A 72089-nucleotide genomic window follows, 5' to 3' on the forward strand; every position below is an offset into this window, starting at 1 on the left:
CGCGGCGGTCGACAACACCTAGATAAGACAACAAGTCTCTGTCGCAGTTGTTAGGTTACTGCTGCTACAATGGCAGCTTATCAACATTTAGGTGAATCTGAAGATGGTGTTATAGTCGACGCATGAGCGATGGGACACATCATCCCCGAGGTAGCGAGTACGTGGGGATTTTCCCATACGACCATATCACAAGTGTACCGTGAATATTAGGAATCCAGCAAAACATAAAATCTCCGACATCACTGCGGCCGAAAAGAGATCCTGCAAGACCGAGACCAACGATGACTGAAGAGAATCGTTCAATGTGGCAGACATGCAAACTTTCCGCAGAATGCAGCAGGTTTCAATGCCGGAACATCAAGTGACAGCGTGCGAACCATTAAACGAAACATCTTCGACATGGGCTTTCGCAGCCGAAGCTTTACGTCATAGGACTGTTGATGACTGGAAAATTGTTGCCTGGCCGGACGAGACTCGTTTCAGGTTGTATCGAGCGGATGGACGAGTACGGAGACAACCTCATGAACCTATCGACCCTGCATGTCAGTAGGGGACTTTTCATTTTGGTGGAGACTCTGTAATGGTGTGGGGCGCGTGCTATTGGAGTGATATGGGACCCCTGATGCGTTTAAATACGACTCTTACAGATGACATGTATGTAAGCATCCTGTCTGATTACCTGCAACCATTCATGTCTATAGTGCATTCCGAAGGACTTGGTCCATTTCAGTAGGACAATGCGACACCCCATATGTCCGGAATTGCTGCAGTGTGGATGCAGGAACACTCTTCTGAATTTAAACACTTCCGCTGGCCACCAAATTCCTCAGAGATGAACATTATTGAGTATATCTGGGATGTATTGCAACGTGCTGTTCAGAAGAGCTTTCCACCCCTCGTACTCTTTCTGATTTATGAAGAGCCCAGCAGGATTTATTATGTCAATTCCCTCCAGCACTACTTTAGACGTTTGTCGAGTCGATGCCATGTCGTGTTGCGGTACTTCGGCTTGTCCGCTGGGGCCATACACGATATGGCGGGTGTACCAGTTTCTTTGGCTCTTCAGTGTCGTGTGCGCTGTATGGTTTGGTTTAGCGGCCTTAAAAATGGATTTTTACTTGGTTTTAAAAGTTTTAATAACTGGCGCCACAGTAGAAATTGCTTTTTCACAAATTACTTTTTTAACCAAATTTATTGAATCTCTCTCTTCTTTGTGTTTTGCAGTCATCAATGATAATTCTATTTCGTTTGATACTGAGGTGGTATGAAGAGAAATCACATGACAGAGTTTTCTAAATTATTTCATGACTTAATTACTTGCTTTAAGCTTATAGTATCACTTGCCGAAAGTATTATTTTGTGAGAAATATTTGTCATCATTCGTTAATTTTATTTGAAATTCTTTGATATAATTTCGTAGTATGAATCATCCTTGCAGGTACTGTATGCTTTCAATTTATGTGGATCATCACTGTTTATCCAGTCGTATGAATTCTTCCATTCCCACGGCTGACGCCACTGACCTTTTCGGTATTCCGCCCCAGACACAAAGTTCACCGTTAAAAAAAAACGACTATTCATAAACATGAAGTTCAAGAATAATGAGAAAAACACAGGAACGGTGGTAAAAGTGACGACAGGCGATAAGAAAGTCCAGTCAACAATAATAATAATAAGGCAAGACGATCGAATGTTTCCGCTCAGAAGTGAATGCGCCGGACTGCACCTACTTTTTTATGCGATTGCTTCCACAGACTGGTTGCAGTAGAAAGAACTGAATGAATACCAGTCCAGCCGACACGTAAAGCTACAACCGACTGTGTCGACTGCTTACAATTGGTTGCTCCCACAGACTGGTTTCACTCAAAAGAATGAATGAATAATTCAACCGATACGCAGTATTACAACCGAATGAATCGATTGTTTTTCCAACAAAAGACAGAATCGATAATTTTCATTCAGTTATTCGCATCAGTAAACATACAGCGCATACTTACTGTGTGTCAATTAGACGTTTCAGATATACGCGCCATCTGATGCATATGGGTGCCAAACACTGGACTGGAGTTAACAGACGGTTACATTATACAAATTCAGTTCCTAGCATTTTACAGCTGTTTAGGCTGCCATCTTTTAGTTTTATGGTTTGTATTGAGCACTGAATGAATATTCTTAGCAGCAACAGGGTTGAACCTTATTTACAGCGAACGACCAAAAGTGATGGTAAGGCACTTGACACGGGTCGTTCATCGGCTACCGAAGCGTATACGGAGCTTTTGCCTCCATACAGACACCCCACACTCGAACTGGCGACGATCAGACACAGAGTTGATAGCCAGCCGTTCCGTGTGGCTCTGAGGACGTAACGCACTCACGTCAAACATTTGTGGCCATGCTGTGCGACAGTTTATGGGTGTAGAAACATGGTTTCTGCTCCACCGTTGACACTGTTGATATCGGAAACCCGAATCTTGTGTAATGTCCGGTATTCTATGATCAATGAGTTTGAAAGCAATCATTGCCACAAACAAAATCGATTTTCTCTTGGGGTGCTGCTATGTTCAGTACACAGCTGTCTAAGTGCTCAGTTATCGAACCTGTAATCACATCATTCATAAGATCTAGCTGCAACATTTGGGCATCATACAAGGCATATCTTCCAATTAGACAACTCTTTCCGTAACTTTTAGCCATACAATATAGATTTTAAGGTTGAGATTAGCTAAGAAAGTGCTCTAGAGCGGCTGAATCGCCTAATTCAGTTCGTTCAGAGAATATATGACGATCATTTCGAAAGTTCTGCACACAGTAAGGGAGAATTGAAGAAAATAACTGTTTTTCGTAATAACATTACAGGCCTTCAATACCGTCTCCATTCTTGTGTATGACAGCTTTCCAATGTTTTGGAAACTTCTATATCACAGATAGGGCAGCTTCCTGGCTAAGCCGTCTGATTACTCGGGTTATCTTACTGGAAGCTCCATCAGCTGTAACAAAACGTATTCCACGCATTTATTCCTTCAATTCGCAGAAACAAATCAAAATCTCGTGGGCCCATATCAGGGCTATATTACGGGTGGGGAGTATTTTCCATCCATATTTGTCGATTGTTTTTCTCACTAGTAGGGTTCTACGTGGTCTTAGAATAGCGTGCAAAATGACAACATCGGCTCTTTTGTATATACTTGTGTGTCGGGTAAAAATGCGACACCTTCCAAGACAGGGGCATTTCATTCACAAGTGATGTGCCAGGTAATTCATCATTCTAGAAGCACATGATAACAAATTCGTATGAAATGAAACGCTTACGTCAGAGTAAAGGGTGTCCAAACAGTCGCATAAGTACCCACTGTATCCACCAACGCAGGCGTATAATCTCACACTGACTTGCCGAACGGCATCCTGCGATAGACTGCTGCAAGCATCTTGCGCCTTCTTTGTAATATGGCGAAGTGTTTTGCAGGCTTTGGAGAAAGATTAAATTCTCATTTCTACTTCATCATGTCCCATAGATGTTCAGCTGACGAGAGATCTGCTGAACTTGTGTCCAGGACAGTTGTTTACAGCATGGAGAGCATTTAGTATGGCAGCAGCTGTATGTACTGGTGAAGAAAGCGCACAAACTTCCTGTCGAAGAAACGGCAGTAGCACGGGCGTAACAACCTGTGCGGTGTGGCAGGTACTGGCGCATTACCATGCAGAAACACCAAATGTGATCCCGGGTTGTAGCTGACGGCCAAGCACACCATGAAGCCTCGGATGGCATCCATCTGCCAAGGGCGAATGCTCTCTAGAATGGACACCACACAAGGTCTACGCCATATAAGTCTACATCCATCACTCTCTTTCAGACAGAAGCCACCGATATAGACAGAAGCTACTGTCATCACTGAAGACAACAGAGCGGCGTTCCACTCTCAGGCGATTCTTTCACGATACTAGAGTAGTTATGGTTCGTGGTGTGGTGGTATCAGTGATAGCTTGGCCAGAGGCACAAGTGTCTTACTCCTGTTGCAACAAACGTATTCCAATAGTCCCTGGGACACAGCAGGTACAACACGTGCGTGCCCGGGTTTCGTCCTTGGATGATGATCACTCAGCGACCGATGCTCACTTAATGTGTCGAAGTTGACGTGCGCCTGTATTACGCAGAAGTCCAGATCCTGGTCTACGAGTGTGGGAATGTTTCACAGACTTCTGCTGAAATCAGCTACCCAAGACGTCCAGCAGTACATGGATACGTCCATCCATCTTCCCGCAGCCCCCAATGCGACACCGTTCAAATGGATGCAGCTGCTCAACAGGAATACGTAGTTGTCGGTGTGGCGCGGTTGTATCCCAGAATGAATGGTGCAAGGGCATGGTTGTACCCTAGAATGAATGGTGCAAGCACTGTCCACCTACAAACTCAGAACAACTGCTGTCTGTAGAGTCAAAACAGAGTGCAGAGACAAACCTGAGCGCTATCTTTTCGCTGATGACCGTGACAAATAAATCACTAATACTGTAACTCCACAGTATACACACATCATACCCAGGTGCTACTATGCACAGTCTTTGATGGTGGTGTAATGTTTTTGGTTAGTGTATGTGGCCGTTTCGTTTTATTAATTTCAGTAACGAATTGCCTTTATTTTCACGCAACCGCAGTAACTGACGCAGAATGGTGTTTCCATCAATCAGTGTGAAGCTACAGGTGGCACAGATTTCGAAAATTACGTAAAACCTACCTTCCACGCCACTTTGTTTCATGGTATGCAACAATCGACTTGTGCAGTTCGCAGAAGAACGAACTAAATGCGGACAAGGATCCAGTACCTCTCCTTACAAGCGTGGGACAGGCAAGCATGGCAGCAGTGGGACGGGCCGCACGCACGTTGCGGGGGAGAGCAGACTGCCGTCGTGAGTGTTGGTTGCGAAATCCGTGGAAACTGGAGCTGGCCCTGATTGGCCGGCTTGTCGCGGCACGTAACAAGTGGCGAACCGTGTAATTGGTGGGCACTATAGCGGAGCGCGGCCGCGGCCTGCCTTCGTAATTGGCAGCACTGCAGCGCCTGGCGCCGTCAGCGAACCAGAGCCGCCCGGAGAAAGGTGTTCCGATTCTCCCTACGCTGTCTCACATGGCTACAGAGTTTTTCCAGTTGTCCAGCTATGTTTCTCCTACCGACCTGGTGGGAAGCAGGTCACATGCCAAATTGCATTTTGGAACACAGACGCATTTGATCTGAAGGTTATAAAATCAGGTCCTTTCCTTGATTTCGTCAAGCTTGTGACTATCATCTTCTGATTCGTAGCTGTGCCTCGCCACGTAAGCGTGCCAGTACATCACCGCGTCGCTGGTCATCTGGGCTCAGTTCGAAACGGGACTCGTCACTGAAGATAGTTCTACTCCAGTCAATGAAATTCCAGGCCGAAGACGTAGTTGGAGACGTCCCAGACAGCGGTGAGACGTCAGTCTGACTGTGGCCAACCATAAGGCCCCATAACCAGGAGTGATCGCCTGGAGTGCCATTTTTTTTCCAGAGCAGAACCCCGCTTTTCGTCATCGGCCAGACCTTTACAGCAGAGCAGTACATTGATGATATTTCACGCCCCGTTTTGTTGCCCTTCATGATAAGCTACCCCAAGCTTACATTTCAGCAGTAGGATACCCGCCGGCACATGGCGAGAGTTTCTCTACTGTCTTCGTGCTTGCCGAACCCTGCCTTGCCCAACAAGGTCGCCGGATCTCTCCCCAGTTGAGAATGTTTTAACGATTTAACGCGCCATTGAGCCGAATTTGGCACGAATTTCTCAAGAGGACATCGAACAGCTCTGTAAATCAGTGCCAAGCCAATTACTGCTGGCATTAAGGCCAGAGGTGGACCAATGCCTTATTCACTAGCTCACTTCGCGTAGCTCTTTCTCTTGAATAAATCATCCATTTTATTCTAAAATTGTAATCATTCTTTTGTCTGTACATGTACCTCACATCTACCTATTTCCATGCCATTCGGATAATTCCTTCGTGGTGCCTATTTTTTCTTACAATGTATTATAAAGATGATTTGCTTGCGAACTGTATCAGCAGTTTGTGATGGACTCCGAATTTAAGTTAGAGGCAAAAAAGTATAGATATAATTGCTCAGCTGTATAGCTTAAAATTATATGAAACTTAATTCCACGTGACGCAGGGCTTCTCTGACAACACGCGAACAATGTCACAAACTACCAGAATAAGTGAAGCACCTCAGCTATGTTGTTGTTGTGGTCTTCAGTCCTGAGACTGGTTTGATGCAGCTCTCCATGCTACTCTATCCTGTGCAAGCTTCTTCATCTCCCAGTATCTACTGCAACCTACATCCTTCTGAATCTGCTTAGTGTATTCATCTCTTGGTCTCCCTCTACGATTTTTACCCTCCACACTGCCCTCCAATGCTAAATTTGTGATCCCTTGATGCCTCAAAACATGTCCTACCAATCGATCCCTTCTTCTAGTCAAGTTGTGCCACAAACTTCTCTTCTCCCCAATCCTATTCAATACCACCTCATTAGTTACATGATCTACCCACCTTATCTTCAGCATTCTTCTGTAGCACCACATTTCGAAAGCTTCTATTCTCTTCTTGTCCAAACTAGTTATCGTCCATGTTTCACTTCCATACATGGCTACACTCCATACAAATACTTTCAGAAACGACTTCCTGACACTTAAATCTATACTCGATGTTAACAAATTCCTCTTCTTGAGAAACGCTTTCCTTGCCATTGCCAGTCTACATTTTATATCCTCTCTACTTCGACCATCATCGGTTATTTTACTCCCTAAATAGCAAAACTCCTTTACTACTTTAAGTGTCTCATTTCCTAATCTAATTCCCTCAGCATCACCCGACTTAATTTGACTACATTCCATTATCCTCGTTTTACTTTTGTTGATGTTCATCTTATATCCTCCTTTCAAGACACTGTCCATTCCGTTCAACTGCTCTTCCAAGTCCTTTGCTGTCTCTGACAGAATTACAATGTCATCGGCGAACCTCAAAGTTTTTACTTCTTCTCCATGAATTTTAATACCTACTCCGAATTTTTCTTTTGTTTCCTTTACTGCTTGCTCAATATACAGATTGAATAACATCGGGGAGAGGCTACAACCCTGTCTTACTCCTTTCCCAACCACTGCTTCCCTTTCATGCCCCTCGACTCTTATCACTGCCATCTGGTTTCTGTACAAACTGTAAATAGCCTTTCGCTCCCTGTATTTTACCCCTGCCATCTTCAGAATTTGAAAGAGAGTATTCCAGTTAACATTGTCAAAAGCTTTCTCTAAGTCTACAAATGCTAGAAACGTAGGTTTGCCTTTTCTTAATCTTTCTTCTAAGATAAGTCGTAAGGTCAGTATTGCCTCACGTGTTCCAACATTTCTACGGAATCCAAACTGATCTTCCCCGAGGTCGGCTTCTACCAGTTTTTCCATTCGTCTGTAAAGAATTCGCGTTAGTATTTTGCAGCTGTGACTTATTAAACTGATAGTTCGGTAATTTTCACATCTGTCAACACCTGCTTTCTTTGGGATTGGAATTATTATATTCTTTTTGAAGTCTGAGGGTATTTCGCCTGTCTCATACATCGTGCTCACCAGATGGTAGAGTTTTGTCATGACTGGCTCTCCCGAGGCCATCAGTAGTTCAAATGGAATGTTGTCTACTCCCGGGGCCTTGTTTCGACTCAGGTCTTTCAGTGCTCTGTCAAACTCTTCACGCAGTATCTTATCTCCCATTTCGTCTTCATCTACATCCTCTTCCATTTCCATAATATTGTCCTCAAGTACATCGCCCTTGTACAAACCCTCAATATACTCCTTCCACCTTTCTGCCTTCCCTTCTTTGCTTAGAACTGGGTTGCCATTTGAGCTCTTGATATTCATACAAGTGGTTCTCTTCTCTCCAAAGGTCTCTTTGATTTTCCTGTAGGCAGTATCTATCTTACCCCTAGTGAGACAAGCCTCTACATCCTTACATTTGTCCTCTAGCCATCCCTGCTTAGCCATTTTGCACTTCCTGTCGATATCATTTTTGAGACGTTTGTATTCCTTTTTGCCTGCTTCATTTATTGCATTTTTATATTTTCTCCTTTCATCGATTAAATTCAATATTTCTTCTGTTACCCAAGGATTTCTATTAGCCCTCGTCTTTTTACCTACTTGATCCTCTGCTGCCTTCACTACTTCATCCCTCAGAGCTACCCATTCTTCTTCTACTGTATTTCTTTCCCCCATTCCTGTCAATTGTTCCCTTATGCTCTCCCTGAAACTCTCTACAACCTCTGGTTCTTTTAGTTTATCCAGGTCCCATCTCCTTAAATTCCCACCTTTTTGCAGTTTCTTCAGTTTCAATCTGCAGTTCATAACCAATAGATTGTGGTCAGAATCCACATCTGCCCCAGGAAATGTCTTACAATTTAAAACCTGGTTCCTAAATCTCTGTCTTACCATTATATAATCTATCTGATACCTTTTAGTATCTCCAGGATTCTTCCAGGTATACAACCTTCTTTTATGATTCTTGAACCAAGTGTTGGCTATGATTAAGTTATGCTCTGTGCAAAATTCTACAAGGCGGCTTCCTCTTTCATTCCTTGCCCCCAATCCATATTCACCTACTATGTTTCCTTCTCTCCCTTTTCCTACTGATGAATTCCAGTCACCCATAACTATTAAATTTTCGTCTCCCTTCACTACCTGAATAATTTCTTTTATCTCGTCATACATTTCATCTATTTCTTCATCATCTGCAGAGCTAGTTGGCATATAAACTTGTACTACTGTAGTAGGTGTGGGCTTCGTATCTATCTTGGCCACAATAATGCGTTCACTATGCTGTTTGTAGTAGCTTACCCGCATTCCTATTTTCCTATTCATTATTAAACCTACTCCTGCATTACCCCTATTTGATTTTGTATTTATAACCCTGTAATCACCTGACCAAAAGTCTTGTTCCTCCTGCCACCGAACTTCACTAATTCCCACTATATCTAACTTTAACCTATCCATTTCCCTTTTTAAATTTTCTAACCTACCTGCCCGATTAAGGGATCTGACATTCCACGCTCCGATCCGTAGAACGCCAGTTTTCTTTCTCCTGATAACACGCGAACAATGTCACAAACTACCAGAATAAGTGAAGCACCTCAGCTATAACAGGTGGGAAACATTTGTGGTCAGAGTTTTGCCATGGTAAAGACGCGTGTAGCAAGCAGACGTTTTGACAGCTAAAGACGTACGTGTCTTTCTAGAAGGTGGGGTTTTGTTTTTGCCTAGTGGGATGGTTGCAACATTGATATAGCGATACTGTTCAGCGTATGTCACTTGTTCTCTTGTTTATGCCCGGAAGCAAAATAGACATTCCGCGAAGTTTTTGTTTGTTCCTTTAAAGTCAGTACCGCCATTAGACTGTTGTTTAATTGCAGTGTTACATTTACATTTACACTATATGATTTCGGCTTCAAAGTGCCATTATCGAGTGTTTTAAGTGTTATACAGTGTCTAAGATGGCAGTGTTGAAACAAAGCAGTAGGCTTTACCAGAAATATTTACCCTTAGACAACGTGTCTGATAGTGTATTTTAAATACGAGAGTATGCCATCTTAGGCACTGTATAACACTTCAAACATTCTATAATCCCACTTTGAAGGCGAAATCGTGTTAGTGTAAATGTAAATGCAACACTGTAAATAAACAACAGTCGAATGGCGGTACTGACTTTAAAGAAATATATTATGACTGTGACCCCGCATCATGAAAAAAAAATTATTTTTGTTTGTTTTTATTAAACATCTCAAACAAAAAATTTGTTCATGGACTTGCAACGCTGGAAACCAACAACCCTAAGGTAAGTTTATCCACATTATTTGTGGAACTGGTCTTCCACGTTATTAATAGGGGTTCGTATTAATACCATTTCAAAGGAACATAGGAAATTCTCACCATAAAAAAGATTAAACTGTCATAAGTCTGACAGCTGCTCGTTACCTAGTAGCTACCCGAGGTTTTATTGGAACTGACACTAAAATCTGCTACCCGAGCTCTAAGTTTAGGATCTAGTGATGGCAGAACAGGAAGCCAGTCACTGACGTAATGAATGATCTATACATCACGCCTTCAAGAAGAGCCATTGTTAAATAATAAAAAAGAACAACCTCCGGTTCCACTCAAATTCCAAAACCCGAAACGTTCTTTACATCTCTTCTCAGAGCGGTCTCTCTGACGTTTGAAGTCATACCAGAGGCCGCAGCCAAAATTCATGCACTACTCGCAAAGCGCGGCTCTGTGGTAAAATTTACAAAACGTTTTCCTTGTTCGATTAATTGTGGAATATTTATTGGCAAACTAAGATCAGTTTTCTACACTACTCCACTAAATTTTGTTTTGAATTTTCAATCTTTCGGCTGATTTGATGCGGCACGCTAAGGATTCATCTGTTTTGCCAGCCTCATCAGAGTACTTGCACCCTATGTCCACAAATACATGTTGGATGTATTCCAGTTTATGCCTTTACCAACATGTTTTACCCTCGGCAGCTCCCTCTAGCATCGTGTAAGTTTTTCTTTGATGTCTTAACACGTATCCTGTCATTCTGTCCCTTTTCCTTGTCAGTGATTTCAGTATGTTCCTTTCTTCGCCGATTCTGCGGAGAAGCTCCTCAGTGCTGATCTAGATTGAGCATTGCATTTCCCTTCTCAGATATTCATGCTTCCGACCTACGTTGAACCTTCTGACCTTCCGCGCACTGTCTCATTGATTATTCAATTCTCTTCTCATGTAACCTTCTCCTTTGAGAGTTCCCTCCTCGAGATCCGAATGGGAGACTAATATGCCAGTGAAGAGATCCTCATGACAGGTTTTCAGTTACAGGGCGTATCTCCTTAACGTCGTGGTTTCTGTTGCCTATCACATACTCATTCCTTGGATATTTCTCTTTTTAGGTGCACTTTGCCACTCCAAAATGTTACCCTGAAATTCTATCCACTCCTTCACCATAAATAAGGCCGTGGCAGAACGCTGTGATTGTTATGCTGGACGTCTTCGGCAGCCATTGCCCATGCTTTTTACAGATATTTGTAATGTAAGCAGTATCTGTTTGTGAATACGAGACCCAGTACGCTTTCATTACTAATCAGAGACGCTACCACTAGACCATAGGTTAGTGACTGCACTTATAAGTCAGTTTCTTTATGTTAAAAAAACAGTACTAGGTTGCACAATGCTAGGACTGTTTGTTTTATATTCATCACAACATAAAATTGCTGTGCCTCCTCCCCACAATGGATTGAAATAAACTTATAAAACAGTCTAAATAATGCCCATAAGCTTTGCTCTGACGCGGGAGACTGGGTTAAATTCGTCACTAACACAAAAACAATAATTAACACGTTGTAGCTGCACGCATAAAGATTCTGAAATCCGACCTTGTACTGGAAAATATTCGCCGCTTTCTGTAACATATCACATCGAGAAGGTTCCTAGCAACTTACGCCAATAGTCTAAAAAAAATGGCTCTGAGCACTATTGGACTTAACATCTGAGGTCATCAGTCCCCTAGAACTTAGAACTACTTAAACCTAACTAACCTAAGGACATCACACACATCCATGCCCGAGGCAGGATTCGAACCTACGACCGTAGTGGTCGCTCGGTTCCAGACTGAAGCGCCGAGAACCGCTCGGGCCAATAGTCTATTCAGACACAAAACAGTATAATAGTTCAAAGCCAACAGTTAAAAAAACATACAGAAATACCGTACTTCAAGTTTCTAAGGAATCGAATGTCATTTGTTGGCCTTCAACCAGTATCCTTTGTTAAACACCATCTGTAGGTAACTAAAGGCTCTGCGCTCTCTGGCCTCTTCTTGCCGGGCACGCGCTCTGTTACTAAAACGCAAATCTTGATCATAAAATCGGAAAGTGAATACTCAGAATTCGACGCTCGTACACCGGAAGGTAGTAGTGAATTCTTGTAGGCTTTCCTTTAAAAAAATTAATTAATATTTCCTCCCAGCTTCATTAATGTTAAACACTTTGGAGCACCTGAGAGCTCACGACTTGCCTATGAGCACTGCAGACAGATTCCTTATTTACGGAATCTTTAAAAGTGTCCATGAAATTACATTTCCATTCATACCTTCCAGTCACTCACCCTCAGGTTTAATTAGCCAATTTCTGCTCCCTCTAGATAACCTCGGTAAGGTGTTGCTTTGTGACACGTTTCTCAAGTCTCTTCTCAAATTCCTGAGATATCTCAGCAAAGTAATCAAATTTCTGGATAACCAAAGATGTCAAAGCAGTCACACAAACATCAAATACTTCCACACACATATATATATATATATATATATATATATATATATATATATATATATATATATAAAACGATTTATTGCCAAATTATAACACCTCACAAATTCAGTTTCTTCACCGAATATCTCCTACACCAACTATTAGCTCCCAGATTTAATACAAAATTTCCACCACACAATAATGTCAGCTTGGGCTACGCCACACTGCACCCGACACTGAAAACCACAAATGAAATCTGTATTACTGACGCAAAGCTGTCACCTGTAAGGTCCCCACTTTAAACTTCTTTTCTATCTTCACGGTCGCAATAGACTCACATTGTAATTTAGTCAATATACTCCAGAGCACTGGTTGTGATAAACTTGTTAAGCCACAAATATGCTGATTTATTAACATGTAGCACCCAGGAAGACACATTTTCCCATACTAACATTTGATGAAATATATAATTAATTTTGTGACCTCTACCTATCGATACACCTAATGAGCGCCGAGGTGTGCATACGTCTTTCATGAAAGCAAGCTCGCCAGCCACTGCAGTGGTGCTTCAATAATGCAGTTCGCAGCCACATCGCCACATTGCCACATCGGCCTATAACAAAGCTTATATGCCGTAAATCTAGTCTGAAACTGCCGAGAACACATTACATCCAGGTCCCAAGAGCAGCTTTCAAAATGAGTTATATATTTGGGCCAATATTACTCCCAGACGTGGAAAAGATACGCAACAACCACCTGATTAGTTTGATGACATCCTCCATATAGTTCTATTTTCTGCTCGTCTTTTCATCTTTACTCACCGGCTAGAATCAAAACCCACCATAGCAAAGCGTGTTTCAGAAACAACAGCAAATATTTTAGGTATAGACAATATGGAGTTATTCGAATAAAGAGTTACATACAGAACGCGCCCCAGTTTTATTCGTTGCAGATATACAGCGTGTTACAGTGATAAGTTTACATTCCACTTGCTGTGGGTTTACTCATCGAGTGTCACTTTGTTTTGAAATTCAAGTTGCGCTTGAATTTATCTAATCGAATTTTTCAAGGGTGATTGTTATTCTCATTTGTCAAGCAATTCCACTCTAACGTTTAAGCATGCTAAAAGTATTTAAATGAAAGGAGTAGTCAAATGAAGACGAAGAAGATGGGTCAAAATAAATAAACGCTTACTGCGTCTAAAGTAATCGCCTTAACTGTAAATACATTTATGAGACAAGACGGTCAGTGCCTTCGTGGCAAAATATTGGCGGCTGCCTATGGAACCATGACTGCATCCAGGCGTGAAACCTCTTCATCCCACGCAAGTCGACGGCCACGAACGTCTTTCTTCAGGGCTGCAACAATATGGGAATCGCATCGGGAGAGACCAAGGCTGTATGGAGGACGTGTAAGGACTCCCCAAAGAAATTTCTGCAGCTTAATCGAAACAGGCACGCCAGCTCCGGGAAAGTCACGATAAGTTTTTCTTTGACTCCAACTGGCCTCTACTAATTGCCTTTCCGGAACACGGCACCACAATTAACACACGGCGTACGTGAACACTTTGCAAAACTTGAAGTTCGCTGTATAGTCGAAACTCCCAGGAATGTTGATGAAGACCACCTTCTGTTGCAGAATAATGTCCGCCCACACGTTGCCAAGGTTGTTTCGACTACGTTGTGAAAAATCCGCTGGAAAGCCCTTACACGCCCTCCACAACTGTCCCGATGCCTCCACATGCGATATGCACAGTTTTGGAACCTTGAAGCAAGACATTCACGACCGTCGATTTGCTTCGGGTCGACAGGTGCATGGCTGGGAGAATCGTGGATCCATAGGCAAACGCGAAAGTTTTCCCATTGAATGCAATGACTATCTTGTCTCACTGTGGGATAAATATCTTAACAATTACGGCAACTACTTTTGAAATAATAATTTTGAGGGTTCTGCACGGCAAAGGAACCCTCAAAGGATCAATTTGTTGTCCGTCTGTCTGTCCGACTTTTAAAAACCCATTTTCTCAGGAACAGGTTGACGTCTCAATGAAATCAGTATCACGTACTATGGCCGACGGCCCCTTGACGGTGTAAAAAGTTGAAGCTTCTATGTCAGTGCAATCAAACGATTCGGCCATTATTATCAGCCGGCCGGGGTGACCGAGCGGTTCTAGGCGCTACAGTCTGGAACCGCGCGACCGCTACGGTCGCAGGTTCGAATCCTGCCACGGGCATGGATGTTTGTGATGTCCTTAGGTTAGTTAGATTTAAGTTCTAGGGACCTGATCACTTCAGAAATTAAGTCCCATAGTGCTCAGAGCCATTTGAACCATTATTATCACATATTTTAATACTCGAAAACTAACTCATCAAAATTATAGGGTACTTGCCGTTGGCCTAGAATCATGAAATTTGGAAAGAAGCAAGGTTTCACCATACAACCAAAGGAAAAAAATTCGAAAACGGTAAATTTCTGACCACATCAAACGTGAAAAATGTCATTTATTATCTGACTGACTGTTCGTCTGTCTGTTAAGACCTCTGCTTCTCGTGAAAGAGTAGGCGTATCGAGTTGAAATTTAGATCATATACTAACATTTATGGTCCCTTAACGTCGTAACTACTGTAAGCTTCTGAGTCAACGCAGTCAAAAGATACGGCCATCTATGGTACTCAGTATGAAACTCGAAAACTCATTCATCGAAAACTATGGTGTGCTTCCCGTTGACGTAGAATCATGAAAATTGGCAACAAGCAAAGTCTCAAAGTACAAGTAAAGAAAAAAATCACAAACTGTTAATTTGTAATTATATTACACACAAAATTTTGTCATTTGCTATCCGACGTTAAACTTGAAATTAAAACATTCTCTAAAGTCTTCGAATCCCTGGACCTACATCCTGCCAGTATCAGTGTTGATAACATGCAAAATTCCGAGAGATTCTCGATTCATGGAACTGATTAACAGCCTACATACGTAATTCAGTTTGTACGGAACCTACAGTGGGCGAGTCCTACTCTCACCTGATCAATTTTTTTTCCGTCTGTCTTATTTTCTTTTGTCTGTCCCTTTTTTGCTGAAAATGGCGATATAGTAATTGTGTACGGATCCTGCAACTGAAACGCCGTTAATTGTAGAGAATGTGAAAGACGATTTACAAACCGCAGAGTACCAGAGTCAAGAGTACATAACATGTATTCGCAGTTGCGAATTTGGAAAACCATCAGCTGCGTAATGGATGACGACACTGAAAATTTGGGCCGGACCGGGACTCGAACCCAGATTTCCTGCTTATCGCCAGCGGTCATCTTACCATTGGGCTGCCTCTTCCAAACCCCTCCAAAGTTCCATATGTTGTCAACTATGTGTCTACAACCTGTATTTTACACCTATTATGTACATTCCCGTACAGACGAGATATTTTAGTTGAAAATCGCTTGCCTGGTGACGGCGGATGAATATGATATCGCAGAGCTTGTATTATTCCGAATTACGATGCAATGTTCCTTTGGATATGCGTGCATGTTTCCCATTGACGGGACTGTACATAACTGATGTACAAGTAGAGGTTGTAGACACCTGGTTGACAACATATGGAAGTTTGGGCCCGTCTTGGAGAGCCAAACGGTAAGGCGAAAGCTCGCGATAAGCGGAAAATCCGGTTTCGAGTTCCAGTACTGCACAAATTTTCATCGTCGTCTTTCCATTACACAGCAGATGATTGTCCATATTCCCAATTGCGAATACGGCTGTAGTCACCGCAGTGTTCCTTGGGACATGCATGCAAAGGAAGATTGTGTAGTAATTCGGAGTAACACAGGCACTGTGCTATTCGTAGATTCAAGAGTGGTTACTCGTGTTTTCACTAAACTGAATAAGACTGGCGCACTGCCTAATAGTTGTTCTATTATTTCATCTGACTGCAAATGAACAGAGTGTGAATGAAGCAGAAGTTAATGCCTCGGTTGGCATATCGTAGTCCTTCAACAAGAACACGCGTAATTTCTACACGTATCAGTGTCCCACACAGAAGAATGTCTACATCTACATCAATACTCCGCAAGCCATTTGACGGTGTTTGGCGGAGGGTACTTCTGCTACCACTAACTGATCCTCCCTTCCTTGTTCCATTCACGAATGGAACGTGGGAAGAATTATTGTCAGTAAGCCCTGTATTAGCTGTAATTTCTCAAAGTACCCTCTCGAAATATCAGATGTAAACCTCTCCGCGATACACAACGCCTCTCTTGTAGCGTCTGCGGTTGAAGTTTGTTAAGCATCTCAGTAACGCTTTCGCACCAACTAAACGATCCCGTGATGAAACGCGCTGGTCTTCGTTGGATCTTTTCTGTCTCTTCCTTCTTCCTTCTGTACTACCTGGTCCAAGACTGAAGAACAAAACTCAACAATTCGTCGAACAAATGCCCTGTAAGCCATCTATTTCGTGGATGGCTCACATTTCTGTTAAGCTCCTTCCTATCAGTCTGAATCTGACATCCGCTAGTCCTACGATTTGTTTTATGTTGTCATTGTATTACGGTCGCTCTAGATACTCCTAGATATTTCACGGTGGTTACTGTTTCCAGAAATTTGTCATCAGTTATGTAGCTGTAAAGTACTGAATTTCTTTTCCTATGTAAGTGCAAAATTTTGCACTTATTTACGTCTAGTAACAACTGCCAGTCACTGCATCATTCATCGATTCTCTGTAGATTCTTCCACAAATCGTTACTGTCTTCTGGCTTTCTTACCTTCTTATAGATAACCGCATCATCTGCGAACAACCTTAAACAGCTTCCTGCACGTTCTGCTAGTTCGTTTGTATAGATTGTAAACAGCAACGGTCGAATCACACTTCCTTGGGGGTATTGCAGAAGTTACCTTTACACCTGTCGATTTTTTTCCGTTAAGAACGGCATGTTGAGTTTTATTTGCAGGGAAGTCTTGAATCCAGTCCCAAATTTGGTCCGATACTACGGAAGCTCTTACTTTTTTTACACTAAACGGCAGTGCGGGACGGTGTCTATTGCCTTCCTGAATTCGAGGAACACGTCATGAACCTGACCGCCGATGTCTACAATGCTGTGGAACTCATTTGAGGAATCCATTTTATTTTTATAGAGGAGGTTTTCTTTCAAAAATGTTATAACACAAGAACATAAAACTTGTTCCGTAGCCGGCCGGGGTGGCCGAGCGGTTGTAGGCGCTACAGTCTGGAACCGCGCGACCGCTACGGTCGCAGGTTCAAATCCTGCCTCGGGCATGGATGTGTGTGATGTCCTTAGATTAGTTAGGTTTAAGTAGTTCTAAGTTCTAGGGGACTGATGACCTCAGCAGTTAAGTCCCATAGTGCTCAGAGCCATTTGAATCATGTTCCATAATTCTACAACATATTAACGTCAACGATATAGTCATGTGGACCAGTCCTAAAACCCACCTGAAACTGGGAATGATTTGCGCATTTTTCCATTATCTAGGTGCCCTTCGATGGGGATTCTTTAGCATAATCTCAGTAAAACCTTACAAATAACATATCTAGTTCTGACGCCTTTCCACTACAAAGAGACTGTAATTGTTTTTATATTTCGCAGTTAGTTATCTCAATACCTTCCGTCCCGAAGTTCGTACGATAATCGAAACGAGGTACCGTATCACGATCTTCCGATCTTTCGCGCTGAAACAATTTCGGAAGATCGAAATCAGCATTTCGGCTTTCTCTCTGTCACAGTTTCGGTGACGTTATGGTCACTGAGGACTCAGTAGAAGATTACGTACCACATACTGAAATAAATCTCTTAGGAATTTTAGTCGGATCGGCTGCCAAAAAATATGACGGGCATCACATATGAATGACCTAGCCTAATCATTTACAGCAGATTCAGCAAATTCGAGATTTAGATAACGGTCGATGATTGGAATTTTTCCGTTAGCTAGTTGCAAATTGCCGAGTAATCCCATCAATACTATTTACTGATGAAGCTACTTTTACTAATGACTGAATCAGTCATGCTCGTAAGCCAATGCCTTTGTCGATACGTATTTCCAAGAACGCTTATCTGTAAGTCTGTGATGTGGCATGATTGTCAGTTGATAGGGCCTTTTGTGCTACCGCACTGTCTTCGTGAGTTAGTTGGAAACTAAAGAGGTTCTTTTTTGGCTACAAGGATGGGTATATTCTTACAGCATGATGGGGCCACTGCACATTCTAGCCGTCAGCTGGCTCATCATCGTAATCTAACATTTCCCGGAAGACAAATCGCCAGAAACTGTTACGTTTCTTGCCCTCTAAAGTCTCCGGATCTTTCCTGTTTACATTTTTGCCTGTGGAGTTAGTTGAAGAAAAAATAAAACGCATGAGACAAAATCACCGCTCGAATTATGAATGGTCCTGTCCTCATGAAAGAATGCCAAGACGATCACACAAGACCCAAAAGTGGTGTCATGAGAATTCGAAAGTGCATTGTAGTCGTCAGTGGGATTTATGAAAATCAACTAACGCAAACATCTGCTTTCGCTAGACATCCTTTGTGAGTATCTGTTTGAGTTACATTCTGAGAGCTATATATTTGAAACAAATAAAATTTGGTCAGATGTTATATGGATTGCTTTGTTCGAGTTAGTACTGCTGTGTTTTAAAACATTTACTTATCTACCTGAGACAACGTGTATAATTTACAGCTTTTAATAAACGGAAACATACTTGCAAGTGGCCTCAAGATCGTCACGAATTGCAAATACTACAGTTGTATACATGAACAACACATAGGGGGAGGAAATGATCAGAAACAAAGCGGAGGTACACAGAATCCTATTTTTATAGTGTCTTTGTAGCGTCAGCGTAGTGAATGGGGAGCCAATGTAAACGTCGAGCACAGAGGCAACTGAGTAGGAATTGTATTCGAAGAAGAGTTATCGAGGACTGTAAAGAGGATGGCGAAGCTCAGAATTTTCTGCAGTTTGTATAGAGCGTGGAAATCAGCAGAACAAACGCAAACGAAATTGAGATAATCTGTCATGTTTCCGTTCAATTGTGGGTGCGAGGAGGCCGTACGTCAAATCGAAGGAAGTTTGCTCGAAACTCACCGAAAGCAAGCAAATCGCTATCGCAGTAAAGGAGTAAATATGTTCCAGACTGACAAACTTACAAGAAATCAGGTGACGACGTCACTAAAATTTTGTTCTACTAGTCCAGTAGGGGCAAGAGAAAGGAAGGCTTCGGAATACCTGCAAGATGATAAATCAGAAGGAATTCAATAGTAGTAGCAATTCAGGAATCAAAATTCTTACATAAGACCAACACGAAAGGAGAAGATTTCCACAAAGCTTATTTTTTCCTAAAAAGTAGATGAATAAGGGATGAAAAATCGTTCTCTGCCTACACAATTTTAGATTCCCCTCGGTCGTTCTTGTGTCATGATAGCTGTTCCCGAGTACGGTAGTTCATGTGCTGCTACCTATCTATTTTTAGTGCATATCTTCGTTACATACTTTATTTATTATTTTTATTTTAAAATTATCCTTTAGCGTCACATTTAACTCTTTTTCTCTGGGTTTCTCTAGATCTATAATTAACTTTATGGCTATTATTTCATACCAATATCGCTCTTTCACATAACAAATATACTTATATACAGCCCGCTTCGATATTTCTCTGTTTTCTTGTTTTCTGTATATGGTATACCTTCAGCTTCTTCTATTGTCTCGTCTACAATGTTCTCTTGTTCATTTATGCGACTCTTTGCAAGGTGTTTCCAGCCTTTCTTTCCGGCAAGCCCTTTATTTATATAAATACCCTGTTACTCCTCTGAGCATTACCTAAACACACGACTACAAATCTCTCAATACAAAACAAACTTTCCTGCGAGAATTTGGTGAGATATATTCTGTAGCGAGTGCCCGCTGCGCCGCTGAATTTTCCTTTAGTCTCCTGAATAGTTACTTTTCTCAAAATGCTGAAAGAGGAGTAGAATATTAAGCCCTCGGCCATAAACAGTGGTAAAGGACTAGTTGACTGTTTTTCAAAATTTCACGGCAAAATTTCAACAAATTCCCTTAAATAAGATACTTCAAGTACACGCCTTGCAATTTTTTTATTTATATAAGATACTGTTACAAGTTATTTGTTATGTCAAATTGTGTCCAAAATTTTATTCTAAGAACACGTCAATGGTTACTTAAAATTATTTAGTTGCGAACTGAGTGCACTTAACACGAGTTATCACTGTTTACGTGCTGAGCGAGTTTACTGAACATTACTGTGAAACTCCGCAAAAATACAAATTTAGAAGTTCCAAAATATTTCGGTTTATGATAGTAATATCTGAATGACCAAGTTTTGAAACAATGATGTATCACAACTTCAGAATTTAATTTGTGACTCAACACAATGTTAAGAATTTCCCTGAATAGTTCTGCCATCACACTGTCACCTGAATTCACGTAAATAGTGGTAAGGGTCACAACTTACCGTTGCCTACTTGCTTAAAGAACTACTCACATTTACCTGATTAGCAGTAACTGTTGAAGCGCATTTGCGTTCAGGAAATGGCTCTGAGCGCTATGGGAATTAAGATATGAGGTCATCAGTCCCCTAGACTTAGAACTACTTAAACCTAACTAACCTAAGGACATCACATACATCCATGCCCGAGGCAGGATTCGGACCTGTGACCGTAGCAGCAGCGCGGTTCCGCACTGAAGGGCATAGAACCACTCGGCTACAGCGGCCGGCGTTCAGGAAAATATTCACTATCTTCATCCTACTCATAATTATCAATACCTTCCTCAGATTTGTACAAATCGTCCTCGAAAAGCATGTTTCTGGCAAGAACACAGCAGTCGTTGCTGCTACTAGCAATCAAGCTTTTTACACTTAGTACTACTTACATGAACACATCCTGAAAAAGCTGACGTCAGTGAGCATCTGAAATTAGAATAGGGCTGCTATTGCAATAATTCTTTTTCTCGTTGAGTGTCCCTTATCATCGTTTACAGACGAGATCTTCACATAATAATACCCACAATGTTGGAAGTGTGAGAAATAACTGTGAATGGTGCTTTAGGGCATGGGAGCATAATCCAGGTTGCTGCAGACAGTGGTCCTATACACCGAAGAGCCAAAGAAACTTAAATACCTCCCTAATATCGTGTAGGACCCCAGCGAGCACGCAGGAGTGCCGCAACACGACATGACATGCACTCGACTAACGTCTGTTAGGTTAGGTTAAGTATTGCTGTAGGGAACTGACACCATGAAACCTGCAGGGCTGTCCATAAATCCTTATGAGTACGAGGGGATGGAGACCTCTTCTGAACAGCACGTTGCAAGGCATTCCAGATATGCTCAATGTCTGGAGAGTTTAGTGGCCATCGGAAGTGATTAAACTCAGAAGAGTGTTCCTGGAGCCAGTCTGTAGCAATTTGGGGTATGGTGTGTCGCATTATTCTGCTGCAATTGCTCAAGTCCGTCGGAATGCGCAATGGACATGCGTGGACGCAGGTGATCAGACAGGATGCTTACGTACGTCTCACCTGTCAGAGTCGTACCTAGACGTATCAGGGGACCCATATCACTCCAAATGTACACGCTCCGCACCATTACAGAGCCTCCACCAGCTTGAACAGTCTCCTGCTGACATGCAATGTTCTTGGATTCATGAGGTTGTCTCTATACTCGTACACGTCCATCCGCTCGATACAATTTGAAACGAGACTCATCCGACGAGGCAACATGTTTCCAGTCATCAACAGTCTAATGTCGGTGTTGACGGACCCAGATAAGGCGTAAAGCTTTGTGTCGTGCAGTCATCAAGGGTACACGACTGGGCCTTCCCGAAAGCCCATTTCGATGGTGTTTCGTTGAATGGTTCGCACGCTGACACTTATTCATGGCCGAGCAGTTTTCGGAAGGGTTGCACTTCTGTCACGTTGAACGATTCTCGTCAGTCGTCGTTGGTCCCGTTCTTGCAGGGTCTTTATCCGGCCTCAGCGATGTCGGAGATTTGATGTTTTACTGGATTCCAGATATTCAGGGTACACTCGTGAAATAGTCGTACGGGAAAATCCCCACTTCATCGCTACCTCAGAGATGCTGTGTCCCATCGCTCGTGCGTCGACTACAACACCTTGTTCAAACGCATTTAAATCTTGATAAGCTACCATTGTAGCAGCAGTAACCGATCTAACAACTGCGCCAGACACTTGTTGTCTTATGTAGGCGTTGCCGACTGCGGCTTTGTATTATACCTATCTATTTGAATACGTATACATATACTAGCTTCTTTGGCCCTTCAGTGTATAAAGGCCTTCTCGTGGGGAAAACAAAGGAAGTTTCAAAAAGCAATTACAAGGTTATAAGTTCTGCAAATAACTTGATCTATTAGAAAAACCGCTACTTTTACAGACGTATATTGAACGTCACTGATTAACATCGAATTCGCGACAAAGTACCCATAAAAATACGCAAACAATGTCAAATTACATTCCATTAGGAAACTGGAATGCGCTCAACGACTGTGAAATGACTTTCAAAATGACAGACAGCAGCAAATCAAATCAGTCGCCGTTTGCATTTTAGCTTTATCATAACAGATGTAGATTTGGGCTAGTAACTAGCCATTACCAGTGCAGCTTTTCAGAGGTGCTGTACATGACCTAGTGCTTCGACACCAGTTATTCACACTCCTGTCACAGTTCACTCAAGGCTGAATAAGTTTTGACAGGAGCCCGAACAACACGTATAGACGTACTACGATATTTATAAAAATTCGGTAAAACTGCATTGGTAATGGATAGTTACTAGACGAAATGTGGGTCTGCTTTAATAAAGCTAGAACACTGACGACGACGGATTGTTGTTCTGTATCATTTTGAAAGATATAAACGGTGTGACAACGAGTCAATTTGTTACCGAATGATTGTGGGAGTTAGTATCTATCATGATGGAAAAAGCTGATGGTAAGCATGGATATTTCATTCCAGACGGGCGCACGTTCAGACTCAAGCACAAAGAATTAAGTTTCATTTTTAGTCAGAATCCCAAATAAAAGTACAAGATTTTACCGCGACATCGAAAAATAAGTTCACCCTACTTGAGTGAGTTCAGCCGACTGCATTTGCAGTGCGTTGCTTACGCCAAAAGACTTGCAGCAACATAATGTGAACACAGCATAGCAACCGATGAGCGCGTGGCCGACCATGATCAAGACAGAAACAATAGTGTATCATTCACAAAAACGCCAATAAAGCGACCTCTCGCGGAAAATCTTATGATTGGCCGCTGCAACCAAAGAGTTCTCCGTAACAAACGCTTAGTGCATGGATACCTGCAAGTCCAAAGATCTACCCAAGATAGTGCACCATCCGTACTTACGAGATTAGCTATAAAATAACGGGACTGATGCTGTCACAGAGTAAGTACGCATGCGCCAGAGATGAACGACCAATATCTGTGGAACATGATGCGTTCTCAGTCGCATGTAGCATCTCAAATCAATATGCCCAAAGCCTTCGTTTGTGTAAGTGCTGTTTTTTGTTTCACCGGAAACATGAAAATTGCAATAACAAATTAATTAATTGTCGTGAAGTTTCACATAAAACTTGGAAAAACTGCCAATGATACCTATCTTTTACTGTAAGAAGTATATGGTGAAGACTGTTTGTGACGAACGCGAGTTTTTAAGTGCTTCAAGCGATTCCGAGATGGCAGAGAAGACGCTAAAATAACTCACGCTCGGGACGCACTTCTGCATAAAAAAAGATGAAAAAATAGGTACTTTGATTCCAACTGACGGCGTTTGAGTAATCGATCAATTAATGAAACTGTAGGAATTGATAAAGAATGCGCAAGGCATGCAGTTATCAGAAACGAACAAAAGGAAACTCGTGAAAATGTCTGAACTAACACAAAGCAATTGAAAATGATACTACGTTCTCCGAAAGAATGATAACATGTGGCTAATTTTAGTGTTCTACTTAAGATCCAGAAACTGAGCGCCATTCCATGCACTGGAAGGGCCCAACTTCACCGAGAGCGGCTACGGTCGCAGGTTCAAATCCTGCCTCGGGCATGGATATGTGTGATGTTCTTAGGTTAGTTAGGTTTAAGTTTTTCTAAGTTCTAGGGGACTGATGACCACAGTAGTTAAGTCCCATAGTGCTCAGAGCCACTTGAACTCACCGAGAGCGATATAACTTCGAATGAACAAGCCAAGATTCAAAGTGATGGTTGTGATTTTTTATCGATATTCATGGAGCTGTAGATCTTCATTGCGTCCTCGATCTAGGGATACTATGCTGTTTACGAAGCTTAACATTTGTATTGGTATCTTTCTAATCTTCTATAATTCCAGCACATTTATTCACTTTATTCGCTACACCTTGGACACAGACGCTATATAACAGCTGCAGTAAACAGTTTATCACGAAATAGTTTTCTGCCTCTATGGAGACCATTTTTTAATTTTCTCATTGGCTTTTATTAGTCATCCTCACAAAATGTTTCCCTTTCACAGCAGATGCACGCATTCAAAGAATTTGAAATTCAAGCAGAGAAGGAATTTTAAAGACTTTCATGAGCGTAATTGGAGAAATGCACGAAGGAGACATTTCCCACAAGGAACCACTGTTAATGGGGTCCGATGCGTGCAGTAAATTTATTTATAGTTTGCTCTTTTGGATATCCCTGCGGTTTTCGTACAGAGAGGATAATGTCTAAAAATGCTTCTGTTCGCTCTGAATTTTGGGTGTAATCTGATAAAATGGCTTGCTATTTAATCTTCCGTCTTCAAGTCGACAAGAGTGAGATTCCGTTATAGTACTTACAGTTGCCTTGATACCATTCCTAAAGATGCGGTTCATTAATCTGGTGAAATCTGATCAGTGTCCTATTTCTTGATCATATTCATGGCAGGTTTGTATGTTATTACTTTTCTAAAGTGAGGAAAAGTATGGCTCTTTTTCAATAAAGACTTTTGTAAGTTTGTCATAATTCATAACAGGTAACTAGAGAGCCTTTGTTTTCATAATAGCTTTCTGGATTTCAGCAAACGTCGTGGGTGAAAAAAGTTCTTTCTTTACTGGTTCCTGAGGTGTAGCACCAAATACATTCTCAACTTTCAAGTTTTCATTAAGTACTTTTCGAAAATTCTGAGTCTAACGGCTGCTGCCGGAATCAGTATCTCTAACCATCTGCATTTCGTCATTTGATATTACGTACACGCATATACAATTAGCTAATGATTATCTACGAGCTTTACTTCTTCAGTAGTAGCATTCAGGACTAACTTACGTGACAATAAGGCAACTGTAAGCGGCCACTACGGGAATGAATAACGCTTTTCTTTCACTTTCACAATCCATTATGTCCTGTTTTCGACTACAAGACAGCAAAAAGCTTTGTGGTTAGAGCAATAAAATACGAAGTGAAAGTTGTTCTGCGAATAAGGAAACTTCATTCTGCAATAGCTTTAAGAACTGTTCATTGCGCTGAAGGAAGAATCTTCTCAGGAGTTAACGATTTCTAGAGAGTGGAACTCTGCTGTTTCGTCATTGTGGTTTGTGGGACTACAGCGGTGTGCAGTCAAGATGCAAGGACACATCTGCAAGCGCTCTCGCAGCCGGCAGTGGAATCCTCTTCAGCACGAACCATCTTCAGTTTCTAGTTTTTCTCTCACCAGACATGCCAGATTGACAACATAAGATTTTGCTTGCTACTCCAGCTTCTCACCAAGTGTACACCAACAATCTTACTCCCAGTCTACAGATTCCACCGACCAGTAGCGTTTATCCAACACTTCCTAACAGTTACTTTCTTTTAATAACCTCAATAAGAACATCATCCAAGATTTTTTCTCTATTCCGACTCCAATTTTGTTTTCTATCATTGCACTGAAAGTGTAAACGAGACCATTAGAGTAGACGACATCCCCTCAGAATTATTGGGAATCTTGGGAGAATCTGTCGTAACATAAGTATTTCACCTAGTGAGCGAGATATGAGATGAAATACCCCCAGGCTTCATAAAAAAATGTAATAACTCCAATTCCAAAGAACGCAAATGGTGAAATGTGTGGATGCGTGGAACCACGCACTTAAACAAGTGATTGTTGTAAAGTACTGACACGAATTATTTATGGAAAAATATAAAAGAGTGATAGAAGACCTAAGGGAAGATTAGTTTGTGTTCCGTAGAAATGTAGGACCATACGAGGCATTATTAACTCAACGATTATTCCTAGAATGTAGGTTATTTAACAGAGGGAAATCTACATTTATAGTACGTGTAGATTTAGAAAAACCTTTTTGACAATGTTGACTAGACTATATACGTTCTTGGAAATTATGAAGGTAGTAGGGATACAATAAACAGAGCGAAAGATTATTTATAACTTGTGAAGAAACCAGCCTGTAGTTATAATGGTCGAGGACGTGAAAGAGGAGACATAGTTAAGAATTCAGTCTGTACACTGAGCAAGCTGCGAAGGAAACCAGTAAGATTGAAGAAGAGAATTTAAATTCTTCGAGAAGAAATGAACTTCGATGTTTTTTGATGAAAGATAAATCACTCAGAGAATTCGAAGGACTTCACAGAGTAGATGAACGGAACGGATGATGTCTTGAAAAGAAATTAGAAAATGAATATCAACTAAGTTAAAACGAGGGTAATGGAATGCAGTCGAATTAAGCCTGTACTGAGGAAATTGTCAGGAAATTAGGCTGATAGAAGTAGGAGGTAAGTAGAGAAAAACAAAATATTAGTAGGAGATATAAGTCCTGTAGGATAAAACACCATTGAAAGATTGATGACTCAAAGAGAAAATTAGACGATCGTAAATAACTGCTGCATACCTATAACAAATATTCGAGTCTACGGTAATTTTCAAAGTGAAGCTAAGTGATCCGTGTGCTCAACGAAGAGGGAATGATACCGAATGAAAAATGTCAAATATAGTTAAGTGGATAACCGTATCAGAAAACCCTCTTAACGTTTTACGTTTTTTAAGACATGTTATATAGTCGCTTCTCAGTGACTTGCGTACTAAAAAGGAGATGTCGGTGAGAAAGTTTCTTGTTGCAAAAATGTAACTGAGTGAAAGCCAATACGTTTAATGTATAGGTTTAGAGAAAAACTAATTTGCAACGCTGTGTACATATAGATAGAAACAAATACAGAAATGTAAAGACAAATATTTCAAGAGCTCGGATAATTTTGTAATTAATGAAAGAATGGGGTTCACAGTCATGTCGATTTTTTGAAGGACATCATAGTCGCCGTTGACCGTAGAAATTATTTCTTTCACAATTGCAGTAGGCACGCATATGGGGCTTTGATCAGGATCAATGTACGAAGATGAAATTACTGAAGACAATCGAGTTTATAATGTTTAATAAGCAATGTGAAGCCTATGAAGTAACTCCAAAACACGTCAGTGTAAAAAACTGAGACTACGTCTACAGCAACGAATCAATCTAGAAGTTACTACTTGATAACCGCCTTAAGGCAGTAATTGCAATTGTGAAATAAATAATTTCTACAGTCAACGGCGAATAAGATGACTTTTAAAAAATTCTGCATGACTGAGAACCGCAACCATGAGATGTTAAATGACGAAATGTTACATAATGTACCCATATAGCATGTTGTTGTTGTGGTCTTCAGTCCAGAGACTGGTTGGATGCAGCTCTCCATGGCTGGTCCTGGCGGAGGTTCGAGTCCTCCCTCGGGCATGGGTGTGTGTGTTTGTCCTTAGGATAATTTAGGTTAAGTAGTGTGTAAGCTTAGGGACTGATGACCTTAGCAGTTAAGTCCCATAAGATATCACACACATCTGAACATTTGAACAGCTCTCCATGCTACGCTATCCTGTGCAAGCAGCATCATCTCTCGGTACCTACTGCAACCTAAATCCTTCTGAATATGTTTAGTGCATTCATCTGTGGATCTCTCTCTACGATTTTTACCCTCCACGCTGCCCTCCAATACTAAACTGATGACCCTTTGATGCCTCACAATATGCCCTACCAACCGGTCCCTACTTCTAGTCAAGTTGTGCCACAAATTTCTCTTCTCTCCAATTCCATTCAATACTTCCTCATTAGTTATGTGATCTACCCATCTAATCTTCAGCATTCTTCTGTAGTACCATATTTCGAAAGCTTCTATTCCCTTTTTGTCTAAATTATTTATCGTCCTCGTTTCACTTCCATACATGGCTCAGCTACATACAAATACTTTCAGAAACGACTTCCTGACACTAAAATCTGCACTCGATGTGAACAAATTTCTCTTCTTCAGAAACGCTTTCCTGGCCATTGCCGGTCTACATTTTATATCCTGTCTACTTTGACTATCATCAGTTATTTTGCTCCCCAAATAGCAAAACTCATTTCCTACTCTAAGAGTCTCATTTCCTAATCTAATTCGCGCAGCATCACCCGATTTAATTCGACTGCATTCCAATATCCACGTTTTGCTTTTTTTGATGTTCATCTTATAGCCTCCTTTCAAGACACTGTCCATTCCGTTCAGCTGCTCTTCCAGGTCCTTTGCTGTCTCTGACAGAATTACAATGTCGTCGGCGAACCTCAAAGTTTTTATTTCTTCTCCATGGATTTTAATTCCTACTCCGAATTTTTCTTTTGTTTCCTTTACTGCTTGCTCAATATACAGATTGAATAACATCGGGGATAGGCTACAACCCTATCTCACTCCCTTCCCAACCACTGCTTCCCTTTCATGCCCCTCGACTCTTGTAACTGTATGGTTTCTGTACAAATTGCAAATAGCATTTCGCTCTCTGTATTTTACCCCTGCCACCTTCAGAATTTGAAAGAGAGTATGCCAGTATTGTCAAAAGCTTTCTCTAAGTCTACAAATGCTAGAAACGTAGATTTGCCTTTCCTTAATCTGTCTTCTAAGATAGGTCGTAGAGTCAGTATTGCCTCACGTGTTCCAACATTTCTACGGAATCCAAACTGATCTTCCCTGTGGTCGGCTTCTATCAGTTTTACCATTCGTCTGTACAGAATTCGCGTTAGTATTTTGCAGCCGTCGCTTATTAAACTGATAGTTCGGTAAATTTCACATCTGTCAACACCTGCTTTCTTTGGGATAGGAATTATTATATTCTTCTTGACGTCTGAGGGTATTTCGCCTGTCTCATACATTTTGCTCACTAGATGGTAGAGTTTCGTTAGGCTCCCAAGGCTGTCAGTAGTTCTAATGGAATGTTGTCTACTCCCGGGGCCTTGTTTCGACTTAGGTCTTTCAGTGCTCTGTCAAACTCTTCACGCAGTATCATATCTCCTATTTCATGTACATCCTCTTTCATTTCCATAATATTGTCCTCAAGAACATCGCCCTTGTATAGACCCTCTATGTACTCCTTCCACCTTTCTGCTTTCCCTTCTTTGCTTAGAACTGGGTTTCCATCTTAGCTCTTGACATTCATACAAGTGGTTCTATTTTCTCCAAAGGTCTCTTTAATTTTCCTGTAGGCAGTATCTATCTTACCCCTAATGACAGGCGCCTCTACATCATTACATTTGTTCTCTAGCCATCCCTTCTTTGCACTTCCTGTCGATCTCATTTTTGAGACATTTGTATTCCTTTTTGCCTGCTTCATTTACTGCACTTTTGTATTTTCTCCTTCCATCAATTAAATTCAATATATCTTCTGTTACCCATGGATTTCTATTAGCCCTTGCCTTTTGCCTACTTGATCCTCTGCTGCCTTCACTATTTCATCTCTCAACGCTACCCTTTCTTCTTCTACTGTATTTCTTTCCCCCATTCTTGTCATTCGTTCCCTAATGCTCTCTCTGAAACTCTCTACAACCTCTGGTTCCTTCAGTTTATCTAGATCCCATCTCCTCAAATTCCCACCTTTTTGCTGTCTCTTCAGTTTTAATCTACAGTTCATAACCAATAGATTATGGTCAGAGTCCATATCTGCCCCTGGAAATGTCTTACAATTTAAAACCTGGTTCCTGAATCTCTGTCTTACCATTATGTAATCTATCTTAGACCTTCCAGTATCTCCATGCTTCTTCCATGTATACAACCTTCTTTCATGATTCTTGAACCATGTGTTAGCTATGATTAAGTTATACTCTGTGCAAAATTCTAACAGGCGGCTTCCTCTTTCATTCCTTACTCCCATTCCACGTTCACCTGCTACATTTCCTTCTCTTCCTTTTCTTACTATCGAGTTCCAGTCACCCATGACTATTAAATTTTAATCTCCCTTCACTATCTGAATAATTTCTCTTATCTCATCATACGTTTCATAAATTTCTTCGTCATCTGCAGAGCTAGTTGGCATATAAACTTTTACTACTGTGATAGGTGTGGACTTCGTATCTATCAATAATGTGTTCAGTATGCTGTTTGTAGTAGCTTACCCGCATTCCTATTTTCCTATTCATTATTAAACCTACTCCTGCATTACTCCTATTTGATTTTGTATTTATGACCCTGTATTCACCTGACCAGAAATCTTGCTCCTCCTGCCACTGAACTTCACTAATGTCCACAATATCTAACTTTAAGCTATCCATTTTCCTTTTTAAATTTTCTAACTTACCTGCCCGATCAAGGGATCTGACATTCCACGCTCCGACCCGCAGAACGCCAGTTTTCTTTCTCCTGATCACAACGTCCTCCTGAGTAGTCCCCGCCCCGAGATCCGAATGGGGGACTATTTTACCTCCGGAATATTTTACGTAAGAGGACGCCATCATCATTTAATCATACAGTAAAGCTGCATGCCCTCGGGAAAAATTACGGCTGTAGTTTCCCCTTGCTTTCAGCCGTTCGCAATACCACAACAGCAAGGCCGCTTTGGTTAGCGTTACAAGGCCAGATCAGTCAATCATCCAGACTGTTGCCCCTGCAACTACTGAAGAGGCAGCTGCCGGCAAGGTCCGTGGTTCATGGGGGGCCATATAGCATAACAGGATTAATCCTGAATCACCTACAAATTTAATCATATAATCTTTCCATATAGCATAACAAAGATTATATGATTATATTTGTAGGTGATTCGGGAGTACAGAGGACAAGTTATTTAGTGCACAAAGGTGCCCCCTCTAGGAACAGCAAAGACTCTAACGCAGTTCGACATCCGGTCGAGTTGATCTTGGCTAAAAGATGCGGATACGTCATCCCATGCTGCTCCAAGTCCATCCCAGAGTTCATCTATCAGAGTGGCTGTGAAGTAGTGGTGTGCAATATTCTCGGCAACCCATGATCAAGTGATTTCCGTGGGTGACATATTTGGACAAAGTGCTGACCAGGGCCACAGCGGATCGTTCAGAGTATCGAGGTAGGGGAGGACAGTACGTTTAAAATGCGGTCTTACGTTATCTCGATAATGTCACGGAGAACTCAAAGACAGGGCACATAACCGCTGACCTAAACAAGTCACAAATGCTATCCTAATTACCAGCTACGTGAAGTAGAGGTGATTGTGTTGTGTACCTAGTGGTGTCATGACACTGTACGAAGACCTGAGATCCGCATGAAATGACTACGTGTTCCACACTCGCGTCCAGTTTGTCGGCCCACCTCTCTAATAGAGAAGCTGTGACAATGATTGCCGTGGTGACAGTCCGTAGTGCTCCAGACATCGTCGCAATGTCCCATTTTCTGATTCCAGGTATGTGCCGTGACTGTACGATCCTGCTGAACCGAGAAAAGAATATGTCCTCTCGGGCGCTAGTCGCAGTATATAGGTGATTATGTCCAAAGAGGTTTGATGGCCCATCGGTGCCGACTGATCGCCGTGTCATCCTCAGCAAATAAGCGTCACCGGATGCAGATATAGATGGATATCTGGTCAGGACACCGCTCTCTCGGCCTTGTGTATTTTGGCAACCGGAGCTGCTATTTCTTTGAAGCTCCTCAATTGGCCTCAGAAGGGCTGAGTGCACCTTGTTTGCCAACAGTGCTCGGCCTATCCAGATGGTCATCCATCCGTGTGCTAGCCGACAGCCCTTAACCTTAATGATCTGACGGGAACCGGCGTTTCACTGTGGCAAGGCCGTTGCCATAGCAGCAATACCGCTGAACAATAAATTGCAATCTCGATAGTTCACGACCCTGCCACTGTTGAATTCCGACAAGTGCTGGTAAATATTTCTCTTTCTTAGACGAGGCAAGACACGAACTTCTCACAGTCCACACTCAGATGCAGTTTATGAACGGCAAATTGGCTGCGTTACCTTTCCACAAACACGCATGGTACAGGTTGTAACTCCTACACACTTCTTCCGGCTACACTGAAATGTTGCCACTATCGTTTGCATATCCACTTTACGCCAGTCTGACGTCCACTGCATGCCAGATTCAGTGTGGCTCAGCTTCAACGGACATGAGTGTAATTTTAATGATCGATTAATGCAAGACAGAGCCGTTAAACCTGAGAGCAATAACAGAGTGCGGACAGCAGCATTAATTGCAAACTACATGTTCCAAATTACGAACACCTAGGTTTTGACATTGTGGATGATATTTCACACATTGTTGCCTCCCACACCTAACCGTTGACCAGCATGAATGCGCTTAGGCACATTGTATGAGCCTCAGCTGGTTGCATACAAAAGCGTATCAAAATGATGGACATAAATTTCTGTGACATACAGTTACAGAGAGCGAAAAAAAAGCCAACATTTAGTGGACCTGCTGCCTAACTAAAATGAAACGAAGTCAAAACACAGAATTGCGCCATAAAGACTATACTCAATGCGTTTCCCAAATTCTAAGAGTGCCATGGCCAGGAACACTAGTGCTCAACAATAGGCTGTCACATTCAAAAGATCTGAAGAAATTATTCTAGTTCACAAAATTTTAGGGGCACACATAGACCATCTTGTTTTCGAACCTCTAACAAAGATGAAATGAGAAATTCTTGTACTCCCAGTTTTGTAGCTAAGTAACTCACATTTTTTGAGCCGCTGAAAAAATTAGTGTGGGGTAGATAGACAGTAACGCTTGAGATAAGCAATTTGTCAGAGAATAAAACAGAATTTTTCTTCTCATTTTTCTACGCACAGGTCAGACTGTCAGTCTTGAAGATGATTTCTTCATATAATGCGATTGCAATGCTTAAATTAGTACTCCTTCCTGGTGTGCTTTTAGTTTTGTTTTTCTTTCTTTCTTTACTAGAAAGCCAGCACATACGTACTGTTGCAGTTTGTCTAACCTATTGGGGAGCAGCTTATGTACAGATGTTTATTTAATTCAAGTAAGCAATCCATTAATCACGGGAAGCTAGTCTAACCCAAAACCGTAGACTCTAAATTGGTTGAAACTGCAGCAAAAGTAGTTAAACATTTGCATCTCAAGCGGATTATATACGTTCTTTTCTGTTCAGATGTTAATGGACACTAGCCTGAGAAAAAGAGCGAAAGCTTTTCGCAGATGCAGTCACACATGCATAATGACGCACCTGTGACGACGCTTAAGTTCGCGAGTGTATGCTAAGAGGCTTGCGTCTTGCATTCGCGATAAGATTAGACACTTGATACATCTCGTTCTCCCTGTGAATGATCGTAAACCGTTCGCAGACCTTGGAAAGAACAGTTAAAAGGACGTGATCTTAGCTCACCAGTGTGGGAACGCTATCGCCCTGTAAGGGGGAAATGCAGGACGGGATTAGCACCACTGCTGGCCGGGTGACAGCAATTTGAACCCTCTCCGAATGCAGCTAGTGACGAGGATGTGAATCCGATATTGCAAGTAAAGCGAGATGTGAAGCTGAAATGTAAGGATCTTGTTTCGAGTACAGTAGGGGAGACTGCTGTATCCCCTGGATAGTGTACCTAGGAACACATGATATTTCCGGGTCGGTTGTTTTCAATCTAGTGACTGATTTTAGTATCGCTTGAAGGAATGCTCACCATAAACATCCTTGAGCAGTGTCCGGCATCTTCTACTAATTTTATTGCTGTGAGTCTGATAATCCGTTTTGTGCCGCATCTGTAAATATTAACATTTCTACATATGTAAGTGCTGTATAATGTATTAAAGCTATTTGGAGGATATTCTTGGTTCGTCAGTTGAGTTTGGTGGTGAATATAACTGTATAAATTTTTAAAACTAGTGAGTGCTGAAGCCTTTCTTAGTCAGTGACGCGCCATCCTGTACCATTTTGATCTTACCCGCCCGCACATGGCCATTAAAGTTCTCATTCTTTGGACAAGTTTTGAAAACTTCGAGAGGCGTAAGTTTACAGAAGAAGAACTTTTTTACTTGTCTTGATTATCTCGTTTTTGTTGTTGCTGCTGAAAATCTTGTTGTCTCTAGGAGTACATTCTTGCTGCCGAAAATTTTGATTTTAAATTGCGGATTCTTGAAGACGAAATAACTGATGAATAGTTGCCTGTTGTTATGAATATCTTTTTATTTTTTCCCATTATTCTAAATCACGTCGTCTTTACAACTACCACATTAAAAAAACCAATAATTACATTGTCGGTGACAAACGCCTACTCCCATCTGAGGCATGCTCACTACTACTTACATTCTGCGGTACTCACAATTCCCAAAGAGTTTGCAAACTTTTTCGACATGAGAAGAATCTTTACCAAATTATTATTTCATAAATAAATCCAGAAACAAAATTGATAACTAGCGTTTGACCGTTCAGTTAATAATATGAATTTTAAGTATGCCAGAAATTTTATAGTTTCAATTATTCTTAAAAGAAGAGTAATTTTAACTGTTAATACATATCAATTGTAACACATTAATTTCTGTTTTATATATTTTAGCCTAAAATATAGTACGTCGTATACAAAATCTTATGAATTCTTTTAGTGAAACAGCTGAGACAATTTTAACCTATGCAAGGGTCGATAGTATGCATGGTATCGGTTATCTCCATAAAAGAAGGTAATGTTAGAGGAGGATAATTCGTTATACCATTCAAAGAAATATGGTATCCTACCACGAATCAGAATCACGTGATGTTTACAAATGGATAGAGCCTTTCTAATTTCCTGACTATTATCTCTGTCTTGAAAATGGAAATTTGTGTTAGTTACCAGTAGCTCCTACACTGAGGTAACAGAAGTCATAGGATTGTGATATGCAGATATACAGATGGCGGTAGTATCTCGTTCACAAGGTATAAAAGAGCAGTGCATTGGTATAGCTGTCGTTTGCACTGAGGGGATTCATGTGAAAAGGTTTCTGATGTAATTATGGCCGCACGGCGGTAATTAACAGACTTTGAACGCCGCATTGTAGTTGGAGTAGACGCAAGGAAATTCCATTAGGGAAATCGTTAGGGAATTCAATACCCCGAGATCCACAGTGTCAAGAGTGTGCAGAGAATACCAAATTTCAGTCATTACCTCTCACCACAGACAACACAGTGACCGACGGGCTTCACTTATCGACCGGTAGCAGACGCATTGGCGTAGGGTTGTCAGCGTTAAGAGTCAATCAGCAATGTGTGAAATAGCCGCAGAAATCAATGTAGGAAATAGGATGAACGTATCATTAGGACAGTGCTTCTTAATTTGGCGTTAATGGGCTATGGCAGCAGACGACCGACGCGAGTGCCTTTACTAATAGCGCGACAGCGACTGCAGTGCCTCTCCTGGGCTCCTGACCATATCGATTGGACCCTGGACAACTGGAAGACCGTGGCCTGGTCGGATGAGTTCCAATTTCAGTTGCTAATAGCTACTTGCAGGGTTCGAGCGTGGCGCAGGCATGGACCCAAGTTGTCAACAGGGCACTGTACACGCTGGTCGTGGCTCCATAATGGCGTGGGCTTTGTTTACATGCAGTGGACAACTGAACCGATCATTGACTGAAGGTGGCTATGTTCTGCTACTTGGAGACCATTTACAGCCATCGGACAGACAGGCAGTTCCTTTGATGTAAAGGTTTAAAGAACACACATATCCGAGTAATAAGACAGCGCTAGATTTACATATGCAAGAGGAGGGTCATAATATTGGTAACATCGACGAACAGCTTCGAATTCTACACGAAGTTACAAAAAGTAAACCCTTTTAGAACAACTTGAGATTTATGTTACGAGACCCAGAGAACCTGACAAAATCCTCGATGAACAGAATGAATTTCCAACAGACGCATACTTCAACATTTACGACGATCTGTTTACCTGAGCGAATCATTTTTACTACATACGTGCTGCAGCTGAGGATGAAGGCTTGCGGCGGTGGAGTATTGCACTGTCTAGAGCGGGCCGTTGTGTTCCGCCACTGTCCAACTCTTATTGGCTGAATACCGTCCTTACAAACAATACATAGCTCATTCGAGCTACAGATATGATTTGACTCATTTTGACCAGCTCCCGGATTAAACTAATATGTTACAACAATATTTAAATAACGAAACATCATAAGCATTCGGTTACACTCAGATTATTCACAATACTTATAAATCAAGGTTTATTCATTAATAAATGAGCCAGCATTCTTGCGCAAGTGCTCCAACATTAAGCGACTACAGACTGTCACTAAAAATTACCTAAACAACTATTTACACCTGCCTGACAGAAACGGCTTCCGGCGCTCTTTTCTATTGTGGTGTCCGCTTACACATGCGATTTACCACATTTAAAATAGCACAGCTTTTTTAATAGCACCTGCAATCAACATCTTAAACAATGTTATTGGCAGAACAGCAAATTATTCATTAAATAAAAACACAAGTATGACAAAATATGAGGTATTCACGCTGCATTCGTTTGCTGTGTAAATGTGGAGAATAAGATGATCTGACAAACATCTGCATGATGAAAAAAAGATGTAAAAGACTTCGTAAATCAATACATAAAACAGACACCGATGAGTGGCTTTCTGAGATGATGGCTATAGTGCAATGCTGTCATCTGAGATATTGTTTATTGTAATAGCTTGAATCGATTAAACGTTGTTAATTCAGAAGGTCACTGTGAAAAAATTTATTCATTGCGAGATATTACCTTCCATGGTCTTAAAGATATTGAGTTCTTATTGCGACATTGAATGCACCTCATTTTTCTGAGATCTCAAATGTATTCAGATTTTCATTAATATTTGAAAGGAGTTTTTTCGAATCTCAAAGGGCTGTATCTTGCCCAACTTTAAGAGTGTCTGACAGTCCGCCATTTCCTGGAGCATATTCTGCACAAAGGCAATGCGAGCATCAGCCGTCCAAATGCTCAGCTCTGGGATTTACCCGTTTCCGGCGACGCGCTCGTTGTCTCTACACCCGAGCTCGCCTGGGGCGGAAACGGTCAACTAACCAGGTTGGCCGCGGCGCGCCCTGCGGCTTGGATCTGCTAGGGTTCAGCCATGCAACAAATTCATCTCTCCTCAGTACCAGGCCTAGGTGGACGAATAACTCGCCCCAATACTTAAGACTACTGTAACGTGAGCTGCACTGTCCGCCATGTTTTCTGAAAGTATAGGATATTCATACTTGTTTACATACGAGCCACGATGCGAGCGGATATTTCTAAATAAATGTATTGAAGAATTCGTCGTAAATATGGGTGGCTGCTCAGCTGTGAACTGCACTAACTATTGCAAAAATCGTTTTCGTATGTTTAGATTTCCTAGCGACCCTAAATGAAGAAAATGATGGGCCGTAGACTGCCAGAAAGACAACTGGGAACCACCCGGCGTTCAGTTGTGTATTGTAAATATACGTTAATAAAAGTAGTTATAAACAGGAAACCATCTGTATGCAATTACATTTCTTCCCAGTCGAAAACTATAGTGAAGCATTTCGAATCAAAATTTTTCTGTTCTTGAGATATTTTCGCATTTGGAAAAGTGAGAGGAATATTATTTATGTATGTAAACGTCTTATCATAAACATACATGCAAAAATTGAGTAATACCCAACCCAATTTCTTATATGGCACGGTAGAACAAGTGATAGCGGAAGTATTTTTGTAGCAGACTGGTTTCTGTGAGGGAACCTGCACGAGTAACGTAACCTTTAAAAAATAAAGTTTTCACCATAACTCAACAAGCCACAAACCTATCATGAAGTATATAAAACGAGGACTGGTTAAACGATAGATGAAATTATTAATAGAAATTTGTCTCACTGTAAGATGAAACTATACTTATCCCCCACCACCGCACAATAAAAATACGGCATTTCTTGAAGAACATCGTTTTGAATAAAAAATTAACACCTGTTTTACAAGTGGCCGTATACAGGTAAAACTAATAAATAGCCACAGGACGTTACTGCGAAACACCCACATTTGAAGAGATTCGTACCGTGATGTTAACACATTACATTTAACATCTACATATTATCACGTAAGTTCCGTGCCAACGTTTCTATAGCTGTGTAATATTACATTTGAATATCTCTGTTACATGAAAACGGCATTCTAAATGTTTCTATAAACATTAATTACTGTTTGGTTTACTTCATACTTGCATTATCAAATATTTTATAAGAAATGTTGTAAAAAGTTGCATGAATAGGTTAACCACCCATAAGGTAAACGCTCATGAGTCCTCAGAGATGGGGAAAAAATGGCAGACGATTCAGCCTATTATAAAGGACATCTACTGCAAAATGGAAGTCCAACACGATATTGGCAGGTACCCCATGACTTCTGTCACTTCAGTATATTTCAAAATTTTATTAACCTATATACGGTTTTTAATAATAATTCATCTTAATATGATACAATTTACTGATCATTGGTGTGTAGTACAGTAATAATTTATAACGTAGTCTATTACATACAATACTGAAAAGATTTCTTTAACTGCAATACTTTTCCGTTTGAACAGGGTATTTGTCCCTAGTTGCATGGCCATGTTGTGCCTTGGAACAATTTTTCTTATTTGAATAAAGCATTACTTCTTCCGAGTAGTTTTTGTAATTTTAGAAAAAGACTGCAAAACACATAAAGTAAATATCATTTGAAATGGAACAAGAAAATATATTAAACTTCTGTTACAGGATTGGCTAGAGGCGAAAGTCCGAAAAGTTTCCAGTGTAGAACACTTTGTCTTACACAAAAATCCTTATTTTACTTTCTTTTTTGCTCTTTAATAATTTTAATATTACATCCTATGCCAATTCTTTTCGTGTACGTCGCCGTTAGGATGAGTGAGTGTTGTATTCCAAACCCAACGCTTTTGATTTCTGTTAGGTGTCGTAATCGATTAACTATGATCTGTCTACAAGAAAAATTGCAAAATAGTGTTGCCTCGCACAATGAAACAAGAAGCATTTCCTTATTACAAGTCCGTAAAGTCGACGTTTCGGCAAGTTTGTGCTGATCGGCTTATGTCTACCTATCTTCTGCACCCAACATCCTCTATAGTTTATTTTTCTTTTTTTTATCCACAGTCTCAAAATGCGTAATGGAAGAAAACCTGGGCCGTAGGTGGCTGTAATGTAGACCTTCTTTATTTAAATCGTGCGATTAGATAATTTCGGTGACTTGTCGTTTTCAATCACAATTGTAATATTACGTATTACATATCGTAATTGTTAGCTGCACTGATCTTCTTTTTCGTGCAGTCACAACTGTTCGTTAGAACGGCCATAATCGGGGTTATGCCGAGGCATTTGAGTGTTCAGCGAAAGGCAGTTATGTACAGAAAAAAATTAACTTCCTGCCTCAATGAAATCATTGTATCTAGCAATTTAGGGAAACCAAAACATCCCTAAATCTGAGTGGTCGGACGGAAACCAAATTGCCGGCAATATTATTGAGAGTGTGTGTCTTAACCATTGCTTTATCGCGCTCGGAAAATCTGTTACATATGACGCTCGCATGTGACCTTGTTCTTGCTGCTCTCATACTGATGGACATGACCAACTCTAGAGTCACTCCAATGTTTTTAGGCTTACAGTTATGCTCCACGGCTGATCTTTTTTTGGAAATTTGTGTTAAGTTCCTATGGGAACAAACTGCTGAGGTCATCGGTCCCTAGGTTTACACACGAATTAATCTACCTTAAACTAACTTACGCTAAGGACAACACACACACCCACGCCCCAGGAAGGACTCGAACCTCCGAGGGGGAGCCGCGCGAAACGTGGCAAGACGGCTGAGACCGCGCGGCTACCTCGCGCCGCCTGATCTGTGCCACACGACGTTCAGCTTCCTTCTACCTTCTCTGTTCCGAATCTGAAAACAACGCTTTAGGACCTTGATTTCGTGATAAATCAAATCAAGCTGCTGATGGTGATTAGAGCATACTCTACAAGGAAATATTATTTTTTTCATCGAAGTGCCTGAATAATTGCTCCTGGGTTGCCGAACTAGGACACCAGCATTGAGGAAGTGAAGCATTGCATATTTGAACGGTTACAGTGTCAGTGTCAGGTTTATTTTGCTTCAGTTACAGACTTAATTTCTTCAGAAAACCCTGGACTAACATGACACTAGTTAAATGCTTTCGATGCATCTTCTCAAACCTATATAAACGCTTTTACTTTTAAGAGTATTCCATGCACTTCCTCTAGCGCTAACACACCTTAGAATTCTGAAGGTAACAGGAATAAAATACAAGGAGAGAAAGGTTACCTACAACTGGTGCAGAGAACAGACTGCAATCAAAAGAGGCGAAGGACGTGAAAACGAGTGAGTAGAGATGACTGTAGCTTAACCCCCAACTTGTTCAGTCTATACTTTACCCAACCGGTAAAGAAAACAAAAGAGAAACTTGGAAACCGAATTGAAGTACAGGGAGAAGAAAAAGACTTTGAGGGTGGCCGATAACAGCGTAATTCGGTTACATATGAAAAGGACGTTCAAAAACTGTTGAAAGCAATGGATTGTGTTTCGAAGAGTGGTTGTAAGATGGATATAAGGAATGGACGGACGCATGGACTGAAAATTACTGTGCACTAAAAGGTAGACATAAGAGCCCTATCTCAAGATTGTGGTACTTTACATGTTTGGTCAGTCTTGTTATAAAGAAAAGCAAACGCCGTATAACAACAGCCACGTCCACAAATTTCACGCAGTTTGTATAGGTACGGCTGTTTTATTGCGGAACTAATAGAATGAACCACCCACCCAAAAACATTGAATTCTGTGACCAATTAAACTTGACAAGATTCTGACACTATACAAAATGTCAGCTATTTTCCTGCCGTTATTTCCTCATCGCTTAAAATTTAGAGTAAGTGCCTCAGTAAACCAAAAGCTCCTATTAGTGTACAAAACACACGGCGTTATAACATGATGCACTGTGATGGTGACGCTATAAATACTGCATTCAGATGGATTTTCATGCAAGAGTTAAGCTCATGTCACTGGGCATTGGGAAATGGAACATATCTGAATGAGATCGAGCGATTCTGGATGTGTTACAGTAAGAAATAAGACACTGAAGATTTTTATATTTGGGTAGTAAAAAAAATCTGACGATGGCCGAAACAGAGAAGGTATAAAGTCAAGACTGGGAATGGAAAGAAAACCACTTCTCAAAGGGAGAAATTATCTAACATCTTATACTAATCTGAATGCTGGAAGTATTTTATGAGAGTATTTTTCTGTAGTGTGGCGTTAAACGAAAGTCAAACATGGACAATAAACAGTTCAGACAAGAAGGAAATGTAACGCAAGAGAATGGAGCGAGTCGTAGGATGGTGCTTCAGGAGAATGTTGAGGATCAGCCGTCTAGCTCAGATAAATACATCTACATATACTTTCAATAACCCACCTTACTGTATGTGGCGGCAGGCACTTTTAGTACCGTTATCACTTTCCCTCTTTCCTCGTCCAGTTACATATTGTTCGCGGGAAGAACTATTGCTGGTAAGTCTCCGTGCGTGCTCGAATCTCATTTTATCTTCATGGTTTTTTCACGATGTATAGATATAGGCGGAATCAATACAAGGTTATTCAAAAGGGTGGATCCAATTTAATTAATTTGCATTTCGTGACTTATAAATGGAACATGGACAATCTGCATACGGAAGGAAAGAGGAAGTCCAAAGTTCTATTTTATTAACCAATAGTTGTGCAAGCGATCACTACGGCAGTGGCAGTTGCGTAAACAGCCGCTAGCATACTCGCTCCGATAGGCAGTTCTCGGTTAGATGGCTACGATTAGCACAAGGTTTCATGGATTCTTGAGTTTGCAAGAACTGAGTCAGCAGTTACAGTGCAGCAGGCATTACGTCTCCGATTCTGCATTGTACTACCAATTAGGAAAAGTATAAGCCATTGGTTGAAGCAATTTCAACAAATAAGATGTGTCTGCAAATTTTGTGGAAAGCCCTGTGAGTGGAATGTAGTACCTGAACATGTTTTTCCTCAATTTACTTCATTTTCCAACAGAATAAAGCTTTGCGAAATTGACACCGTAACGTACGAGGATTTTTAAATCAATCCATTCCTCGGATAGGTCGCGTGGGCAACCAAGGCTTTCCTCTACACTTCTGGCCATCAAGATCTGATCTCACGCCATATGACTTTTACTTATGGGGCTGTGTTAAAGACCCCGTTTACGTCTCACCTCTAGCAAAATCTGTGGCCGGCTGGGGAACCTTTTCAGTGGTGCTGTGAACTCCGTAACACAAGACATGCTCTTCGTACGTGGGAGGATTTTGCGCCGGCCGCGGTGGCCAAGCGGTTCTAGGCGATTCAGTCCGGAACCGCGCGACTGCTACGGTCGCAGGTTCGAATTCTATCTCGGGCATGGATGTGTGTGATGTCGTTAGGTTAGTTAGGTTTAAGTAGTTCTAAGTTCTAGGGCACTGATGACCTCAGATGTTAAGTCCCATGGTGCTCAGAGCCATTTGAACCATTTTTTGGGGAGTTTGGGTACGACTTAGATGTTAGCTGTGAATCAAAGGGCGACGCACTGAACATCAACAACCGGTGTTACAAGGAACTTCCTAAATTCATTGGTATGGAGACCGTTCATGTACAATTTATGTTTCATGAAATACAAACCAATTAAGCTCGGTCCAGGTCTTTGAAAAACCTTGAATATCTTTTGAGCCTTCTAGGAATGCAAGCTCTCGAATCTTTAACAGTAAACCACACCTTGAAGTACACCTCCGTTGCAGCGTCTGCCACTGGAGATGGTTCATCATATCCGTGACGCTTTCTCGCTTACTAAATGAACCTGTAACGAAACGGGCTGCTCTTCTTTGTATCTCCATATATCTTCCATCGATCTTGTACAGATCAAAGACAGACACGCAATATTTAACTATTGGTCGAATGAAGATTTTGTAAGCTATCACCTCTGCTGACGGACTACATTTCCTGAAAATTCTTTCAATGAACCTCGGCCTGGCATCTGCCTTTCCTGCAATTACTTTTATGTATCCGTTCCACTTTAACCCACTCCTTATTCATACTCTCAGATATTTTATGGAAGTAACTGCTTCCAGCGATTGTCTTGCAATTTTGTAATCATAAATAATTAATAGGTCTTTCTGTCTATGTATTCGCAATACGTTACATTTGTTTATGTGAGTGTCGCATGACACTCCCTGTCTCAAGTGTCGACCCACTCCAGGTCTTCCAGCATCATCCACAAAAAGCCTCCTGGAACTTTGATGTTGTCATCTGTGTCATTCATATGCAAGGCGTCTCTCCTAAGAGAAAACATGTGCATTTTCCCTGTTTTTCTGCAGATATTTACGATTCAGTTTTTGCAACGTGTAGCTGGAGTCAGCCCAAACAAATGCTGCTCATGACGTCTTTCATGCGATTTCAACCGTCGATGGAAAGCATCAATATGTTTCCCGTTAGAAACAAAATGATTTTTAAAGTGGAATTTTAAGTGCCCGTTCGTTAGAGCGCTATCAGATTCGTGTTGTACGGTATTCGCTTTACCGCTATGTATTAACAGGGACGGTAAATAACCATACCGCAGCAGATTCGGACCGCCTTGGCCTGTGCTGCTACTGCCATGCAGAGGCGCGCTGTTCATTCGCTGCTGGAGTACCAACTATCCCTGGTGTTTTACTGTCCCTGTTAATACATTGCGGTAAAACGAATATTGCACTAATTTGGCAGCGGTCTATAGAGTGGTCCCGTAAAATTACGATTTAAAAATAATTTTGTTTGAAACAGGAGACATTCCGACGCATTTCGTCGACGCTCGGTGTCACACCAAACATGTGATGAGCATTATTTGTTTGAGTTGACACCAGGTATACGTTGGTAAAAGGAAATTGCAATATGTGACGGAACATCAGAGAAAATGCGCCTGACGACTCTTACGAAAGCCACCCTGCATGCTGTGAAAAGTAATTCATCCGTAACACTCGCTTCGGGTACGCACGAAGTTACTTTCACGACTGAAGACTTCTCTCCACTGAGAATGGCGTGCTGTGCTGTGTTTGCTATAAATTCTTCTATTCAGTCACACAGCTAGTCTGATATTCCATAGGCTTGTATTTTGTTTATTACGCGGCAGTGTGGATCTACGAGTATATCGAAAGCCTTACGGAAGTCAACGAACACGGCACCTACCTTGGCCCCAGTACCTGCCGCCTTCTGGCTAAATCACTACAGGCAAACTCCGGGATGGATCCTTTGAACGGGCACGGCCGATTTCCTTCCCCATCCTTCCCTAATCCGATGGGACCGATGACCTTGCTGTTTGGTCCCCTCCCCTAAATCAACCGACCAACCGCCCTCTGAGTCTCGTGGACGTACGGAGCGAGAGATACTGAATCGAAATGGGGAGAAAATAAATTTGGAGCACAACTTGATTAAAATTAATAACAGGACCCGAATGAATGGAACAGTGGGGGTAAAAATTTTAGAGGGAGACTGTGACATAACTACAATATGCATGTTTAGATGGCTGGATGTTGCAGTGATTAGCAGAGATACAGAGGTTTGACCATAATACACTAACGTGGACACCTGTATCACATTAGCCTTTGGAATGGAGACGGCTTCAGCAACAGCAACTACTATGAAAAATGTTTACTTTATGTATGTTATGTTTAATTTCATTGTCTCTCTTAGAATATGAAACACCTGTCCCTTGAAAATATTAATTTACTTTTTTCTATAATTCACATGTTTCATTAATACATTTCCGAGAATTATTAATTTTAAACTAAACGCGCGTGCTTCTTTTGTTTTTAACAATACGGAACGGTACTTCTGACAATAGCAGACCACTTGTACATCTCCGGCTGGCCTGTACAATTTTGTCAAGCTCCCATTTCTTTCAAGGCCCTATTGTTCGTCTCTAACCTAGTGGTCAGAGGTAGCATGTCATCAGGCGGCAGTTAGACTACCGTGCAGTGCGAACGATGGTATCAGCGGCCGTCGCACTGACGTTCATGCGAAGTCTTGGCGCTTTTGTTCCCCGCTTTCGGCTCATTCTCTTTTCGGCAAGACGCAGTGCGACTGTCGAGATAAAAGCCTCTTAGCGTAGGTGCGGGCGATGTTATCTGAGTGACTTATAGCCGCCGACGGGTCTGTTTCATCGCGCGGGGCTCCGGTGTCGGTGGCGGGCGGCCCGCCCGTAAACTACTTAGCCGCTCTTCCTTTGTCGATGCGGCCGTCAGGCGCGCTTATTAGCTACACGGAGGGGCCCACCTGTCGGATCCGTGACCGCTGACCCATTTAGAACGGACAGGCATCGGCGTGTCTCCGTACTCCCACTCAACTCTGCCCTGTGGCAGAACCATTTGGGGCGTAGCAGCAAAAGTGAAAAAAAAAGTATGTATTCATTGGAAGAGTGCGACACGCGTATTCTGCAAAGTTCACAACCTTGTACTTTGCAGAACCTTCTTCATGGTCTCTTGCGATCTTACACTTTCATGCTAACACGGGGTATTCCGTTTATCAATATCACCTCGAATAACTTTTTTTTTCACAATCCAGCAAGAGAGCAGTATCTGAATTCGATTAATTTAGTTTTCTTATTAGAAAAGTTCATTTTCCCAGACCGCAGTAAATATATACGTAGACTAGTTTCGGCAACTTCAATTGCCATCTTCAGATCTTGTAAAAGAAAATGCTCCCGTGTCAACACAGACACTGCAGGCAGTACCCAATGGTTCAAATGGCTCTGAGCACTATAGGACTTAACTTCTAAGGTCATCAGTCCCCTAGAACTTATAACTATTTAAAGCTAACTAACCTAAGGACATTACACACATCCATGCCCGAGGCAGGATTCGAACATGCGACCGCAGCGGTCGCGCGGTTCCAGACTGTAGCGCCTAGAACCGCTCGGAGTACCCAATGAGCCAAAGGTATTTGATCATGGACTTTTGTGCGTGTTTGGCACAATCATTGTTCTATTGTAAATCATGTTTACATCTACGTCTAAATTGACTCTATTACTCTGCAATACAGGGTGAAAAGTATTTAAAGCGACAAACTCTGGGAGGTTGTAGGGGACATTAAAACAAATATATTTCCCTAATGTCCTTTTTTCCAATGAGGAGTATTTAAACCGGTAGAGGAAGATTTCTCTGGCGACAAATTAATTAAACCAACCAAAAACTCCAGAGGAGGCATATCTGGGGATCGAACAGGCCATGGTACAGGACCACCTCTGCCAATCCACGTTTCTGGGAACCGTCTGTCCAGAAATCGATGCACACGACGAGTGAAATGTGCCGGCGCCCCGTCATGTCGGGACCACATGCGTTGTCTTGTAGGGTGCGGGACGTTTTCCAGCAATTCCGGCAATGCTCTGGCGAGAAAATTGTAATAGTGCCTGCCATTTAATGGGCTAGGTAGGAGATACGGCCCAATTAAACAGTCCCCAACAACACATTAACGAAGAACCGCACTTGATGAGCGCTAGTAACTGTGGCATGTGGGTTATCCTCACTCCAAACATGCGAATTGTGCATGTTGAAGACTCCATCATGCCCGAACGTTGCTTCATCGGTAAACAACACACAGGATGGAAATGTAGGATGCATTTGTGTCCCAGGTAACACTGCGAAAACTATGCCCTGGGTGGATAATCAACTGGTTCCAGGTTGTGGCACGCTGTAAGTGAAATGGACGTAACACTTGCTCTCGAAGGACTGTTCTTTGCACGAGTGCTGATTGATGGATTCCGCTCCACATGCTGCAAGATAGCTTCCTCAAATTGCAGATTGCACCGTTCTTACCGTGCGACGGCGTCCCTGTCCAGGCAATCTGCTAAATGACCCGGTTTCACGCAGACGTTGGTACACAGCAGCAAAGGTCGCATGATGCGGGATACGGCGATTAGGATATTGTTGTTGACAAACACGCTGCGCAGCTCGTCCGTTGTGGTGCGCTACGTAGTACGCACCAAGCATGTCAGTGTACTCACTCCAGGTGTATGGCTCCATTAGTAAACAGAGACAATGCACTACTACACTGGTGGACAGCAGTTGTCTACAACTGAAGAGCGTAATACGCCCTCTAACAACTGAATATCGTAATACGGCCTGTAACAAGTGAAGAGCGTAATACGGCCTCCACCGGTTTAAATAATCCTCATAGAAAAAAATGACATTAGGGAGAAATATTTGTTTTGATGTCCCTTCAACCTCCCAGAGTTTGTCGGTTTAAATACTTTTCACGCTGTATACAGGTAAGTGCCTGCCAGAGGGTTCGTCCAACCATCTTCAAGCTATTTCTCTGCCGTTGCGCTCACGAACAGCGTGCGGGAAAAACGAACACCCGAATCTTTCTGTGCGAGATTTGATTTCTCTTCTTTTGTTATGATGTTCATTTCTCTCTATGTAGGTGGTTGCCAACAAAATATTTTCACATCGTGGGGAGAAAGTTCGTGATTTTAATTTCACGAGAAGATACTGCAGCAACGAAAAACGCCCTTTAGTGATTGCTACCCTAATTCACGTTTCATATCCGTGGAACTATCTCCCCGCTTTCGCGAGCGTAAAAATAAGTTTCCACCTTTGAATTTTTTCGATGTCCTCCGTCAATCCTATCTGATGTGCACAGCACTACTCCAGGATGGACAAGCGTAGTGTAAGCATATTCCTTGGTAGACCTGTAGTGTTTTCTAAGTGTTCAGCCAATAAATGGCAGTCTTTTGTTTGCTTTCCCCACAACATTATGTGTATGATCGCCCCAGTTTAAGTTATTTGTAACTGCAGTCCCTAAGTATTTAGTTGAATTTCCAGCTTTTAGATTTGCGTGGTTTATCGTGTAACCGAAATTTGCCGGATTCTTCTTAATACTTATGTGGATGACTTCACACTTTTCATTACTTAGAGTCAGTTTCCACTTTTTACACCATGTACAGGGTTATTACAAATGATTGAAGCGATTTCACAGCTCTACAATAACTTTATTATTTGAGATATTTTCACAATGCTTTGCACACATATACAAACACTCAAAAAGTTTTTTTAGGCATTCACAGATGTTCGATATGTGCCCCTTTAGTGATTCGGCAGACATCAAGCCGATAGTCAAGTTCCTCCCACACTCGGCGCAGCATGTCCCCATCAATGAGTTCGAAACGGTAAGGCTTCTGCTTTAGCCTTTTCCGTAAGATTTTCCAAACCGTCGGTTGTGGTACGTTTAGCTCCCTGCTTGCTTTATTCGTCGACTTCCGCGGGCTACGCGTGAAACTTGCCCGCACGCGTTCAACCGTTTCTTCGCTCACTGCAGGCCGACCCGTTGATTTCCCCTTACAGAGGCATCTAGAAGCTTTAAACTGTGCATACCATCGCCGAATGCAGTTAGCAGTTGGTGGATCTTTGTTGAACTTCGTCCTGAAGTGTTGTTGCACTGTTATGACTGACTGATGCGAGTGCATTTCAAGCACGACTTATGCTTTCTCGGCACCTGTCGCCATTTTATCTTACTGCGCTCTCGAGCGCTCTGGCGGCAGAAACCTGAAGTGCGGCTTCAGCCGAACAAAACTTCATGAGTTTTTCTACGTATCTGTAGTGTGCCGTGACCATATGTCAATGAATGGAGCTACAGTGAATTTATGAAATCGCTTCAGTCATTTGTAATAGCCCTGTATATATCTTGTCTAAGTCATTATGCAATTTTTTATCATCTGATGTCATTACAAGAAAGTTAATGACAGTATCGCTTGCAAAAAGTCTAAGAGGACTGCTCAGAATGTCTCCTAAATCGCTTATGTAGGTCAGAAACAGCAGAGGGTCTATAACACTTCCTAATGTTACACTAATGTTACACTAGAGCGTTTTCTTCAACGAGATCTTAGATGGCAACTTAACCTGCCGAAACTAGTCAATGTATATATTTATCGCGACCTGGGCAAATAAACTTCTCTAGTAAGAAAATTACATTATTCCTATTTAGAGATCCCTCTTGTGCTGCCAACGGCAGTTAACTATAATGTAATCTTTGTTTAGCTACCAGGAGGCCTGAAAGCATTCCCTGTGATAATTCTTGAGGAGAGAAAAAGGGTTATGCAAAAAACTGTAGTATATTATTTAAAACAAGTCGCATTGTTTTTCACATCTTAGTAGCGAGCGAATTATAAAAAAGGCTACCATGCATATTTGAAGTAGAACAATAAACAAACTGCTTTTTCGTTCTACTTATATTTCTTTAATTCGAACCGGTTTTAAGGTCACTGGCTCATCGTCAGGAAACAATTGACTAGTGTCCATAAGAGACATCAGTGTTTAGGAAACTAGATAATGGAAAAAGAAGTATCAACAGGCACAGAACGTATGGCCGTGTTATTACGTGAGAAATTTCAATGGAGCGCCCATCACTCACGTTTTGCATCAAGCTTGTAAAATTATAGTGTTCAAATATAATTTACAAGATGGATAGTACCAAACACAGTATATGACGAAAGGACACAGTATTAAAGTATTCCAGTTGTATGAATACAATACAACAGGTAGTGTAGAAAAACAAAGCAAAGTATAAGACAATTCTATAGTAGTGCATGTTTGTTCAAACAGTGGCTCTGAGCACTATGGGACTTCACATCTGAGGTCATCAGTCCCCTAGAACTTAAAACTACTTAAACCTAACTAACCTAAGGACATCACACACATCCATGCCCGAGGCAGGATTCGAACCTGCGACCGTAGTGATCGCTCGGTTCCAGACTGAAGCGCCTAGAACCGCTCGGCCACACCGGCCGGCTGTACACGTTTGTAGAGATGTAAGTGATCATTGGGATTGTGGTCTGGGAGTATGTTGCTGGTCGACTGGACAGTATGAAGGTCAAGAGTGGCGGCATGCTCAGCCAATCTCGGTCACTTAAAACTAGGTAGGAGTTTCTAGCTAAATTCTTGTTTTCCTCAAATGGTTCTCACAGGAAAAGCATTTCTCCTTTTTAGCCACAAGTAGTAGTTCTATGTGGACTTCGTGTCTATGAGCGTCCTTCAGTACATACTCATGGAACCTGACTTAAGTAATCTCTAGCTACCTTCATACTCAGTCAGTCAAGTTGTTACAGCCCTGCCTCTTTGCTCAGTTTACAAATTATTACAGTCAATCTAAGTTATTTTTTAAACAGCAATATTACATAATGAATCTGTTTTCTGGTTCCTGTTGAACAATAAATGCGATGCGTTCCCTCCTTATGAAACCTTAAAATTGCAAAAGGTGACAGTATCGGTCACTTTGGGTGTATGACGTTTTTAAATTTGGGATGTACAGCAGCTGATTTTAGTTATGACACTGGCTCCCCAATTAGGTGTAAGTTTAACTGAATTGGCGCTAAGCCTTGTTTTTCAAGTTCTAAATTCTGATCTGATGATAACAGTAACCGAAACGACATTGTAATTGTGATTGCGGGCTCATGCAGGAAATTTGTTTCCTTTATGAATACAGATATGTCAACTTTATTAACTGTAGTGTCAGTCTCTCATTAACCTGTGACCACATGTTTTCAGTAGAGGAACATGCTGGCCAGGGCAATTTCTCGTGTCTCACCTGAAACGAGATTAGGTCGTAACAGCCGTTGCTGTTACCTAGTGCGCCTGGACAACATCGTCAAGGAAAATCGTGTTAATAGAACCCAAGGATACTTGTCGCTAGACAAATAACGCAACTCACAATCCCTGTTAGCGTGTGTGGTGCATATACACACATCAAAAAAGTTTTGCATCACCCCGTTTCCCAGAACTCCTGAAGATAGACGTTGACTGTTTATATTGTATCACAGACACGGGCCATATGATTGGTCAGAGATGTGACTAAACCCTCCCAAAGATGTAAACAACCATGCATAAGCAGCACCTATTCGACGGAGGGGGTTCGACAGCCGATCAGTTCCAGTCATTCCACCAGGTTCGTGTTGTCTGTAGTTCAGCCTTGCCTAGACGGTCAATACCGCCGTTCAATCGCGTCTGCAATTTTACTTTGTGCCAGGAAGATCTCTCGACCAGAGAAGTGTCCAAACGTCTTGGAGTGAACCAAACCGATGATGATGATGTTTGGTTTGTGGGGCGCTCAACAGCGTGGTTATCAGCGCCCGTACAATTACCCAATCTTTGCTCAGTCCAATTGCGCCACTTTCCTGGATGATGATGAAATGATGAGGACAACACAAACACCCAGTCATCTCGAGGCAGGTGAAAATCCCTGACCCCGCCGGGAATCGAACCCGGGACCCCGTGCTCGGGAAGCGAGAACGCTACCGCGAGACCACGAGCGGCGGACAACCAAACCGATGTTGTCTGGACATGGAGGAGATACAGAGAGACAGGAACTGTCGATGACATGCCTCGCTCAGGCCGCCCAAGAGCTAATACTGCAGTGGATGACCGCTACCTACGGATTATGGCTCGGAGGAACCCTGACAGCAACGCCACCATGTCGAATAATGCTTTTCGTGCAGCCACAGGACGTCGTGTTACGACTCAAACTGTGCGCAATACGCTGCATGATGCGCAAAATGGTTCAAATGGCTCTAAGCACTATGGGACTTAACATCTGAGGTCATCAGTCTCCTAAACTTAGAACTACTTAAACGTAGCTAACCTAAGGACATTACACACATCCATGCCCGAGGCAGGACTCGAAACTGCGACCGTAGCAGCTGCGTGGTTCCGGACTGAAGCACCTAGAACCACGCCACCATCATGCACATCTTTTAAATGACTTCCTTCAGGATAACGACATCGCTCGACTAGTGCGGCCAGCACGTTCTCCAGACGCGAACCCTATGTAACGTGCCTGGGATATACTGAAAAGGGCTGTTTATGCACGACGTGACCCATCAACCACTCTGAGGGGTCTACGCCGAATCGCCGTTGAGGAGTGGAGTAATCTGGACCAACAGTGCCTTGATAAACTTGTGGATAGCATGCCACGATGAATACAGGCATGCATAAATGCCTGATACTAGGTATTAGAGGTACTGAGACCTCTGAAGGTCTGGCTGTATGGTGGTACAACATGCAATGTGTAGTTTTCATGAGCAATAAAAATTTTGGAACTAATGTTTGATCTGTATTCCCATTTTCTGTACCGCTTCAGGAACTCTCGGAACTGAGGTGATGCAAAACTTTTTTTGATGTGTGTATTTGAGGCAGCACAAGTAAACAAATGGGAACGAAGTTATCCTAAGAGACATTCCATAAACATGATTGTTTGCTCCAATTCCAAGTTGTCAGTAGTGCAGTACCTAAGCTGGATATTAATGTTCCAGCGTTGCAGTCCACCAGTCCCTAAAAGAGCAGTTTTGATGTAGCACATCCTCCTAAGCTATTCTTCGTGCGTTCGACCACGAAGGTGCAACATGATCGAACTCCTGAAATATTGTTCAAGCTGAAAAAGTGTTGCGTCAAACTGATCTGAAAAAAATAAAGCTCGAACAACCTTTTAAATTTTTTGTAATTTAGTAACAAAATTGCTTCGGCTTTCAACTGCATTTAATAGAGGACACATTAATAATTCTGGACGTGAAAAAATATATAAAATTTCAATTTGCTTGTTTCTGTATTAAAACAGAGATTAATAGGTCTTCGCAGCTTCAGTAATCATTTGAAAGCCAAAACAGTATATTATTTTCATTTCAGTGAAGGAAAAAGCCTGTTGTGGTCTTCAGTCCGAAAACTGATTCGATGTAACTATTCATGGTACTCTATCCTGTGCAAGCCCCTTTATCTCCGAATAATTACTGCAACCTAAATCTTCCTGTATCTGCTTACCTTACTCATCTCTTGGTCTCCCTCTATGATTTTTATCCTCGACCCCCCCCCCCCCTCGCCCACACACACTTCCCTTCAATACAAGATTGGTGAGCCCTTGAAGTCTCAGAATGTGCCGCATCAACGCATCCATTCTTCTAGACAGGGTGTGCTAAAAATTTCTTTTCTCCTAGATGCTGTTCACTACCTCTACATTAGTTACGTGATCTACCCATCTGATCTTTAATATTCTTCTGTAACACCATGTTTCAAAAGCTTCTATTCTCTTCTTGTTTAGACTGCTAATCGTCAACGTTTTGCTTTCATAAATGCCTGCACTCTTTCAGAAAAGATTTCTTAAGACTTAATACTGTATTTGATCTTAATCCAGTCATGATCACTTTGCTCCCCAAATCGAAAATCTCATATACTGCTTAAAGTGTCCCGTTACCTAATCTAATTCCCTTAGCATCACCTAATTCTGTTCGACTATATTCCATTATCATTGTTTTGTTTTTCTTGATGTTCATCTTATATCTTTCTTTCAAGAGACTGTCCATACCCTTCAGCAGCTCTTCCAAGTCCTTTGCTTTCTCTGATAGAATTACAATATCATAGGCAAACCTGAAAGGCTTTATTTCTTCTTCGTGTACTTTAATTCCTACTCCAAATTTTTCATTGGTTTCTTATACTGGTTTCTCTTTGTACGTATTGAATAACATCGGGGTTATGATACAACCCTCTCTCACTCCCTTCTCAGCCACTGATTCCCATTCATGCACCTCGATTTTTATAACGGCAGTCTGGTTTCTGTACAAGTTGTAAGTAGTCTTTTCATCCCTATATTTTACTCCTCTTACCTTCAGAATTTCAAAGAGAGTATTCCAGTCAATATCATCGAAACCTTTCTCTGAGCCTTTCCTTACGCTATGTTCTAAGAGTAGTTGTAGGGTCAGTATTGCCTCGCGTGTTCCTACGTTTCTCGTGAATCCAAAATGATGATTCCCAAGGTCGGCTTTTACCAGTTTCTCCGTTTTACTCTAAGGTATTCGTGTTAGTATTTTGCAACCATGACTTTTTAAACTGACAGTTCGGTGATTTTCTCACCCGTCAGCACCTGCTTTCTTTGGAATTGGAATTACTTGCACACCAGATAAATGAGATTTGTCATAGCTGGCTCCCCCAAGGCTATAAATAGTTATTCTGACGGAGTGTCGTTTACTCCCAGGGCCTTGTTTCGACTCAGGTCTTTCAGCGTTCCTTCAAATTCCTGTCGCCGTCTCATATCTCCCACTTCATGTTCATCTACGTCCTCTTCCCTTTACATAATATTGACCTCAAGTACATCTCCTTCGTATAGACCCTCTATATACTACTTGCATCTTTCAGCTTTATCTTCTTTGCTTAGGAGTGGCATTCCATCTGAGCTCTTGATATTCAAACAGCTGTTCCTGTCTTCTGCAAAGACCTCTTTTATTTTCGTGTGTGCGAGATCTGTTTCTCACCTACTGACAGACGCTTAAATCCTTACGTTTGTCCTCCAGCATTTCCTGCTTAGCCATTTTTCACTACCCGTCAATCTCTATTTTTTGTTTTTTACTTTACTTTACCGTGACTGTTCATCATCATCATCATCATCATCATCATCATTTAAGACTGATTATGCCTTTCAGCGTTCAGTCTGGAGCATAGCCCCCCTTATACAGTTCCTCCATGATCCCCTATTCAGTGCTAACATTGGTGCCTCTTCTGATGTTAAACCTATTACTTCAAAATCATTCTTAACCGAATCCAGGTACCTTCTCCTCGGTCTGCCCCGACTCCTCCTACCCTCTACTGCTGAATCCATGAGTCTCTTGGGTAACCTTGCTGTTTATTTATCTCCTCGACGCGTTTCAAAGGTTTAAACCTCCATCATCAGGTGGATATCCTTTTGTTAGTATGACATAAGTGTGTGTGTGTGTGTTGTGTTACGATTTTCTGGAGGAACTTGTGGAAATGTCTTCAGTGGTCACAGGTTCCTTTCACTGTCGTAACACATCACATGTATACTGTCATATTTTGTAAACAAATATTTGAAACGCTTCGTGGAGATAAACAAACAGTGACTGGTAACAGTAAACTTGTTGTTTCATTTAATCTCATTTCTTAGACATTTCTATTCCCTTTCGCTTGCTTCATTTGCTACATTTTTATATTTCATCCTTTCATCAATTAAATTCAGCATCTCCTGTGATATCCAAGGATTTCTACTAGGCTTTGTCTTGTTATCTGTTCGATAATCTGCCGCCTTCACTATTTCGTCTCTCAAAGCTACCCATTCGTCGTCTAGGTTATTCCTTTACCCGGTCGCTGCCTAGAGTTTTCCTTGACAGTACACACATTCTTTTGAAATGACCATTCCAAGCCGTAAAAAAAGAGCAAACCGTCGACAAGACAGTATTGTAATTTATTCACTTTTCACAGAGAATCATTTCAATCTATCTTCCCTAAGTAGTAGGTTGCTCTGTTCAAGTTCGAAGTGTTGCTGTCTCTGGTGCTGCTTCCTGTTGGCGCTATCCCTACTTGGGTTATTTCAAGATATTGCTTTCATCGTTTGGCATTCCTTGCCAAAATGTAGTTTTACACAAATGAACAGAAAACCTGAACTTTAGTTGAGCCGGCCGGTGTGGCCGTGCGTTTCTAGGCGCTTCAGTCTGGAACCGCGTGACCGCTACGGTCGCAGGTTCGAATCCTGCCTCGGGCATGGATGTGTGTGATGTCCTTAGGTTAGTTAGGTTTAAGTAGTTCTAAGTTCTAGGGGACTGATGACCACAGATGTTAAGTCCCATAGTTCTCAGAGCCATTTGAACCATTTTTTTGAACTTTAGTTGACTAGTCATCCCTTTCCTTACTCTTATTAAAGCTAATTTTACTGTGGCTGCATTTTAGTGCCTTATTTGTAATAATAATGTAATATTCATGGTGAAATGTCCTGGAGGAAAAAAAGAAAAAAGTTATGTTGCATGTACTTATGTGTTGCACCATGTGAGGACAAAGTATGTGCTGACAAAGTGTAACACACTCTGTATCGAGGTAGGTCAGGACAGCACGAGCAGCATGGAACCATGATTCCCTTATATTTTACTACGTTTTCCTGGCTCTAGTTCCGAAATATCTATGTCTTCAAATCTAATATAGATGTGTACTACTAAAGTTTGCTTCGTGCAGATGTTTTTGAACTGTGCAGCTGTTTGTGCAAATATTCTAGAATACTCTTCTTTACGCAATAGGCATTTCAGTAAAGCCTAATAGATGGCTGTTAGTTGTATTGCATTACTTGACTGCTCTTTTTCAAAAATACGTTAAGCTGTCATCCTGTGAATTTTGCTTTTTGTAATTAACTTGATTAATTCTATTATTTCTGTTACTATGTCTCAAGTAGGCATACTTCACTTTGTGCGTCCGATAGGCGGCGCAACTTCTGTCTTGTTTTCGTAGCAGCAATCTAAGCCACGGGGCCTAACAGTCTGATGTTCTTTGCAAGATGTGCTACAAAAGGCAGGAACCATTTTAATTTTTAATTTTTTACTTGAGCATTTCTGCTCTAAACTTTGACTATTGTCTTCTTACGTTGTAACGTCATGTAAGTAACCTTTCTATGTTACGACGTTTTTCATCGTAGGTAATGTTTCCTTCAAACTTATTTTTCTATGTATTATTTTATAGGACTTTTAAATTTTCATTCTGATGAAGAATCTTCATCTCCATTGAGATGACCAATACTTCAAAGATGGGGTAGATTCACCAGCCTTAACACGACAGAAACATAAAGTCCGCTGTCCAAATTATCAACCTCGTGCAGCAGAGATAATCGCGTTGTGTGCCCAGTGGCAGCTTATACATTCACGCCAGGAACTAGGCAGATATGATGACGACGACGACGACGACGAGGATGATGATGATGACGATGGCGAATGCATTCTGGCTACATTCGTTTTCCTCAGAATCTCCACACACGGATACATCCATTGTGATGCTGTACACAGAACAGGGACTCATCTGAAAAGGCGACATGGTACAGCTGTCGTTGGGCAGTGCTGCAGCGTCAGGGGTAAGCGGCAATAATGGTCACTGTGATGACAGTCCGTGATGGTGTGTACGCCATCGCACTGTCGTGTGGGTACTCGTCTTGCTGCAAACAAGTCCATTCCCTGACTCAAATTATGTGACACTGCTGCTTGATCTTCCATGATCGAGTGAGCATTACATCTGTACAATTCATGCCACTTTGCTGCATGCCGCGTACATGGTGTTGAGACTTTTATGGCCAATAAAGCACAGGTGTAAGATGAAAATATGAAAACACCACAAGAAATACGCGCTTGAACTTGAATACAGATGCTAGTCAAGCCTGCAGGTTGTGCTGCTGTATTCGACCACGAATGGCACCTTTGTAGAGTTGTAAGACTACCATAGGCTACTGTAGACTTTCATAAGTAAGCATTGACTACGGTAGTTTTGCTAGTACCTTTGGTCAATTAAGGTCGTACCCGTGTTACATGTATGTTATGTGTGTTGTACAACTATAGAGCATTAACACATAACGATCGCTTTCTTTATGTACGCTATCAGTGTCTTACTATATTCCCCAATAAACCGGAAGCCGTAAACAATCTAGAAAATGAGTGAGGCTATATAAATCCCCTTTTAACCTATAGAACATTTTTTTCTACATAGTTATCCTAATTCTTGTTTTTATTCGATAGTTATTGATATGTAACGCGGAGCAGACGGAGGTTGTAGCAAGAAAGCAGCACAGATTTGTCATATAGTGTTAGAAAACCCAAACTCTTCGACAAAAAAGTAAAACAAGTAAAACGGCAAAAGCGAAATATATCTAACATCGCTTCAGTACTTCGGCGAACTTGCATAAAACATGTTTATGTTATTCACAAGCAACTTTCGCCTTTATCAATAACAACAAGAACTCCTCCCTTTGATCGTAATGAAGAATGTTTTATTAAATAAAATTATAACAACAATAACGATATATATCTGTGCAAGTAAATCATTCTTGAGTCAAAAGTAATTGCTTTGATTTCACACAAAAGTGCAGAAGTTACGTGATCAACTTTTATTATTTATAAAATGCAATTTATACTCTGTAAGGATGTGGAACACACACTGGACTGACACTGAAAGTTATGCGGTTGTAATCATGCAAAATAAAAAATAAAAAGATAAGAATTCGTCATCTCCCAGTTTCTCTGTTACACATTCAGTCATGTTTCTTTCCGCACAGCCGGCCAGGGTGGCCGTGCGGTTCTAGGCGCTACAGTCTGGAACCGCGTGACCGCTACAGTCGCAGGTTCGAATCCTGCCTCGGGCATGGATGTGTGTGATGTCCTTAGGTTAGTTAGGTTTACGTAGTTCTAAGTTCTAGGGGACTGATGACCACAGATGTTAAGTCCCATAGTTCTCAGAGCCATTTGAACCAGAGCCATTTCTTTCCGCACCAGTACTACTGTACCACCGGTAATTCTACCATTTACTACGTCATTTAAGCAGTGTACCAAGCCTACCGAACCACAGTGTTGGTAGAGAGCAACTCTACACCTGTGGAATGTCCTCAGTACGCTGCAAGTGTCACTCGTCACCAGAACAGTGTTCTGTACTGTTATGAGTGCATTATGCCGAAGTTACGTGAATTCCAACGTGGAAAATTGTTGGTGCTTATATGTTGGGTGCCTCCGTAACCACGTTAGCTAAAGTATTTAGTGTTTAAAGAGACTCCATATTGAAGATGCAGGGGAAAGGGAAAGACATCATCTGCTAAGTCACATTTCAGGCGAAAGTGTGTGCTTCAGTCCGGAACCGCGCTGCTGCTGCGGTCGCAGGTTCTAATCCTGCCTCAGGCATGGGTGTGTGTGAAGTCCATAGGTTAAGTTAGGTTTACGTAGTTCTAAGTCTAGGGGACTGATGACCTCAGATGTTAAGTCCCATAGTGCTTAGAGCCATTTTAACGAAAGTGTGTGTTGATTGATCGTGACAGGCAGTTACTGAAGAGGATTGTGAAGAAAAATAAGATGATTACAGCTTCGATTGGGTTTGCAGAACCGAATGTCACAGTCGCCAACGTTGTCAGCACAAAAACAACACGAAGGGAGCGCCATAAGCAGGAAAATGCCGTGCGATTTGGAATTTTAAAACTACTCTTCGGGTATGCAGATTTTCTTAACGGGAAAACCTGGTGCCGAAGCCATAAACCTGGACTATGGAGCAATGGAAGTAGTGATTTGGTTGGATGAGTCTTGTTGCACTCTTTTCCAACTTATGACTGAGTTTATCCCCCAAGAGAGAAACATAGCAGGGGTTCCGTGATTTGGTAGGCTTATCGTGATATTCCATAGACGATAAGGGTAATACGCAGGGTCGAGTTACTGCCGAGGATTACGTTTTAGCTGATAAGGTCCATCTTACACAGTACAACATTTGTTCTCGAACGGTGATGCTGTGTTCCAAGATGACGGAGTCCCTGTTGCCAGAGCTCGCATAGTCCAGGACTCATTTTGTGAGCACGAGGGTGAATTGTCGCATTTCCTCTGGCCTCAAATGACCAGATCTCAATTTTGTTGATTACTTTGGAGAGAAGGGTACGTGATCGTTAGCTGTACTTGCCGCTACTTTCCAGGAAAATTGGTATAAGATTCTCTAAAAACCATACTGAGAGAGCCTGGCAACTGTTTCGAACGCAAAGGGTTTTCGTATCAGACTTGGTAATGTGTTTTCGGAACACATTAGTTGATCACGTAATTTCTGCACTTTTGTGTAACCAAAGCAATTACTTTTGACTCCAGAACAGTTTACATGCACAAATATATATCGTTATTGTTGTTATTTTTTATTTAATAAAACATTCTTCATTACGATCATAGGAAGGAGTTATTGTTATTAATAAATGCGACAGTTGCTTGTGAATAACGAAAACAAGTTTTATGCAAGTTCGCCGAAGTATTGAAGCGATGTTAGATATATTTTGGTTTTGCATTTTTTTAAATTTAGTTTTTTGTCGACCAGTTTTAGTTTTCTAACAATATATGATAAAACTGTGCTGCTTTCTTTCTACAACATCCCTCCGTTCCCCGTTACATATCAACCATTTTCGAATAAAAACAGGAATTAGGATAACGATGTAGAAAAAATTGTTCCATAGGCTAGATGGTCTTTTATATAGCCTCACTCATTTTCTAGATGTTTCACCGCTTCCGGTTTTTTGGGGAATATAGTAAGTCACTGATCGCGTACGTAAAGAAAGCGATCGTGATGTGTTAATGCTCGATATGTGTGCAACACACGTGTCATACATGTAACAAGGGTACGACCTTAACTGACCAAAGGTACTAGCAAAACTACCGTAGTCAACGCTTACTTATGAAAGTCTACAGTAGCCTACGGTAGTTTTACAACTCTACAAAGGTGCCATTCGTGGTCGAATACAGCAGCACAACCTCCGGGCTTGACTAGCATCTGCATTCAAGTTCAAGCGTGTATTTCCAGAGGTGTTTTCATATTTTTATTTTACACCTGTGCATTTATTGGCCATAAAAGTCTCAACACCATGTACGCAGCATGCGGCAAAGTGACACGAATTGTGCAGATATAATGTTCACTCGCTCATGGAAGATCAAGCAGCAGTGTCACATAATTTGAGTCAGAGAATGGACTTGTTTGCAGCAAGACGAGTACCCACACGACAGTGCGATGGCGTACACACCATCACGTACTGTCAACACAGTGACCATTATTGCCGCTTACCCCTGACGCCGCAGCACTGCTCAACGACAGCACTGGACGCAAGAGCTGTACCAAGTCACCTTTTCAGATGAGTCCCTGTTCTGTGAACAGCATCACAATGGATGTTTCGTTCACCATCATCATCATCATCATCATCGTCGTCGTCTAGAACTTTTATTTATGTCTTACAAAACTGTGTCACATACCTACCCTGTTATCGGACTCGTATAAGAAACTTGTTTGCCAGGAGCTGGACTGGTGTGCGGTTCGTGGAGAGCGTGCCCCCTTTCGGCCACCAGGTCTGTCGGCTAGTCGGGCTGGCACGCCACGCAGCCGCTTCGTTACGGAAGATGAGTCGCCGCTTTCTGGCAGCTCGGTGGCGTCGCGCCGGGGGACACGACAGCGCGTGGCTTCTGAAGGAGCCCGCCGTCTGGGCTGGGCGCGCGCTGCTACCGGCCGCTCGCTCGCTCGCCCGTCGCCTCGCTGTACCTGCCGCGGCGTCGGCGGCGCAATTAAAACAGACCAAGGCCGCGTCGCACAACGGCCGCGTCCTAGCTGGCGGGATTCTGTCTTAACGAGCCAGCTATTACACGCTGAGCGACGGTCATCTCGGCCTTTTTGGGGTTCACCTCTGTTAACTCCACGGTTGCTCTGTAATGGAAGTATTTTTTCCAGCCACTGCCTTGGGAAACTTTTTTTTACTGCCTACGTGAAGTCGCTTGCCCAGAACGCACTAGTGTGGAGGACTGCCTGCCGTTCTCGAACTGAAGATCACAACAATTTGAAAATTTCAGCATTGTGCTAATGGAAGTTTTGTGTACTGTCGTTGCAATAAAATCTTATCGAGACGCTAACGAAATGGAGCCAGTAACGTTTCGCGAAGCATTCTCTCCTCTCTCTTAGCTGTCTAAGTACGGGAGAAAAGAGCACGTTGCTTCTCGAAATCGGCGAGGTAGGTGGGCCGTTAGGGCACTGAAACCAGTTTTGGAAGGCGCACTGTTCAAACCTCCAGGCGGATATCCAGATTTAGATTTGCGTAATGTTCCAAAATCGTTTGAGACGAAAGCTGGAATAGTTCCGTTGAAAAGGACGCCACCGTATCCGTTCTCCATAATTCTTTCATTCGGGCTTACTCTCCACCTATAATGGCTTCATCGTCTTCAGGACAGTAAACAGTAACTTTTCATCCTTTCTTTTAGAAAAGTCACGAAGGTAGCTGACTAAGATGTTTAGTACCCCGAAAAGATTATCTTACGTGCTTCAGAATCGGTCGGTTCTTTTACAGTGTAGTGCCAAAGAAACTGATATAGATATGTACAGAGATATGTAAACAGACAGAATACGGCGCTGCAGTCGGCAAATCCTATACAGGGTGAGTCACCTAACGTTACCGCTGGATATATTTCGTAAACCACATCAAATACTGACGAATCGATTCCACAGACCGAACGTGAGGAGAGGGGCTAGTGTAATTGGTTAATACAAACCATAAAAAAATGCACGGAAGTATGTTTTTTAACACAAACCTACGTTTATTTAAATGGAACCCCGTTAGTTTTGTTAGCACATCTGAACATATAAACAAATACGTAATCAGTGCCGTTTGTTGCATTGTAAAATGTTAATTACATCCGGAGATATTGTAACCTAAAGTTGAGGCTTGAGTACCACTGCCCCGCTGTTCGATCGTGTGTATCGGAGAGCACCGAATTACGTAGGGATCCAAAGGCAACGGTGATGGACCTTAGGTACAGAAGAGACTGGAACAGCACATTACGTCCACATGCTAACACCTTTTTATTGGTCTTTTTCACTGACGCACATGTACATTACCATGAGGGGCGAGGTACACGTACACACGTGGTTTCCGTTTTCAATTACGGAGTGGAATAGAGTGTGTCCCGACATGTCAGGCCAATAGATGTTCAATGTGGTGGTCATCATTTGCTGCACACAATTGCAATCTCTGGCGTAATGAATGTCGTACACGCCGCAGTACATCTGGTGTAATGTCGCCGCAGGCTTCCACAATACGTTGTTTCATATCCTCTGGGGTTGTAGGCACATCACGGTACATATTCTCCTTTAACGTACCCCACAGAAAGAAGCCCAGAGATGTAAGATCAGGAGAACGGGCTGGCCAATTTATGCGTCCGCCACGTCCTATGAAACGCCCGTCGAACGTGTACCTCACCCCTCATGGTAATGTACATGTGCGTCAGTGAAAAAGACTAATAAAAAGGTGTTAGCATGTGGACGTAATGTGCTGTTCCAGTCTCTTCTGTAGCTAAGGTCCATCACCGTTCCCTTTGGATTCCTACGTAATTCGGTGCTCTCCGATACACACGATCGAACAGCGGGGCAGTGGTACTCAAGCCTCAACTTTAGGTTACAATATCTCCGGATGTAATTAACATTTTACAATGCAACAAACGGCACTGATTACGTATTTGTTTATATGTTCGGATGTGCTAACAAAACTAACGGGTTCCATTTAAATAAACGTAGGTTTGTGTTAAAAAACATACTTCCGTGCATTTTTTTATGGTTTGCATTAATCAATTACACTAGCCTCTCTCCTCACGTTCGGTCTGTGGAATCGATCCGTCAGTATTTGATGCGGTTTACGAAATATATCCAGCGGTAGTGTTAGGTGACTCACCCTGTATAAGACAAAAAGCGCCTGGCGCAGTTGTTAGATCTGTCATTGCTGCTACAATGGCAGGCCATCAAGATTTAAGTGAGTTTGAACATGGTGCTACAGTAGGCGCACCAGCGATGGGACACAGCATCTTCAAGGTAGCGATGAATTGGGGATTTTCCAGTACGACCATTTCACGAATGTACCGTGACTATCAGGAACTCGGTAAAACATCAAATCTCCGACATCAATGAGGCCGGAAAAAGATCCTGCAAGCACGGGACCAACGATGACTGAAGACAACAGTTCAATGGGACAGATGTGCAACCTTTTTGCAAATTGCTGCAGACTCCAATGCTGGGCCATCAAAAAGTATCAGCGTGCGAACCATTCAACGTAACATCATCGATATGGGCTTTCTGAGCCGAAGGCCCACTTGTGTACCCTTGATGACTGCACCAGACAAAGCTTTGCGCCTCGCCTGGACCCATCAACACTGACATTGGACTGTTGATGATTGGAAACATGTTGCCTGGTCGGACGAGTCTCGTTTCAAATTGTATCTGGTGGATAGACGTGTACGGGTAAGGAGACAATCTCATGAATCCATGGATCCTGAATGTCAGCAGAGGACTGTTCAAGCTGGTGGAGGCTCTGTAGTGGTGTGAAGCGTGTGCAGTTGGAGTGATATGGGATCCCTGATACGTCTAGATACGACACTGACAGGTGACACGTACGTAGGCATCCTGTATGATCGCCTGCCTCCATTCTGTCCACTGTGTTTTCCGACGGACTTGGGCAATTCCAGCAGGACAATGCGACACCCCAAGCGTCCAGAATTGGTACAGAGTGGCTCTAGGAAGACTCCTCTGAGTTTAAATGCTTCAGCTGGCCACCAGAGTCCCCAGACCCGGGATGCCTTGGAACGTGTTGTTCAGAACAGATCTGCACCCTGTCGTTCTCCTACGGATTTGTGAACAGCCCTGCAGGATTCATGGTGTCAGTTCCCTCCAGCACTACTCCAGATATTAGTCGAGTGCATGCCACGTTGTGTTCCGAAACCTCTGCAAGCTCGCGGGGGCCTTACACGATATTACGCATGTTTACCGTTTCTTTGGCTCTTCGGTGTTTAACACGCTGTGCGACGGTCATCTGACCTGTTTGGTGATCTGGGAAATCTTTTTCTCTGCGTACGTGAAGAGGCTTGCACAGAACACACTAGCGTGAAGGGCTGCCTGCCAGTTTCAAACTAAAAATCACAACAACTTTAGAACATTTCACCATTTTGCTAATGGAAGTTTTGCGTACTGTCGTTGCAATAAAATCATATCGGGACGCTAACAGAATGGAGCCGGTAACGTTCCGCGAAGCATACTCTCCTCTCGCTTAACTGTCTAACTACGGGAGAAGAGAGCATGATGCATCCCGAAATTGGCGAGATAGCGTGGTGGTTAGGGCACTGGAATCACTTTCGGAAAGAGCTCGATTCAAATCTCCATGCGGACATTGGTAGTAAGGTCATCGGTCCCTAAGCTTATGCGCTGCTTATCTAACTTAAACTAACGTACGCTAAAGACAACACACACACCCATGCACGAGGAAGGACTCGAACCTCCGACGGGGGAAGCCGCGCGGGCCATGACACGACGCCTTGACTGCGCGGCTACCCCGCGCGGCCCTCTATGCGGACATCCAGATTTAGATTTGCGTGGCGTTCCAAAATCGTTTGAAACGAAAGCTGGGATAGTTCCTTTAAAAAGGACACAGCCATATGCGTTCTCCATAATTTTTTCATTCAAGCTTACCTACAATGACTTCATCGTTGTCAGGGCAGTAAACTGTAACCTTCCACCTTTATTTTGGAACAGTCACGGAGGCAGCTGACTAAGATGGTTAGTACCCCGAAAAGACTATCTTACATGGTTCAGAACCGTGTAGCCATAATCAGTGGGTTCTTTTATTTCTGCGAATAGATACCGTACTAATGAAGTACGTAGAGTAAGGAAATTTTTAATAATACTAAATGAGAACTTAGATTGCGTAATATGACTACTGTTTGCTTCCAGAAAAGGAAAAGCTTTTAGTTTAAAATGTTTCGTGCAACAAAATATGTGACCTAAAAATGCTGCTGGAATTAAACCCCAGCGATACTGTGCCATACACAGAATCAAGTGTTACAGTGAAAATTATGACAGTTTCCGTTCCTGTTTGCACTTACTTCCAGAGTAAATGTTCTTCTACAGAGAAAAATAAATAATCGATTGATAAAAAACCACCAACTCATGGTTTACACAGAGCTCCACGTACGATTGGTTTAAGGACTGTCGGTTTAGTTGTACAAAAACAAGTGTTCCTCGCGAATACTGTGACCTCATTCATGTTCCAAATCTCCTGCCTATCTCTGCTTCCATTCATCTATTACATTCAGTCCATGGAGAAACGATAAATACAAGGGAAAGACATTTTGATATGTCGGGTACTAGACGCTATAAAACACGTCACAGAACCCAGTATTAAACATTTCGGGACATAATGAATGTCCTCTTGCAACCTATGAAATTACTGGTAATGAATATTTCATGTCTCAATAGAGAAACATCAGAAAAAACGTCATTATTCATGAGAGTCAACAAGTTGAAACTGGCCTATCGACTGAGTACGAACACCTACAACAAGAAATGCCCGTCGCGCAACCTGAAACTTAAGCACTACACATTAGTCACACGACCAGAAGCCCTTTATGCCATAGAATGTCTTTCTATGAACCGGAGAGGCCTGACGGTAATATAGGATGTTATAGAGAGGAGACTCCTCAGGAAGATCCTAGACCCGGTAGAAGGCGGCATAACTCGGAGCTCTACGAAGATATCGAGAGGCTCTCTGACTGTGCAAGAAACAGAAGGGTAGCTTTCTATAGCCATGTTGCAAGATTGCGTCCAAACAGATCTGCTCACCTACTGGCAAAACAAGAAGGTTCGCACCACTTGGCTGACAGAAACCGAGAAGGACTTTAAAGAACTGGGAATAACTGATCTCCAGAACAGACAGTCTGTGAGAGACACCCTGAAGGCAGTCTGAGGATTTCAGGAAAAGCCCCGAAGAAAAGGTACCTCCTGGATAGAAGAAAGAAAGGAGTTACACCGACAGAGGATGCGACAGTACTGGGCAGAGATCAAAGCCCAACAGTTGAACAAGTGTGGTCCGAAGTAGGCCCATTCGAAACAAGAAGAAGAAGAGGAACAGTGACTGTAAGAGAAGGAAAATAAGTTTCGGTAGATAACAGAATTATTACTGTTTTATCGTTATCACTATAAAGCAAATCGTTCGGACAAGTAATATGTTAACGGTTTCCCGCAGAACGATTTCACGACTAACGTTTTTAACAACATTGCGGAAGCACCTGCCAATAGGCCGTGCGGGAACGAGATACTGACATGTTACCTGAGTCACAGGTGTCTCCTTTTACCAAAAAAAAAAAAAAAAAAAAAAAAAAAAGTCTCAGGTGATATGCCATCTACAACGACATATCTTACAAGGGTTTTTCTTTTGATAGTTTGTGCAGCCGTGATTGAAGAGAGGACTGGCATTGCTGGTAGCGATCTGTGCTGTTATGGAGATTGTACATTGAATAACGGGCTCCTGGAGGCCATTTCAATTATTTGCGATCGTTAGGTTTGGTTAAAGTGGTTAGGCTGTTGGCACTGCTTGGTGGCGATTACTCCGTGAGTGGGGTTGATGAGGCCGAGGGATGCTGATTGTAGAGTATAATATTATCTTTTTACGTTGTCGTGCTGCAAAATCGAGGTCGTCACCCTCTCATGAACTATGAATTAACTTTTGCTTTGTTCGGAATCGTAGTTCTGGGAGCGCAATTTTACGATTACTTGTTACGTCTTTGACTCCAGTAATTCTTGCTTTGAGTATCAGTGAGGGCTTGAAAATTATTTGTCTGTGTTTAGTAACAATATATAGACCACCGGTGATTATCAGTTTACTTCTTCCGGAAGTATTTCGATCCAAACCGTCATTCATTGTTACAAATGCATAATATTGTACCACGTTACTCGGCGGTTTTGGGTTCGCCATCAGTGAATGTCCTTGTGTGCTAGAAATCAAATACTGAGTTCCGATCACAAGACATTAGTAATAAGTAGTTTTTGTTTGCTTGCTATAGGATCCAGGACCGGACAATGCGTGTCAACGAATAGTGCTTCGAAAGTTGCTGTTAGTTACCTATCGTATGGATTGGTCTCCTACATTACTACGATGTTACATGAAGATGTTACTCAGGATTTATATGTTGATTCAGATGGTTTAGTGAGTCTTTATGTTCAAGGTGAATGCCTAGAAAACTGAGGAGACATCCTCATTGTACCTCTGGACGCTATAAACAGAAAGCTAATACTTGATTAGTTTGGTTCATTGCATTTACCAACCAGTACTTACTGTGTAATATTCAAATATTAGCTATGCAAGCTCATTTTCTTATATGCGGAGGTCTGTGAAAATTCTTGAATGTGTCTGTTTCTATTAAGCCTTAGAGGTCAAATAGCGTTCACAAATTGTTTTCTGGGGCTAAAAATTATATTTTTTGCATAGATTCTATGTTTCAATGGTTAACTGTCACTACTTTTGCTTTATATCACACCATCAATCTTCTTATCCTCCTCAAGTCTGACTATCCGAGATATGCAGTACACAGCATTTAAAAAAGCCTTAATCAGGGAAGTCAAGGCGAAATGATTGTAAGAAAAATATTAAAAAATTGGAAGAGAAATGGTCGTCAGAAGGACTGATTTAGCATGTAGAAAAGTCCAAACAACTTTCGGTGAAATTAATTGCAAGGGCTCAACATTAACATTGCGCTGGGAATTATATTCTAAAACGCAGAGTTCGCTGATGGCTTCTGACGTCGAGATAGAAGGAGAAATGGGAGCCAATATGCAAGATTTATTGTCTCCATTATTTGAGTATAACAGAGCTTTGGAAGACTGGCAATGAAATAGGGAAGAAAGTATAGATAACATTCCACTGGAATGCCTAAAATCATTGAGGGAAATGGCAAGCCAACTACTATTCAATTTGGTGTGCAGAATCTACGAAACCGAAGACGTACCGTCAGACTTTCTGAACCTCACAATCCGGACGATGGCAGTGGCAGGTAAGTGTAAGAACTAGCACGCAATCAGCTTAACATCTCATGCATCCAAATTGCTGAAAAGAATAACACAGAGAAGAATGACGACCGGTGTGGCCTCAGGAAAGGTAAAGGCAGTAGAGAGGCAGTTCGAACGTTGTCGTTGATGATGGAAGAAAGCCTCAAGAAAAGTCACTTCCGCAGAATCTACATAAAAGAATATCACTGATAGGAATCGCTGACGACATTGTTATACACAGTGTATATGAGGAAGAATTATAGGACCTGTTGAATCGAATGAACAGTCAAACGGACCTTGGGAAAACCAGAAAAGAAGAGAATCGACGCGTATGAGATGTGGTGCTATTGCAGGATTTCTGTAAGGTGTTCTGTAAAGTAAGGAATGAAGAGGTTCTCTACAAAATCGGCGAAGAAAGGAAGATATGGAAAACACTGACATGTTGAAAGGACAGAATGATAGGAAATGTGTCAAGACAATCAGGAAATATCTTCAATAGTAATAGAGAGCAAAAAACAGTAGGAGAAAAGCGGCATTAGAACACATCCAACAAATAATTAGGGTGAGGTGAAGAGGTTGACCCAAGAGAGGAAGTCCTGGCGGGCCAAATCAAACAAGTTGTAATGTTGTTGCATTAATTTGTTCTGAAAGCGGTGCTCATATTCAAGACCATAAAAGTGGGTTAAAAGCTGTGAGCTATCTGAGGAAGTTAACCTTGCATTACTGCGCAACTTTTTCATCAGGTATCCAGTCTAGCTTACCAAATTCCGAACCAGAGTAACTTTAATTAGAATCTTTTAGTATTCATCTTACGATAACCGGTGATATATATATAAAAATACAATTTAAATAAAAAGAAATAAATCAGTTTATATTTGGACATTTATTTTAACGTTGATCATTGTTCCATTAAAATTTCAGCATATCAAACTTGATTCATAACTAAACTGGTGCCTTATTTAGGCCGGTGTGGCGGTTAAAGGCGCTACAGTCTGGAACCGCGTGACCGCTACGGTCGCAGGTTCGAATCCTGCCTCGGGCATGGATGTGTGTGATGTCCTTAGGTTAGTTAGGTTTAAGTAGTTCTAAGTTCTAGAGGACTGATGACCTTAGAAGTTAAGTCCCATAGTGCTCAGAGCCATTTGAACCATTTTTGAACCTTATTTAGGAGTGTGTAAATGTGAGTTTGTAAACTTACGGAACACATCAAATAGGGAGCCAAGATTGGGAGATTACATACAACACTGCATTCATAAAATAACACACGAAGAACGTTGAAACATATCCAAGAGGAAATTAACCACAAACAACCAATTGAATTTTCACCCAAAGAAGTTACGTTCGTAGCGCAATCCTGTCCGTCATGAAATTACCACACACTGGTATACTAAATTCATCCTAACTCTCTGTGAAATCTTCCCGAAAAGAATAGCTGAGGGCTACTTTGATGATTACACCACATGCTTCACGTGGTCAACTTGGTTTATACAAAGAGTGTAACTCCACAATAATTTTGATAATTACAATAAATTAAATTGAAAAGCAATTTACAAAAGAAAAGCCTCGAACTGGTTACTATCGTCTTACTATTAAGCTGATGGGTCAAACAATTGTATAAGCACGTGGTACTGGTCTCACAAAGCACAGCCCACGTGGGTTGAACATAAAGAAAAGTTGCTATATTGAAAAATATTGTCAAGACGAGACGTTATAATCTCACGCACATTCGCATTTAAGATTGATGATCTTAGTTAGAGTTACTGATCAATACGTGGTTCCACTTTACTCACAAAGTAGTGACAATGCAACTAGCGGAAGATATTCTGAACTTCACACTCGAATTATACTGTGTTGCAATTCAAGATAACATTAGATATTTTAGAGCTAAACCTGAAATAAAGGTGATTAAATTTTCAGTTAGGCAGAACGTAAGAAATCCATTGTCCTACAGATTTAGCAGACACACGCTTAGCCGGAGATCTTACCACTTCAGACGCTCGCCGCAGACAGACTGACCTGGGCTCCTACCGAGCGTGCTTAACAGATACAAACGGAAGTGACCAGAGAGGCAGCTTCCTATACCAACATGACAAGGGACGGACAGGACCATACTAAAAATAGAAACCTCTCTGCTTTTAGAAAGCGTAGCTACCTGTTCCGTCGTTGGTCCTACTTGTCTACTGAGAGCTAAGGGGTTGTATTTCTCTTCAGGCATTTTCTTCAGTGACGTAAAAGCTCCAGATTTATCATTATGTGAAAGATATGTCAAGAAATTAGGATAAAATGGAATTCGTTTTATAATCAAACAATGGAAGTGTGAATCTGATAAAAATAATATTTCTTTTCACATTTTTCTGAATTTTGTCTGTGTTTTACAAGCTCATGCAAGAGGAGAAGTATAGGGTTAGAGTCTGATGTTTCCTTGACATGGAAGTCGTTAGAGAATGAGTACTTATCTGGAAAAGCATGGGGGAAAGAATCGAGCATAATATGTCGCATGCACTCTTCCGGAAACGGTCACTCATGTTCATAAATTAAGAATTAACGCATAATGTGGTGTCACACAACGTGCACTACACAAAACTGGCGCTAATAGCATAGGCACATAAGGAACACGCACGACGCAGATCTGTAAGTCCACGGTATTGGTGATAAGTTGAGAAAAAGGTCCCGAAGCACATGTGCTACAAAACGCCACTCTTTCCTTCGCATGTACCCCGAGTATATGATCACCATGCACATGTACACAGGCCGCACAACGGGTTGGCGTACTCTGGGTCAGGTGGTCGAGCAGCTGCTGGGGTATAGCCTCCCATTCTTGTACCAGTGCCTGTCGCAGCTCTTGAAGTGTCCTAGGGGTTTGAAGACGTGCAGCGATACGTCGAACGAGAGCACCCTAGACATGCTCGATAGGGTGTAGGTCTGGAGAACAGGCAGGCCACTCCATTCGCCTGATATCTTCTGTTTCAATGTACACCTACACGATGGTAGTTCGGTGGAAGCGTGCGTTATTATCCATCAGGAGGAAGTTGGGACTCACTGCACCCCTGAAAAGGCGGACATACTAGTGCAAAATGACGTCCCGATACACCTGACCTGTTACACATCCTCTCTCAAAGACATGGAGGGGTGTACGTGCACCAACCATAATCCCACC

This window comes from Schistocerca cancellata, chromosome 5 (genome assembly GCF_023864275.1).
Source record: "Schistocerca cancellata isolate TAMUIC-IGC-003103 chromosome 5, iqSchCanc2.1, whole genome shotgun sequence".
Classification (NCBI taxonomy): Eukaryota; Metazoa; Arthropoda; class Insecta; order Orthoptera; family Acrididae; genus Schistocerca; species Schistocerca cancellata.